General features: G+C 44.6%; 5 protein-coding genes across 11 annotated transcripts in view; all 5 read left to right on the top strand.

The window, feature by feature from the left end:
- Nucleotides 1–11,278: 11,278 nt before the first annotated feature.
- On the top strand, nucleotides 11,279–24,971 carry LOC111837091 (nuclear receptor subfamily 1 group D member 1-like). 2 transcript variants are annotated; one of them, XM_023798892.2, is made up of 8 exons: nucleotides 11,279–11,782; nucleotides 17,598–17,891; nucleotides 18,235–18,323; nucleotides 18,438–18,582; nucleotides 21,433–21,965; nucleotides 22,077–22,262; nucleotides 22,987–23,197; nucleotides 23,437–24,971. In XM_023798892.2, exons 1-8 carry the CDS (start codon nucleotides 11,767–11,769, stop codon nucleotides 23,631–23,633), a joined length of 1,671 nt encoding a protein of 556 aa, XP_023654660.2. In that variant the 5' UTR covers nucleotides 11,279–11,766; the 3' UTR covers nucleotides 23,634–24,971. The 2 variants fall into 2 exon arrangements, with proteins under 2 accessions (XP_023654660.2, XP_023654659.2); XM_023798891.2 differs by lacking the exon at nucleotides 11,279–11,782 and adding an exon at nucleotides 14,464–15,021.
- A 1,513-nt stretch (nucleotides 24,972–26,484) lies between these two features.
- Nucleotides 26,485–31,241, top strand: mfsd5 (major facilitator superfamily domain containing 5). 3 transcript variants are annotated; one of them, XM_072702039.1, is made up of 4 exons: nucleotides 26,485–26,524; nucleotides 27,048–27,118; nucleotides 28,068–28,118; nucleotides 28,609–31,241. In XM_072702039.1, exon 4 carries the CDS (start codon nucleotides 28,675–28,677, stop codon nucleotides 30,118–30,120), a length of 1,446 nt encoding a protein of 481 aa, XP_072558140.1. In that variant the 5' UTR covers nucleotides 26,485–26,524; nucleotides 27,048–27,118; nucleotides 28,068–28,118; nucleotides 28,609–28,674; the 3' UTR covers nucleotides 30,121–31,241. The 3 variants fall into 3 exon arrangements, with proteins under 3 accessions (XP_072558140.1, XP_072558141.1, XP_072558139.1); XM_072702040.1 differs by having other exon boundaries at nucleotides 26,519–26,745; XM_072702038.1 differs by lacking the exons at nucleotides 26,485–26,524; nucleotides 27,048–27,118 and having other exon boundaries at nucleotides 27,875–28,118.
- Nucleotides 31,242–32,395: 1,154 nt separating this feature from the next.
- Nucleotides 32,396–38,566, top strand: LOC111837093 (protein lifeguard 2-like). Of its 3 annotated transcripts, none has more exons than XM_072702257.1 (13): nucleotides 32,396–32,654; nucleotides 33,077–33,367; nucleotides 33,447–33,524; nucleotides 33,905–34,030; nucleotides 34,527–34,591; nucleotides 34,871–34,924; nucleotides 35,024–35,074; nucleotides 35,163–35,202; nucleotides 36,005–36,042; nucleotides 37,448–37,535; nucleotides 37,821–37,916; nucleotides 38,026–38,079; nucleotides 38,161–38,566. In XM_072702257.1, exons 4-13 carry the CDS (start codon nucleotides 33,944–33,946, stop codon nucleotides 38,308–38,310), a joined length of 723 nt encoding a protein of 240 aa, XP_072558358.1. In that variant the 5' UTR covers nucleotides 32,396–32,654; nucleotides 33,077–33,367; nucleotides 33,447–33,524; nucleotides 33,905–33,943; the 3' UTR covers nucleotides 38,311–38,566. The 3 variants fall into 3 exon arrangements, with proteins under 3 accessions (XP_072558358.1, XP_072558357.1, XP_072558359.1); XM_072702256.1 differs by having other exon boundaries at nucleotides 32,398–32,654; nucleotides 33,077–33,369; nucleotides 33,448–33,524; nucleotides 33,905–33,978; XM_072702258.1 differs by lacking the exon at nucleotides 33,905–34,030 and having other exon boundaries at nucleotides 32,398–32,654; nucleotides 33,077–33,369; nucleotides 33,448–33,524.
- A 3,012-nt stretch (nucleotides 38,567–41,578) lies between these two features.
- senp1 (SUMO specific peptidase 1) lies at nucleotides 41,579–50,731 on the top strand. Of its 2 annotated transcripts, XM_023799005.2 has the most exons (18): nucleotides 41,579–42,140; nucleotides 42,931–42,989; nucleotides 44,323–44,525; nucleotides 44,664–44,745; nucleotides 44,841–45,015; nucleotides 45,125–45,269; nucleotides 45,374–45,492; nucleotides 46,836–47,092; nucleotides 47,245–47,308; nucleotides 47,411–47,449; nucleotides 47,585–47,669; nucleotides 48,260–48,403; nucleotides 48,483–48,614; nucleotides 48,844–49,047; nucleotides 49,183–49,262; nucleotides 49,363–49,447; nucleotides 49,537–49,632; nucleotides 49,730–50,731. In XM_023799005.2, the coding sequence occupies exons 1-18, from the start codon at nucleotides 42,010–42,012 to the stop codon at nucleotides 49,790–49,792; spliced, it is 2,163 nt and encodes a 720-aa protein (XP_023654773.2). In that variant the 5' UTR covers nucleotides 41,579–42,009; the 3' UTR covers nucleotides 49,793–50,731. The 2 variants fall into 2 exon arrangements, 1 of the variants encoding a protein (XP_023654773.2); XR_002836584.2 differs by lacking the exons at nucleotides 49,537–49,632; nucleotides 49,730–50,731 and having other exon boundaries at nucleotides 48,844–49,037; nucleotides 49,363–49,403.
- A 5,272-nt stretch (nucleotides 50,732–56,003) lies between these two features.
- LOC111837075 (low-density lipoprotein receptor-related protein 1-like) overlaps nucleotides 56,004–67,562 on the top strand; it is a 50,031-nt gene continuing 38,472 nt past the window's right edge. Inside the window, exons 1-15 of the mRNA XM_072702243.1 lie at nucleotides 56,004–56,100; nucleotides 57,509–57,631; nucleotides 60,511–60,648; nucleotides 60,946–61,065; nucleotides 61,147–61,275; nucleotides 61,721–61,987; nucleotides 62,299–62,458; nucleotides 62,751–62,970; nucleotides 63,442–63,631; nucleotides 63,782–63,925; nucleotides 64,286–64,522; nucleotides 64,739–64,916; nucleotides 66,497–66,719; nucleotides 66,835–67,024; nucleotides 67,208–67,330. Of these exons, the coding sequence (XP_072558344.1) occupies nucleotides 56,004–56,100; nucleotides 57,509–57,631; nucleotides 60,511–60,648; nucleotides 60,946–61,065; nucleotides 61,147–61,275; nucleotides 61,721–61,987; nucleotides 62,299–62,458; nucleotides 62,751–62,970; nucleotides 63,442–63,631; nucleotides 63,782–63,925; nucleotides 64,286–64,522; nucleotides 64,739–64,916; nucleotides 66,497–66,719; nucleotides 66,835–67,024; nucleotides 67,208–67,330 (2,539 nt within the window). The remainder of the gene's footprint in view (nucleotides 56,101–57,508; nucleotides 57,632–60,510; nucleotides 60,649–60,945; nucleotides 61,066–61,146; nucleotides 61,276–61,720; nucleotides 61,988–62,298; nucleotides 62,459–62,750; nucleotides 62,971–63,441; nucleotides 63,632–63,781; nucleotides 63,926–64,285; nucleotides 64,523–64,738; nucleotides 64,917–66,496; nucleotides 66,720–66,834; nucleotides 67,025–67,207; nucleotides 67,331–67,562) is intronic.

The following is a 67,562-nucleotide window of genomic DNA, read 5'->3' as shown; positions in this document are numbered from 1 at the left end:
GTGCAATCGTCAAATTTAAAGACAGTAACAGTGTGCCGGAGTTTAGTAGCAGTATTGCTTTTATTATTGTTATCACTACTACTAAGCTTGTTGTTATATATCCTTTCATACTCTGCTCTTATGTTCGGCGTAATTGTCTTATTTGCAGACTCTTAACCTATCATCACCTGCTCCTATAGGAAATTTATAACATTTATGACAAATATGGATACTAAACTCTTCCCTTCAAAACCTTGTTTTATAAAACTATGAAAGTACTTACTATGAGTTAACTATAATTTAATGAAGTACAATTTAACTTTGAGTAACATTTACCTACACATTAAAAAGACAGAAGCACAAATAAGAAAAAATACAAGTGTTGTGTGAAACACTTACATTCTGTATAATGTGACTGTATGTTTAACTACAAAATCTCAAGATTTTAACAATACAATGTACTGTTGAACGTAACCCACCCATTACACACGTCAAGAAAACTGGTTTTACACAGATATTTGTGAGACGACTGGGTGGTAAAGGATTTATAATTTTGATTCTATATGACTCAAGACTGACACATACATGTGCTGTATATGAGACAGTTAACAATAATATGGGAATGTGTGGGTTGGACTAGCACAGCATTTGCCTTTAATTAAAGTTAATCTATTGTTTCTGGGCAGTTTCCACGCCCTGTAAAGTCAGTGGCAACCAGCTGGAAAGTCCCCACAAAGATGAAAAACAGGACAAGGGGGGTGCCAAGGTGCCCCTCCTGTGAAAACTCTTTAGCGTTTTATCTGAGCATTGGCGTTGTTTGTGGAGATGATCTGGTTCTGGGTGTGCTCTCGCTCTATCGCTCGAAATCTAACAGCTCAAACCTCAGTGTGCAGACACTCTTCACACCTCTTCCTGACCACAACAAGAGCAAAAAGCAGAAATCACAGGAGTCAAAACACCTGGCAGATGCAGAACTGCCATTACACTGTGACTAAAATGTGTCACTTTCCCTGTAATGCCATGTTCAAATCAAGTGGAAGATTCAGCCTCAGTACCAAAAAACTGCTGAAGAAACATTGGAAAAATAGATGTGGAAGATGGATGTATGGATGGATGGACGGACAGATAAATCAGAGCAACTCATCTAATAAAAGTACTACTGGGAAAAAGTAAATTACAGTTATTTGGTAATTAATTCATCTCTGTTAGCAAATGGTAATGTGAGTGTGTTCCCTGTGATCAGCTGGAATCACGTCCAGCATATCTGTCTGATTCCTGGGACACACTCCAGGCTCACTGTCATCTTCTAAAGTGGTTATGAAAGATGCATTTTTTTGTAGATGTATTTCATACAGTGCTTGTGTGACTCTGTGGTGTGTGGATTTCACTATCTGTCTGAGTAGCAGTAGGGAGGTCAGGGGTCAGCAGTGTTTGCGTTTCAGTGTCAGTGAAGTGTGCTGGTGGCGCATATTTATGATCTTTGTGTCTGTGGGACTGTAGACTCAGGGGTAATGAAGACAGATCATACTTTTATCTCTCTGCTTGTCACTAGTTAAAGGTCTTCAGAAATACCAGCACCCAGTACTCTATGGAATCAGTCCTTTGATGTTTGATCAGTCCTGTTTAAGGTCCTCTAAGGTGTTGACATCGTAACACCAAACCACTGGCTCCTGTTTAAATCACTGAAGTGAAATCAGTCATCTGAAGATATGATATTATAACACCAAACAACAGGCTCCTGTTTAAATCACTGAAGTGATGTCATGCATGATGAGGCTGACAGACAGGACAAGGCTGACAGACAGGACAAGGCTGACAGACAGGACAAGGCTGACAAAGAGGACTAGGCTGACAGACAGGACAAAACTGATAAGCAGATCAAAGCTAACAGACAGGACGAGGCTGGCAGTCAGGACAAGACTGACCAGCAGGACAAGGCTGACAGGTAGGACAAGACTGACTTGCAAGACAAAATTGACATGCTGGAGCAGACTGACTGACAAGCAGGACAGGCAGGCGACAGATGGGACAAGGCTTACAGGCAGGATGAGGCTGACAAGCAGGGTGAGGCTGACAGAAAGAATAAGACTGACAGACCGGAGGAAGTTGACAGACAGGACAGGACTGACAGATAGGATGAGGCTGACAGGCAGGACAAGACTAACAAGCAGAACAAGGCTGACAGGAAGGATAAGACTGACAGATTGGATGAAGTTGATAGTCAGGACAAGGCTGACAGGCAGGACATGACTGACAGGAAGGACAAGACTAACAGATAGGATGAGGCTGACTGGCAGGACAAAACTGACAGGAAGGGTGAGGCTGACAGATTGGACGATGTTGACAGACAGAATGAGGCTGACAGGCAGGACAAAATTGAAAGGCAGGACAAGACTGACATGCAGGACGAGACTGAATGACAAGCAGAACAAGGCTGACAGGCAGGACAAAACTGACAAGCAGGGCAAGGCTAACAGGCAGAAGGAGGGTAACAGGCAGGACAAGACTGACAGACAGGATGAGATTGACAGGCAAGAAAAAACTTACAAGCAGGAGAAGGCTGACAGGCAGGAAAAAGCTGACAGGAAAGGTGAGGCTGACAGACTGGATGATGCTGACAAACAGAATGAGGCTGACAGGCAGGATAAGACTGGCAGATAGGATGAGGCTGATGGGCAAGACAAAACTGACATGCAGGACAAGGCTAACAGGGAGGACAAGACTGACAGGCAAGATGAAGCTGACAGAAAAGACGAGGCTATCAGATAGGACAAGGCTGACGGGGAGGACAACACCAGCCGAAGGAAGAAGGGGCAAATTGAACAGAATTTAGCAGAAAAGGTCGACAAAACAAGGAATAAATAGAAGCAGGTGCACAAAATAATAAATAAACAGCAGAGTGTTTTTCCCAGTTATTTTATAAAACCAGTTCCTAGTTTGCATTAATGAAACCAAAGTACAATGTGAGCCTAGAGCAGCTAGGAGTAAAGGAAGGGGGGGTTAGGGGTGCAGTGGCCACGACAGGTTTTAATCTGGGGCAAGATGGCGGTAATGAGATCACTGTTTCCCTGCGTTCAGACTGATGTCATGTGAAGTTTGTGCTTCAATAAGAGACAAATAGAGAGACAAAAGCCAGCCTCACACACACAAAGGGTGCATACGCAGACACATAGAGTGTATAACACATACACAACACACCAATTCACAGAAAAATGCTGATGTGTTGATACACATGTAACTAGTTAGGGCCTTATGCTCTGTGATATCTGCGAAGAGAATACACTGATCCTCTGTCTGCTCACAGTGGTGGCAGATATTCAGAGAAGATGTAGGGAATAAAGAAAAGTCGGGAAAAAGTGAAAAAAAAAACAGGCAGTATAAAGCAAGAAAGAAGGAGCCCATTTGGTAAGAGCTGTCAGTTTGGGATTATGAAGTTAAACACACACTCCGTGACATAAAGGGCTTCATTCATCCCCCGGTGATGAAGCCGACTACAGAGTTCAGTTTTATACCGGAGCAGTGGTGGAAAAAAAAACACACGACCTCCAGCGAAATGAGGAGTGATGGAGCAGAGAAGGAGCCTCAGTGCCCACAGAGTGCAGGAACACATTTGCGTGTGCGAGTGCCTTTCAGCACGTGTGTCGGCATGTTCTTAAAGTCATACGCACAGCGTGTTCCCCAACATGTGTGTTCAATGAAAGGTGAGGAGCTCGTATAAATGTTCCTCAAAGTCAGCTATGATGTCACCATGAACCCTGCCTGAACCCGGCTTTGCCAAACAACATTGCTCCCCTGCTCCCTCTCCAGCTCATTTTCTCTCTCCTTCTCCATTTCGTCTTCTCTCCATGCCTGCCTCTGCCTCCTCCCTCCCTCTTTCTCCAATTTATGTGGAATTCTTTCTCAATCTTCCCTCAATCCCGGCTCCCTGACTGAATGACCACAGCTGCACGACTCTGCCAAAATATACCAGGCTGTTCTGATTAAGTCAGACTTTTTTTAAACCAGTGGTTTCGAAATTGATGGCAGTTCTGGGGGAACAGACAAGAGGGTAAGGAAAGGGAAAAAAGAGACGGGGTAAGGGGGAGAGCAGGAAGGACGCTAGAGAGGGGTTCGAAGGGGTAAGGAGTGAGGCAGGTTTCAGTGGCTGAAAGGCACAGATTCACATGTGGAAATAATTGTCTAATTAGTGCAAAACTGTGAGCTCAGGAGAGAGGTGAAGAATAGATGGTGGGGGCTGCAACCCCCCCCCTCCCCAAACAACACTGCCTTTGTGAGGGGGGCCGTGCTGCACCCTCCCTTGCCCCACACATGCTGCAGGGAGGGGTGCACTGGCATTTCTCTGCGAATTATTGACAGCCGTGGATTGAGCTGAGGCTCCCGGCCTGCGCAGACGGAGCAGACCTATGCCACAGGGTCACCCCCCAAAAAACACACCTTCATCTGTGTATCTGCAGTGTGTGAAACAGCAGAAGGACGCCGGTGTCCCAGGACAACCTGAGATAGAACTTCGAATCTCATTTACCCCTCACCTCATTTTACTAACAACTATTATGTTGAATTTCACAACCATGCCTACTCCAATAGTTATATAGTAAAGAGCTAATTTAACAGTGTTCTCAATTAAAATGCCTTAAATGCCTTTCTTTGATATAAGGGTCTTTGAGTGCCAGACGGAACTGCACAGCTCACCTCCAGAGGTGGAGATTTCAGGTTCAGAGAGTACAAATCCAGACCAGGATTTTGTTTCAACTAACCAGTTGAGCATAAAGAGTCACAGTGACAGAGTACTCAACTGGTTGGTTGAAACAAAATTTGTACTATCTGGACCTGAAATCTTCACCTCTTCTCACATCACAGATGTCCATCCATCTATCGATCCATCCATTTCCATACCCGTTCTTCTAGTCTAAAAGCAAATGTCCGTGCTTAAGCTGTAAACGTTGCTCATTGTTTGCGTGCATACCTCATGACCGCATGCTTTGGATGTGTTCCGCGGTGCGTGAGCCGGGCGCAGCCGGGCGCAGGAGCTGAGCCGGCATCCGCGCCGAACCTCGCCGCGCCGCGGGCACTGCGCTCCCCAGGTGCGCCGTTTGGCAGCCGCCTTGCGCTCGCTCTCTAATTATCGGCTCGCTGTTATAACATGTGCGGCTCTGCCCAGCCAACACCACCGCTGTCTCTTAAAATACGCCACACTGATCATATGTGATATTGTCTCTGGATCGTACGGTTTTCACTTAACTATAATTTCAACCAAAAAAATTGTAACCTTCTTCACGTGGGGGTCTAAGGGTTTGCAGAATTAGTCATATTTAAACAAATATTATTAGTTTTTACTGTAATGCAGTGCGGCTAACGTAAATATAACTAAACGATGAAACAATATGATGAATTTAATGAAATATACTTTTATACTGAAGACAACATAAATATTAAGTAATACGATATATATTGCTACGCATATTTGCTTTGATGTTACGGTAACCTGAATAACTGGAACAGTTTTCCAAAGACTGAAAGGACACGACAATTGCTTAGTGATGCACTCTGTGTTGCAGGCAGGATTTGCCAATAGTTCCCTCTGGTGGAATAACTATGAACTGCAATTTTATCTAGCTGATCATTTTAACCGGCTGCATGGATATTGTTGCTGTTGGCAGTTGTCCGTTTGCCCAAATCTAATCTTGTCTAATCTAATCTAATCTAATCTAATCTAATCTAATCGCAACTCATCTCATGTAACCTCAATCAATCGATTTCCTGACCAATCTGTAGAGAACATCCATATCTGGGACTGTGGTTCTTTCAGAAGAATGAATGTACAGCTAAGAGACTGTAATACTCTTTCGCGGTGTGAGGGGAAACAGCTCCCTCTAGCGGAGGTGCTTAAATTATTTGTTCATGAGTGGCGGAATTAAGATGGAGATGGAGTGTAAGAGGTCCTTATAGCTTTAAGGATTGTGGGTCCGTGCAAGGAGGAGTAGGAGGGCGACAGAGAGAAACGTGGCTTCGCGTTTTGTCAAGAGCTAAAAAACTGTGGCACCACACTTAATCAAATTAAGAACAAGAAGGCTGTAAAAACGTATGACATATATTTATTAATTACGATATTACAGTATAATTTGTGATATTCACCGTTTGTTGCTATGTTTGTAAGCGCATACAATGTTTGTATGTATTTTGTTCATTAAAAAAGAAAGGCCGTAGCAGCGTGTTGGCGATCTCTGTGTAATGTTATACCAAGTAAGCAACCGTATCTATGTCCCAGAATTATATGTACGCACCGCTGACGATCGTAAGTGTCATATTTCATATCGCGTAACGGTGGTTCTGTGCTTATATAGTTATTGAGGCAAGTAAGCAGCGTGGGCTGGTTACAGGATTGCCGCACCCACCACAGGACAAACCACCTCAGGGATGGGAACCCGCGTGCTGCCGAGCCGCACCTCAGCGCCACACTAGTCCGAAAGGAACAATGAGTTTTTTTCCCCGGTGGCTGGAGTGACAATCCTGCCACCAACCTACAAATATTCCCAATAAGTTGTAGGACCTTCTTGCAGGGCTGCATGTAGGTCAACATAATACCCAGGATGAAGGAATTGCAGGTTAAGGGTCTAACAGAGTAGAATCACTCTGGGCATTCACAGGCTTCAAACTAGCAACCTTCCGATTGCTGGCACAGATCCCCAGCCTCAGAGCCACCACTCTGCCTTGTATCCTATTAGGTGACACTAAATTCAGTTAATTTGCCTGTAATTAAAGCCAGTGTTTAATACCAGTTCCGGTGACGTGTTGCAAGTTTACAACTAACAAGTTCATTATTTATTTGTGCATATTGTTCAATATTTACTGCTGTTTGGGCATTTTGTATGCTGTTCGTAGAGTTACTCCTGTCGTGATAGCAAGTATAATGAGCACCTTTTAATGCTCTGTCATGTCACCCATATATGCTATTGACTGCTATAGCGACAGTCATGTGGTATGATGTGTTACATTAATGTGCTTAGCTTGTCGTTATTGTTAACAGAAGCACAGCAGTAATTTCAGGAGCAAATTCAGAGGCCAACAGTGACCAGTAGGGCGATCAGTAACCCTCTTTGGGTATTTTATAAACTGCAATCCCAGTTGCCTTTCATCAGAGGGAACTTGTCTAAAATGGGAGTATGGATGGAGGCAGTAAATGTTAGCAAACAGCAAGATTCTGTCCATGCAAAAGGTATTGAAATGTCAATATTTACATAAACAGTGTGAGTACAACCCCGTTTACAAAAAAGTTGGGACGCTGTGTAAAATGTAAATAAAAACAGAATGTAGTGATTTACAAATTATATAAACCTATATTTGACTGAAAATAGAACAGAGACAACATATCAAATGTTGAAACTGAGAAATGTTATTGTTTTTTGAGAAGTATATGCTCAACAGTTCAGGGTCTCCTTTGTCATATTTTTTGTTTCTTGATGCACCAGATGTTTTCAGTGGGTGACAGGTCTGGACAGCAGGCAGGCCGGTCTCGTGCCCGCAGTTTCCTACTATGGAGACCATGCTGTTATAATATGCACAGAATTTGGTTTGGCATTTCTTGCTGAAATATACAAGGCCTTCACTGAAAAAGATGCTTTTGTGGATGGCAACATATGTTGCTCCGAAACCTGTATATATCATTCAGTATTAATGGTACCTTCCCAGATTCTACCCAAGCCATGAGCACTAATGCACCCCCACACCATCACGGATTCTGGCTTTTGAACTGTCTGCTGATAACAAGCTGGATGGTCCCTCTGCTCTTTAGTCCATGATTTACAAAAAGAATTTGAAATTTTGATTCATCAGACCACAGGGCAGTTTTTCCATTTTGCCTCAGTCCATCATAATGAGCTCAGGCCCAGAAGGCGTTTCTGGATCATGGTTAGATCTGGTTTCTCCTTTGCATGGTAGAGTTTCATCCTGCATTTGTGGATGTAGCGAACTGTATTCAAAGACGGTGGTTTTCAGAAGTGTTCCTGAGCCCATGCAATGATTTCCAATATAGACTCATGTCTGTACTGTCTGAGGACCCAAAGATCACAGCTATTCAATGCTGGTTTTCAGCCTCGTCCCATCCATATAGAGATTTCTCTGAATCTTTTAATGATATTATGTGCCATAGATGATGAAATTCTCAATATTACATTGTGGAACATTATTCTTAAATTGCAGCACTGTTTACCCACACAGTTGTTTACATAGTAGTGAACCTCTCCCCATCTTCACTGCATAGAGGTTCTGCCTCTCTGGGAGGCTCTCCTACACTTACATTTATGGCATTTGCCAGACTCCCTTAGCCTGGGTGACTTGAATTAGTGCTTAGAAAGTCTCATAAGTGAATACATTCTGATACTGGTTCAATTGAACTCAGCTATAATCCTGGAAGAGCTAGGTTTTTAGTCGTCGTTTGAAGGCACCCAATGACCCAGTTGTATGGACATCTAGGGGAAGTTCATTCCACCACATAGGTGCCAAAACAGAGAAGAGTCTAGATGCATGTCTTCCTTGCACCTTGAGAGATGGTGGGACCAGTCGAGTGGTGCTGGAGGATTGGAGAGAGCGCAGTGTGGGGTGAGATAAGTTCTTTTATGATCCAGCATTTCAATCAGGCTGCAGTCTGAACTTGGACTGGGCCATTGAATCACCTTTATTCTTTTCTGTTTTGGCCATTCTGTTGTAGATTTGCTGGCGTGCTTGAGATTATTGTCCTGTTGTATGACCCAATTTCAGCCAAGCTTTAGCTGTCGGACAGATGGCCTCATATTTGACCGTATACAATACTTTGGTATGCAGAGGAGTTCATGGTCGACTCAATGACTGCAAGGTGCCCAGATCCTCTGAGTGCAAAAGAAGCCCATGTGGAGCTTTGCATTATCGTCAAACATCTCCACTTTGGTCTTGTCTGTCCAAAGGACATTGTTCCAGAAGTCTTGTGGTTTATTGAGATGCAACTTTGCAAACCTAAGCTGTGCTGCCATGTTCTTGTTCGAGAGAAGAGTCTTTCTCCTTGCAACTCCTCCAAACATACCATACTTGTTCAGTCTCTCTTCTAATTGTACTGTCATGAACATTTAACATGCTAACTGTGGCCTCTAGAGTCTAATATGTAGCTGCTGGATTTTCTGCAATTTCTCTGAGTCTGAAGGTTAAATAAGCAATGCAATAGCACAGCTGTAGATAAAATATTTCAATCCACGCAACATAATGGGAGACATATCAGAGTTCAAAAGAGTGCACATCCCACTGACACATCTGTGACCAGAACAGCAAGCCATTGCAGTGAATCGAGAGGCACGGTATCCATGGTATGGCATACCACCAGGAAAGAGACCACATCCAACACGAGTAAATGAATGCAAAGTGCAGCTGTCTGAATGGGACGTCTGGGCACTAACCTAGATTGTATCCAAAAAACATAAAACCGCATCTGCCCAACTTACTGCAGAATTTGCACATCGCCTCTCCTGGTTCCATCAAGACTGAATGCAGGGAGCAACATGGGGCCAATATTCATGGTCAGCTGCTATAGCCAAACCTTTGGTGACTCGTGTCAATGGCAAACGTCGGTTCACATGGTACCAGCAGCGCGAGACTTGGGCTGTAAACAATGTGAAACATGCATTGTTCTCTGATGACGCCACTCTGACTGTCTTTTCCACATCTGGGAGAATCATGGTGTGGAGAAGTCTATGCCACCCAGACTGTTGTGTACCCAGAGTGCAGCATGGGGGTGGATTAGTGATAGTTTGGGCTGAAATATTATGGCATTCCCTAGGCCCACTACTTGTTCTAGATGGGGGCAACACTGCCAAGGTCTAATGAACCATTCTGCATGTCCATGTTCACCAAATGGTTCAGACTTTATACCCTGAACGTGGTGCCATGTATCAGGATGATAATGCACCAATACACACGGCGAAACTGGTGACAGAGTGGTTTGATAACCATGAAATTGAAGTTGAACATCTCCCATGGTCTGCAGAGTCACCAGATCTGAATATTATTCAGCCACTTTGGGGTGTTTTGGAGGAGCGAGTCAGGAAACATGGCCACTGTTCTGCAAGAGGAGTGACTCAAAATCCCTCTGGCCGCTGTGCAGGGCTTGAATCAGTCAATCCCAAGAGGAATTGGTGCTGCATTGACCACAAAAGGAGGCCCTACACCAGGGGTCATCAACTATATTTGTCAGAGGGCCAGAGTTTTACCAGACAGTCTCCTTGGGGGGCGGACCCCCAAGAAGAAAATCAAATAAAAATCTAATTTTGGCTTAACATTATGTTTAATGTTTATACTTTTTCCATTTCATAGCCTAAATATAGTCGTAAATGGTGGTTATTCTGACAAGAGACTCAGTTGTTGTTATTTTTAGTTGCTTTAATAGTGTGGACCACTATTTTCTTTTTGATCCTCACAATTTTGGAATCCAGTCGCGGGCCGGATTGAACGGCTCAGCGGGCCGGATTCGGCCCGCGGGCCACCAGTCGATGATCAGTGCCCTACACCATTTGTTTCCATTTATTCTCAGACTGTGAGGCAACTCACATCACAACTTTTGCTGAATTAAAACACTGGGATCAAGTGGGTCATAACTGCCTTTTATTGCTATCACACTGTGATGCTGTTTCGATGTTGGGGTGATCTGTCTGTAAATGTAATAATTTCCATTGTATGCATCCCCCCTTCTGCAAAGTTGGAAAAAGTTACATCAAGCAGTTATTCATTTTACGGGATCAAGCATCAAAACTGCCATACTGCACTGCTTCATTTTTGGAGCAATTTGTCTCAGAATTTAATCAGCTGGAAAAACATCCATCACAGCCTATTATCTGCCTGTCTTGTAAGCCGAGTGCCGCTAAATAAATAAATTCAAATGTAAACGGCGCTGTCCTGCACTTAAAACTTCTGTGATCATGGCTGTGTTTCTGAATGAGGTGTCCGCAAAAGTGAAGTAGGCTACTTGCAGACTCGCATAGGACATTAAGAGGCGCTTTATTGGTTGACACTTCTCGTTTTGTGTCCTTATTAAATCATGCCTTTCTTTCTGCGACTTCAGACACTTTGCTTTCTGCACCAGTATCAGCAGAGGTTTTGCGTCTTGCACCATTTTAACACACACTTTGTTTTCTTCACCACTGCTGAAATAGATCTTGCGGTCCGTGACCTTGTTTAATCGCGCTTTGCGTTTTGCATAAAATGTGTGTCAGTAGGGCAGCGCTTTCCCCACACGCGCGAGGCCTCTGCAACGAAGCGATACTGACAGGGACTGCAGCACATGCACGGTGAGGGAGAGGGTGAGAGAGAAAGGAGAAGAGAAATCCCCGTAATTATAGAAAGAACGCAGTTGGAGGGACTAAAAAGAGCGTCACATTTGGCAGGGATGAGAAAACGTGATTGGTGTGTGGGGGGGTGTGTGCATCAGGGGAGGGCCGCTCGTCTGGTTTGACAGCTCTGCAGCCGACAATGCAATGGCTGATCGCTATCTGAACATCGCTTTTCGTCCACTTGTGGCACATCTAGTCATCGCATCCCTCGAACTGTTGAGGATTTAACAGCTTCAATAGGCTAAGTGTTTTTTTTCCTTTCACATTACAGTTTACCGGTATGTTCATGCAGTTTTTGTTTTATGGACCGCAATTCACGCACATACATTTTTACAACTTTTTAAAACGGTATCGATATGGATTCTGTTCTTGTTTGTTGATATGCCAATACAATTACTATTTGCATAAGTAAATACAGCTAGACAAGCGTACGATCGCAAGAATGGACAGCAGTCCAGGTAAGCTGTTTTTTTTTGCATACAAATATATGCAGGCTAATTAACGCTGGAAATACTTTTGATGTATTAATGTCATATCGAATGTCTCTCTCGACAAACAATTTAACGATTGCATATATATAGGCTATCAGCCAAACTTTGTTCTGTATGTGCGATTCGTTTTGTGAATTAATGTAATAAAAGCACATCACTGAATTACGTACATAGCCATATTCGTAAAGATGCGTAGTTTCAGGACCATATGCTGGGTGTTGGATCACATATCAGGTGAAAGAAGTGGAAGCGATCATTTCTCAAAGTTCGTCCATATGAATTTAATAATGCAGGAGCAAATATAGAAGAGTAACTACATGACTATGGATAATATCAATATCCAGTATGTAAAGCGACTCGGTGACTTTTTTATATAGTTTGTAAAAATCAGTGATTTATTTCTGACTGATCTCAATATAATTCAAAATGAAATTTGGGTTTAGTGATCATCCACTAGCGAACCTATCCGCGCGACCACAGAGACTCACACGGAACGCAGAACCTCTTCACTTCTACAATTTAAAAATAGCTATTTTCATTTTTTTTTTGTTATTGCTATATTTCATACATTGTAGTGTGATCCGTGTACAGCTGCACATTCAGTCATGTTTTTTATTTTCTGATTTGACAGAGTATTCGCGCTCTATTAACGCGAGTATTTGCGCAGAATATTTGTGACACTGGGGTCTTCATGTCCCCACCGGCGACACTGGGCTCATTGATCTGCATCGAGGTCACCAAGCGCTTTTTCTGCGTGCAATGACCATGAGAATGACCGAAAATAACTTTTTGGCTCCGTCCATAGACTGTAATTGTAAGCGCGCATTACTGGGTAATCAATTTGTATGAATATAGGCCTACAATAAAATATAAAACAACATAAAACGAGTCAAATTTATAGAACTTTTTGTAGAAACAGCCTACGTCTCCTTTTTGAAAAAGGTGGCAATTTGCACTGTCACACCAGGATTTTATTAATCATGGAAATGTCTTCAAAATATTATTCAAAACATAATCTAGTTATCGCTTGCATAATGTTAATTGTGCATGGTGTCATACGATTAATTGCTAATGAAATAATACATCTGAATTGGCTTTTTCCTGAATTCAGGAAAATCAACGTATTAGCAAATCACCTTTGATAACAAAGGAGGTACAGAATGCGTTTAACAAGGGGAGAACTTTGTTATTTAAAAGTACATGACTTTGTGTATGAATTGAGAGAGTTTAGCGAATGCCGCGTGTGGCACAACGGGAAGTGCAGAGATGAGTAATGAGCAGCGCGCGGTCCGGCTGCCCCCCCTCCCCCTCCCCCAAGTCACTGTCCTGCTCTATTTCATCTGTTAAATTATATCTGTGCTGCATCCGGCTTCTTACTGCCGGTGGGCGTGCAAAGCCGCATCACGTGGACTCAATCTGTCGACCGCGTGCTGCACGTGACATCTCCCCTCCCCCCCCCCCCCCCAACCGCTTCGGAGTCACCTCTTTGGTATGGACGTGATGGTCAATGGGTCAGCATTCATTCTATAGTCATTCTTTCTCAATTTCTACGTCTTATCTACTACATGTACCCCACAGGAAGGTGAAAACATTTTAAAACACCGTACAAAATAACCATGACTCTCCTCCATTAGGGGCTTCTGTAGCCAGCCGTAAACTTTATTTTAGTGACTCCAGGTCATTACAGTAAAAGTTCATGAAAACACATCATCTCTATAAATTAAATGATCACCCCAGTATCCCACCAAGCACCGGGAAGTGGGAGGATCTCAAACACCTTGGCAAATTCATGAGGCCCAGCACTTTGTAGGGGCACCAAAAGTCTACCATGGGGGATCCCAAATTCTGCTGTGGGGGCCTCAAGGTGACATCAGGGGGCCCAGAAATTCTAGCTCTGATCTTGCCAAGCTGGACGCCTGCTGTCTGTCTGTGAGCCTTTAGCCGCTCGCCTGTGTCTCCTGCATGCTCTCAGTGCTTCATTTCGTCTTTTGATTGAATAGTCCTGATGGGTCTCTGTCAGGTTTTAAACGCTTCATGTATCTCTTGCTCTGATCCTGCTTGTACCTGTACCTGGCCAGTCATTGTAAGCTCAGCACTCATGCCTATAGTCGACTCCTTGACAGTTATATGCTCGAAATGTACGTTCTGCTTCACTTGTATGTTGCTTTTGACAGAAGCATCTGCTAAATAAATATGTATATGTGATGTAATAGACTTTCTAGTGATGTAAAGCCCCAACCCTCAGTCTGTGAGTGTCCTACATTTTTCCATAATAATGAGAGTATGAACTTCTCACACCAAGATGTAGATTGTGTATTTGAGGATGAAGAGATGTAGTGGAGAACATGTGACGAGGTGTGGAGATCATACAGATGTCATGCAACATGCTAAGCTGGTGGCTCTAAGGGAAAGGTCTTCTTGGGGGCAGGTGCAGGTACTGCAGCGAGATTATGATTCCAGGTCACCAACGAGACTCAAGAAAGCACCAACTGATTGTGGTTGTTTTTGTACCAGCATTTTAACCACTTCACCCTGTGTGTGTGTGTGGGGGGGGGGGGTCATGTTTTCCAACTCGACCTGCACTGCTGGTTGGCAGATCAGGCCCAGCACCGTGCAGGTAGAGCTGTAAGAACACAGGGCTTTCATCTGCTAATGACCTCAATCTCGCAGGCTTGTGCATCCTGAAGCTCCCAGAAGTCATGTGACACTCGGGAAAATGTCTCACCGTACTCCACCTCACACGTAATCAGAACTCCATTTCAGATCCGAGTGCTCCCAGTACCAGAAAATCACTGGCCTTTCCGATCCCGCAAAGTATGATTCGATACCATAGTTTTATCTTCTTGGTATGATTGTGTGCCTCTGCTGGAGCCTTATTAGGAAACCTGCAAGGCCAGGTGACCTTCTGCATGTATTCATGAGCAGATGACGGGTGCAGTGATGTCAGTTTGAGGTGATGCTAATAGTAGCACAACTGTGAGCATTGAACCAGAGCCATGACCTGAGTACAGCCTTTCATCACATTTACACCAGCAACTCAAAGTACGAGCAGCAAAGATCATGTTACATGTGTGGAATAGGAAACACTTTGCATGCAGTGGTCACTGAAAGGAAGGAACGAAGACAGTTAAGGAGAAACAGACAGAGGGAAGCACGGAAAGAGGGAAAGGCAGAGAAATACAAAGGAGAAAAGAAAGAGAAAGTTTGTAAGTACACTTACATTTACGACAACAGATTCACTCATTCAGTTCGCACTGTACGTGTTGCACTCTATAGGCTACTTTAGGTTTACAGATTCTCATTTTACGAGGGTAGTTCAGAGTGTTTGGAGCCGTTAATGTGCAATCGATTCGTGGGCGTAGGTAGACCGCGCAGCGTCTACTAATCACCTCCTTACAGTTTTTATGTCATTGTCAACGTAAACCAGAAGAGTGCATTTTGTTGGCATATCAACGAAACCAATTTATTTACTTACCTGGGATTTCAGTCATTATTTAATTATTCGGTTTTTATTGTAACAATGTTATATTCATCCAGAAGATTTTTATTTCATATTTATGAAGACTTGCTGGGCATATATCATACTTATCTATTGTAGATTCAAGTTAAAATTACTTCTGATTTCAGCCTGTCCACCTCAGTTTGCTCATCAGAATTTGACAACAGTGAGATTTTTTTTGTCAAAACCCATTGGCCACTGGCAACATAATTTCCTCACGTAACTAGGGATTCGTAAATGTATGCATGAGCAGTGATTCAAGGCAAGTTGAACATCGTAAAACTAGTAAATTATAATAATTATAATAATTCATATTTGTAAAAGAGTATTGTACTCATGAAAGGCGCAGGTACACATTTGCTACTCTGAATATGGATTTGCATTTCATAAAGTTATTTAACCTTCGTGACGTTTAAGTATGGTTAATGTAAACATTCATTGATCTCTATAAAAGTCAGAAAAACAGGAAATAATAAAGAGAAAATAGTCGGAGGAACCCAAGGAGAAGGAAAGAAAAAAAAAAGTCACAGAAACAAAAGGAGAAAAGAAAGAGGAAAAAAAAGTCTGAGAAATGGGTGAAAAAAGAGGAAGAAATCAGAAAAACAGAAAGCAAGAAAGGAAAAATCTGAAGAAATGGAACAAGAAAATAAAGTGAAAAAAGGAGAAAACAAAGAGGAAAGAAGTTGAAGTTTCATGTTTCATTAGTGATGTACACAAATAGTCAGAGCACACAAGTGGCCTGTTAGTTTTTCAAGGTTCTCATTTAGTGTATGAACAGCCTGAGGGATCATGCCTTCACACTCTCAGTTTTGGCTGTCAGGCTGCAGTAGTGAGAAGAGGCCGCTGTCACGGTGGGTTTTAATTAATTCTCTTACCTTTGACCCTGCACTGCCTCCTGCTGGTGGCCTGCAGGTTTGGGAGAACACGGCTGGCATAGTCCTCGTGCAGCTGCATGCAGTGGCAGGCTGTGCCGTCCAGCGCAGTGCAGATCCTAATCCTGCCGGCGGTGCCCCCAGTCAGGATGCTCGCTGTGGTGCTGGTGTAGAAATGCAAACAAAAAGGAATGGGAGAGGGAGAGATGGAAGGATAGAAGAGAGATGAAGGAAAAACAAAAAGGATGAAAGTCAAAGAAATGTAAGGCAGGAACAGGGGAAGGAAGGAGAACTCCAGAGATGGAGGAGAGATTCAGGAATTTACTACTGGGGCTGATTTCAGTGCTGCTTTTTACTGGGTAGTGAAAGCAAACGATGTTACGTGCTGTAATCACTGCAGCCATCATGACTATGCTGCATGCTGATCCTGCACAGGAATGCGTGTACCTCTAATCGCTGCAGCCAGAATGATGATGCTACATGCTGACCCAGTGCAGGACTGTGCGGCTGTAATCACTGCAGCCATCATGACGATGCTGCACACTGCCCCAGTGCAGGGCTGTGTGGCTGTAATCGCTGCAGCCATCATGACGATGCTGCACACTGCCCCAGTGCAGGACTGTGCGGCTGTAATGGCTGCAGCCATCATGACGATGCTGCACACTGCCCCAGTGCAGGACTGTGCAGCTGTAATGGCTGCAGCCATCATGACGATGCTGCTCACTGCCCCAGTGCAGGACTGTGCGGCTGTAATGGCTGCAGCCATCATGACGATGCTGCTCACTGCCCCAGTGCAGGACTGTGCGGCTGTAATGGCTGCAGCCATCATGACGATGCTGCTCACTGCCCTAACGCAGGACTGCAGGCTTCTCCCAGCAGGAGGCGTGTCAGTGTCCATGTGAGCGGCTGGTCAGGTGTCAGGCTGCCGCGGCCCGTGGCGTGTCGCCAGGGGAAACTGGTTATTATTGGAAGAGAGGAGGGGGGCGTCCCACACAGACACGTGAGCCTGGGCACCGGCTCATCCGCAGCGGGATGGAGGGTGGAACACTTGGGAGGAGCGTGAAATGGGTCCAACAGCCCACTTTCAGCCTTGGTGCTCTCTAGCAGGCAGTGTATCTGTGCTTACAGTGCATGATTTAGCAGCACTGGCATTAAACTGCAAACATTTGCCCGCACAGCAGGGACCCGGGAGGAGCGCTCTTCACTTTCAATGCGCTCCACCCATCTTCATGTGTATTTTTAGCTCTTTGTTCCATTTAAGCACACAGCTATACCCCTGGCATTACAGACACCTGCGTGGCCATGCTGCCGGAAAGCTTTCTGTCCTGCTCACATGCTTAATCACATTAGCGCACTGGCAGGGACTTAGGCTCAGGGGCCTGACGTGTGTCCTGCTCTCCTCTTTCTGCAGGGGGCGTCATTCTCTATGTCGGCGGCAGCGGTAGCCCCAGCCCCGGAAGCCCGTCCAGCGGCTACCAGACGCAGTCGCCCTGCCCCCACTCGCAGCCCTCCTCCCCGGAGGAAATGACCTTCACCGAGATCGGTGCTCTAAAGTTGGCACATGACCGGGAGGGCTCTCCATCTCCGAAACTGGTCTTCCAGTACCCTGAAGTGACAAGTGCTCCTGCCCCCAGCCCTATTCCGCCCATCAGCACTTACCCCACCCCTGGGAAGAGGTCATGTGGCTTCCCCGGCACTTTCAGCAGTAGGTACCCCTTTATAACACTGCTTGACTTGCTTGCGAGTGTTAAAATGTGCGAGTGTTAAAATGCTCACCCCCTGTCTGTCTGTCTGTCTGCCTCTTCGGCTCCCTGTCAGCTTGTCTATGTCTGTCTGTCTACCTGTCTGTGTGTGTAGGCCCGTCCATCCCTTTCCCTGCCTGACTGTCTGTCTCTGTTTTTTCCTCTCTGCCTGTCTGTCTGTTTGCATGTCTGTCTCCCTGTCTGTAGGCCGGATTCTCTGTATATGTGATTGCCTGTCTGTCTGTCTGTTTGTGTATCTCATTTCTGAGATCATTTCTGATGATCAGTGTCTTCTCTCATCACCAGAGACGGGAGGCATGGTGCTCTTATGTAAGGTCTGTGGGGACATTGCTTCTGGCTTCCATTATGGGGTTCATGCTTGTGAAGGCTGCAAGGTACGATATACCGGCTCAATGAACCTCATGGAATAAGTCCAAAGTACAGATGAAGCATCTTCTCATGAGTGTTCCCAGTGTGCCACAGTGCCCTCTCTTTACGGCCCCCTGCAGGGTTTCTTCCGACGCAGCATCCAGCAGAACATCCACTACAAGATATGTGCGAAGAACGAGAACTGCACGGTGATGCGCATGAACCGGAACCGCTGCCAGCACTGCCGCTTCAAGAAGTGCCTGTCTGTGGGCATGTCCAGAGATGGTCAGTAGCTTCCTCTCGTCCTTCACTCCCTCCTCTTCCTCCTGCTTCCCCCCTCCCCAGGCTCCTCTACACCCCCACCATCTAATGGACAGTGATCTATGAGCACAGAGCCAGGAAATCCCACAAGCCATCATTCATCTTGGAAATTGCAGTAAACAGGAGTTATTTCTGGAATCTGGAACAAAGATTTTCTGATCACATCGCATGCAATTAACTCACAGATTCAGGCCCCGATAATGAGCACAGTAGGTCGTGGTGAGCCCTGACCTTTGCCGGCATGGCATCAATCCAGCGGCTTTTTGCTTAGCGTGAAAACACTGGACACCAGAAAAGTCACAATTAAACAGCAACTGAATATTCCGCGTGTGTGACCTCAAAAAGCCTCAAAGGGAAGAAAGAAACAGATGTTTCACAGCATATCTGTACATCACGACCTACTTAGCTGATTTCCTTTTCACTTTAGCGTGATGGCAGGGGTGCACTGCACTCCACTGCACTTTACTCCAAAAGTCATCTTCCCTGCATGTCATACCTGTTGTCGGTTCACAGGCTCTGCAGCTCTGAGAATTGCAGCAAAAACAAGGGGCCGTCAATAGTCTCAAAGCGGGACAATGATTTATATCAAATTTGTTGAAAGTGCCAAAACCGCAACCTAGAAACATCTTTCTTGTTTCACTCATTGCGAAAACAGGAAAACCCTGCGCAGCTACTTTCACTCCACATGAAACAAAATGCCCTGATTTCGTGTGTGTTTGTCGAATCTGGGCGTTTCACCTACATTTAGACTGAGTGGCTGACATGTTTTCACGTCCACTTCCTGTTTGATGATTTGCCGCTTCTTAGTTAAGCTGTTGTCCATTGATCCGTCTTAAAATGCGGATCCAATATGGGGACAGAGAGACCCGGAGCTTATCCCAGGCAGCATGGGGCACAAGGCAGGGGCGAGCCTAAGCGGCATGCCAGTCCTTCACAGGGCACACACACACACGTGTTTGTATTCATATCTTTGTGGGGACTCTCCATCCATTTCAATGGGAAAAACCCTAATACCAGTGATGACAACCTTAACCCCTACCCAGCCCTAACCTTAACCATCAGTAATCAAACAAAATGTAAGATTTTTGACATTTTTAGTTTTTGATTACAGCTTTGATTGCAGATTTTTGTTAAACTGGGTTTCCTCTGAGAAAATGGTTCCCGCAATGTCAGAATAACAGGTTTTTATCACATTGTGGGGGACATTTGGTCCCCACAACGTAGTATAAAACAAACACACTTTCTGCAGCTTTCCACGGTCAGCTAGCCATTTTGTAACATGCAGATTCAGCCTTTGCGCTGTTCACAGTAACTGCAGTTAGTCATTAACTGACACTGTGGAAACATCTCAGGGTGTATAAAACTCTCCATAGAAATCTCTGCTGCTGCCATGGCCTCCTCATCTAATACTCTACCCCACTGCCCCCCCCCCCTTACTGGCTCTGAAGTTGTTCCAGCTCTATTGCTAGTGAACCATGACCCAGTGACCCACTTTCAGCTGGGGGGGGCGGGGGGGATACTGAGAAGATACAGCACATGGCTGCAGGGGTTTGCCATCAGCCAGCCCCATCTGCCACATTCAGGGTATTGAGATGTGCGCAGGAACGACTGCGGCTGCTCTGTCTGTGGCCGTCATGCGTGTCAGAATCATTTACAGAAACTCATTGTTAACATTAAAGTGAAAATCATTTACTTTCTAATATGAATTTAAACGTTGCTGTGATGTTTTGTCCTGTCAGTCTCAGCCTGTGAGTCTTATGGACTGATCACTAATTCATGCCTTACTTTGCAGCTTGCCTGAACCTTAATTAAACTGCTCTGCTCTGACAAAGGTTACTTTCTTTAGTGCCAGTCTGTTATGTTTGTATTGTTACTCTCATCAGTGCCAATGCTGGTGCCTCATGTCTGTTATATTTGTATTGTTACTCTCATCAGTGCCAATGCTGGTGCCTCATCTCTGTTATGTTTGTATTGTTACTCTCATCTGTGCCAATGCTGGTGCCTCATCTCTGTTATGTTTGTATTGTTACTCTCATCAGTGCCAATGCAGGTGCCTCATCTCTGTTATGTTTGTATTGTTACTCTCATCAGTGCCAATGCTGGTGCCTCATCTCTGTTATGTTTGTATTGTTACTCTCATCAGTACCAATGCTCATGCCTCATCTCTGTTATGTTTGCATTGTTACTCTCATCAGTACCAATGCTGGAGCCTCATGTCTGTTATGTTTGTATTGTTACTCTCATCAGTACCAATGCTGGAGCCTCATGTCTGTTATGTTTGTATTGTTACTCTCATCAATGCCGACCCTGATGCCTCATCTCTGTTATGTTTGTATTGTTACTCTCATCAGTACCAATGCTGGAGCCTCATGTCTGTTATGTTTGTATTGTTACTCTCATCAATGCCGACCCTGATGCCTCATCTCTGTTATGTTTGCATTGTTACTCTCATCAGTACCAATGCTGGAGCCTCATGTCTGTTATGTTTGTATTGTTACTCTCATCAGTACCAATGCTGGAGCCTCATGTCTGTTATGTTTGTATTGTTACTCTCATCAATGCCGACCCTGATGCCTCATCTCTGTTATGTTTGTATTGTTACTCTCATCAGTACCAATGCTGGAGCCTCATGTCTGTTATGTTTGTATTGTTACTCTCATCAATGCCGACCCTGATGCCTCATCTCTGTTATGTTTGTATTGTTACTCTCATCAGTACCAATGCTGGAGCCTCATGTCTGTTATGTCTGTATTGTTACTCTCATTAGCGCTGGTGTCCAGCTCTTTTATGTTTGTATTTTTTTTTTTATCCCAGCTGTGCGCTTTGGCCGCATCCCAAAGCGTGAGAAGCAGCGGTTGTTGGATGAAATGCAGAGCTACATGAACAGCTTCAACCAATCATCACCCTCTATGGACATCGGCTCCTCCCCCTCACGAGAAGCCCCACCCAGCCCAGGAGACAGCCAATCAGAGGAGGCCATAGGGGCCATTTCCCGTGCTTATCGAGACATCTTTGTGAACAACCAGGATAGACTGGCTCAGCCTCGCTTCCTTCAGAGCCCCAGCTGCGCACAACCTGCCACCCATGGCCTCCTACTGCAGGGATCCCCCCCCTTTCAGCGTGAGCAGTACCCAGCTAATGCCTGGCACCTTGCAACCCCCCAGGACAGCATGTCCCTACCTTTTATTGATAACAAAAAGTATGGTTACCCCTCCCTAATCAAGCAGCCCCATTCCCTGTCCAGTGCAGACCCCTTCCCTAAACTGCCCCCGTCCACATTCAGCAGAGCCTCAGTCGCCTCCCACAGTCAGCATTCCTGGAGTTTGGCTGCAGGGGCCAAAGTGCTGGTGAGGATATACGTCGCGTTGCTCCCCCGTCGCTCTCAGCTTCACACTGTCTCCTGTCATGGCTCTTACTGACGGAGTCTCTCTGCCACCTTCGTCCCGCCTCTCCGACAGGCATGTCCCCTGAACACTTGCCCCGTGCCCCCCGTGGGCTGCTCCAGCCAGCAGCTGTGGGACGCCTTCTCACAGAGCTTCACCCCCGCCGTGCGGGAGGTGGTGGAGTTTGCCAAAGGGATCCCCGGCTTCCAGAGTCTCAGCCAGCATGACCAGGTGATGCTTCTCAAAGCCGGAACCTTCCAGGTACAGCCAGCCCTCGTGATACTTAGATGGATGGATGATTGGATGGATGGATACTCCCAAAAAATATGTCGTAGTGTTTCAGAAATAAATAGTATTGTAGAGTGGATTGTATAGTAATAAGTAGTATTGCAGAGCGGGTTGTATAGTAATAAATAGTATTGTAGAGTGGATTGTATAGTAATAAGTGGTATTGCAGAGCGGGTTGTATAGTAATAAGTAGTATTGCAGAGCGGGTTGTATAGTAATAAGTGGTATTGCAGAGCGGGTTGTATAGTAATAAGTAGTATTGCAGAGCGGGTTGTATAGTAATAAGTGGTATTGCAGAGCGGGTTGTATAGTAATAAGTGGTATTGCAGAGCGGGTTGTATAGTAATAAGTGGTATTGCAGAGCGGGTTGTATAGTAATAAGTAGTATTGCAGAGCGGGTTGTATAGTAATAAGTAGTATTGCAGAGCGGGTTGTATAGTAATAAGTAGTATTGCAGAGCGGGTTGTATAGTAATAAGTAGTATTGCACTGTGGTTAACAGTGATAAGTAGTTTTGCGTTGTGAATGAATGATGACTGAATATGCTTTAGCAATTCAGATCCTTTTAAAAAGACAATTGATTGTCCTTTCATGTAAATCATATCATATCATATATCATATATCTGTCCATGTGAACGTATTACATGAGAAGCTTGGCTTCTGTTTCAACACATACGAAATCTGTCTCTGATTCTCAGGTTCTGATGGTGCGGTTCTGCATGCTCTTCGACCCCAAGGGCCGGATGGTGACATTTCTAAACGGACAGACGTACCCACTGCCCACCCTGCGCGCCCTGGGCATGGGCCCCCTGCTGGACGCCGTATTCGAGTTCAGTGAGAAGCTGGCTGCTCTAGGCCTGAAGGCCGATGAGATGGCACTCTTCATGGCCGTGGTGCTGGTCTCTGCGGGTGAGAGCTTCAGCTTCCATTCAGCAGGCGAACAGAGCGAATTTACACTTTTTCTAACGATACATACTCAGCATACACGCTCCCATAGCACAGCGATGCCTACATGTGAACCAAAATGAATAACAGAAGAAAGACACTAGACCCAAAACACAGGTCATTAGAAGATACTCCTGATGTCACACATGGTACTTAGGAGCATATCTACAGATCTTGAGGGTCACTGTGACATTCTTCCTCAGACCGCTCCAGTATGATGAATGCCAAGGCTGTAGAGCAGCTGCAAGAGGATCTGGTGCGGGCCCTGAGGTCCCTCATCACCCAGCAGCATCCCGAGGACAGCACCCTGTTCCAGAAGCTTCTGCTGCTTCTGCCCGACCTGCGGACCCTGAATGACCTGCACTCAGACAAACTGCTGGCCTTCCGCATCGACGCCTGAACATCATTTCCATCCCCCACAGAGAGCAGCGGCAGCACCTCCGACCTGAAAAGGAGACAGTTCAGTATGTTCAGGGCATGCATCAGGAAAATTCTGTAACTCACTGAACCCCAATGGGGCCGCTGGCCGGTGTTCCACAAGCCTTTTGATCCACTGTATGTGTTCACATTAGCATCACCTGCTTTGGAAAAGGGAGTTTTTTTGAAAACCAGTAACAGATTTTCTCCTTTTCCAGTTTCCCATTACTCCCAGTTCATCCAGTAACTGGGCAGACAGCTTAGCATGTATCTTTAGTCAGGAGAGCTCACACATTATGGATGAAAGGGCCATGATGAATCATAGTGCAGACGTGTATGTTTTTCACATATTGGTGAATAACACTCATTAATGCTGTGTTATTCAATGTGCACGGCTGTCTTGATTCATGCACACAAAACATCCTCTTTCTAAAACCACCTGTCCTATGCAGGGTCACAGGGGGTCTGGAGACAATCCCAGAGTCTCCAGGCAGAGAACAAGCCAGGATGAGGGGGAGACACACACACACACACACACACACACACACACACAGAGCTCCAAATAGCCTCAGCATGTTTTTGGACTGGGGGGGGGGGGGACCAGAGTACCCAGAGGAAACCCCATGACAACACAGGGAAAACATACAAAATCCACACACAGAACCCAGGTCCCACAGGTATGAGACAGCAGTGGTAACCACTGCACCACACTGCACAAATTCTTTACAAGAAAAAAGAGTAAAATGGCAACCTATGATTACACTGAAATCACGCTGCATTTTATTGAATGACTGACCTGGCCTGAAGATCTCAAATCTCTCTCGCTCTCTATTACAAGCGTACGTACAGCTTGAGGGTCTCTCCCCTGAGGTCTCCCCACCATTTCCAGTCTTCCAGTTGTTAATCTCATGCATGTCGAGATTTGTATGCTTCCGCTTGATTTTGCTGTTGTAAATAATGTGGTACTAAATGATCAGACTTAATCGGTGAACCTGGAAGTGTCGGCCCAACTTGCCAACAGAACCACTAATGGGGTGCCTGTGCGGCAGTGGAAGAACACAGGACTTCCGGTTCCGTGACATTCAGAAGGAACCAAAAACGTGGGAATGAATATATTTCTTGGACTGAAGCCCAAAACCAGGAGGATCCTTTATTTGAACCCCACGGCTTGTCAAACAGCAGATATTTGCTGGAACTTGAAGACACCAAACTTGTTGGCTCGCGTGACCCTCCTGTCATCAGACTGTTTCTTCTTAATGGCATCCTCCTGTATATACTATAAGGGACCTCCTTACATGGGTACAATATGAAGCTGAAGTGATCTCTCTGCTTGTCTGTTTTTATTCCTGCACCTTCCCAGGTTTCTTCATGCACATTGCTCCCCGCCCCCCCCCCCCCACCTCCCTCCCTGCATGTGGGTGGTACCTAAGCATGAATATTGACAACATCGACAGTTTTTTAAGACAGTAAAATCCTGACGCTTTGCCATGAACACAAGGCTGCTCGACACCCTCATTATAAGTTGTGGAATCCCGTTACAACATGACCCAAGCAGAGATCACAAAGACTGTTCAAAACGACTCAGTTTTGGTTTCTCTACCACAACCAGGATACAGCTATAGTAAATAATCTACAATTTTGGTTTACTTATAATTGAATAAAATCAACTGTAACAGAACTATAAGCATATCTGTCTTGGTTAACTACAGGGTTGTTTATTTGTGTGAGCCGTGCCCCCTTTCCGAGCACAAACCGCACAAAAGTGCATATGGGTGTTACTCAGCAACGTATCCGTTCCAGAATCTTTCACTCAGCCTCGCTTAGCGGTTGATGAATACCTCAGATGAAAATGAGGTTATTACAAAACAAAAGTTTGATCATTACTAATACTACTACAAAAAAGAGACAACGACGGCAACATCAATAATAACAACAATAATAATAATGTAGCAGATATGAACTAATATGTATAGCAGTTTCCCATGAGAGCAATAATAATAATAATAATAATAATAATAGAGTTAACAGGGTTGTCAACTTTGGTTAGCTGACCAGCGTGATATTTTTAATTTGTGACAAGTCTGCACACACATGGATACACATTTACATGTATGTAACACTTTTTTTATCTTGTAAATAATCTGTAGGGTTCATAAACTACCCCAACACTTTTGATGTAGCAAATTTTTGGTTTATAATGGAATAATATAGATTTGTAGTAACATGAGCATACGAGTCTGAAAATGTGTGTGTCAAGTCAGATGTGTGAGTTGGCAGTCCTGCGTTAAACCAAGTTTCTCGAAAGAAGCACGAATTTTGCTAACCTCTATCAAGTTCAATATATCAAGGCAAAACTGACTTATTTCTAAATTTCTTAATCGCCCTTTCAGTTCTCTCAAATGTTATTAATACCATATACGAATTTTGATACAAATTGCTTACATAAGCCAAACGTGTTGGGGTTAATATCGTGTATAATATGTAATCAGAGGACGAATTTCAAGTAAAAAGTGTCTCTTAAACTACAAGATAGTCACCTACATAGCAAGTTTAAGATAAACAGCAGAAAAGTGACCTCTAGCGGCGTCTATGTTTATGTGATTTATAAACGGACTCGGCACCTGGTTTCAGTTTAAACCAGCTGTGATTTAGACTGCAGAAATTCTAAACCTCTTAACTACAGATACGAGCGATTACCCAGAATAACATCAGTAAACGCTGAAGAAATCCGGAAGCAGGTCACAGACAGGTGTTACGGAAAATTCAGTTTCCCCATGTTCCCCTGTCGCGCGCTGATTTTAAATCATGACGTCACCCGCTATATATTTAGACGGTTTCTATTTCGTTTTAATATCTCTCTACGAAAGTGTTGAGGTAAACAAGCGATATTTGCGAAAACATCGCATGTCTTTACTATGTTTCTGTGTTTTTAAAGATATGCATTACGTAGTTATTTGACAAAATGGATCCATCAAGAAGCTGTATTGTATTTTCTTTAATGACATATCAGTTATTTTAAAAAGCACAAAGTTTATCTAATGCGAGAAGACGACGGCTACATCGTACGTCTTATTGCACTGACTGAGCAATTTGAAGTATGTACACGTGTGATATTGACGATTGTACAATTTCTACCATAGCTAACTTAGTTTACACGCATAAAACATTACGCATTACTTCTGTACCAAATACCATATCAGATCTGTAGAGCAAAAAAACTGGCAAATATGAAACATAAATTGTTATTGCTGGTGTGATGTTGATCGAGTTTGCGTACGAACGTTTTTTCTGCAGCGATGAATTATAACATGTAACATAGACTTCCTATGTGTATTTCACAGTGCTGTCAGAATCCAATTATGTCATTTTTCGCGCTGTTCTGTTTCCTGAGCGCTAGGAATTGTGGGATATGGAAGTGGTAATGGAAATGGAATCGTGCAAGCCACCATCGTTGCTGACTCGCTTCAGGTGGGCATAATCGACCACTCCCCCTTAGCCCTTGCTGCTTTGAGACACACTTCAACATGGCGACGGGTCTCGGGAACGCGCAAACGAAGGCGGAGTGTGTAGGACCAGTTTGGGTTTTAGCAGGGGGAACCATATATTCTAGCCTTAACGTAGTAATGTTCCCTCTTCGAATCTATGCACAAACGTATGATTAATTACTGAAAAATTCATTCGGATACCTGTTTGCATGTAAAGAGATTTGTATCCCCAATTTGGTGTCCTGCAGTTTCTGTATCTGTGTATTAGCATAGGAAATCATGCATCACGATGTTTTAATATAACTGAATTATGTTTCAATGGGTACAAAGACATCGCTGGCAGCAGTAGTTGAGAAATGTAAGGAGTAACATGTCTACAATTAAGTTAAAATAGAATAAACAATATTGCATCGTATTATACGTGATGGCCTACAACAATACTACCGTTTTCTTTATTTTACCAGCAAACACCCATTATCAAGGATTTAAATAGTTTATCTTTAAAAAATAAACAAAATACAAATATCGAAAAGACAGGCGAAGTTCTTGGATAAATTGTTTGTCTACCAGACCACGTCAAAGGCATTTAAAAAAGCATCAAACGACATCGAAACTACAAAATAGGTGGTGACGTCATAATTTCAAATCCGCGCGTGACAGGTGGACCATGAGGGAACTGAATTCTCCATAAACACCTGTCAGTGACCGGAAGTGAGCGTGTAGCCGGAAGTAAGTCTGAGGCCGGAAATGAGTGTTGGCGGAAATGACATGCCACGATCGTGTAGCCGGAAATAAGAGTTTATGTTGTAGTTTAGGCGATTGCCACTGATGTCAGAGAAAATAACTTTTTGCCTATATCAAGAAGTGGTTTTGTTAGGTTATACATAGCTTAAAAGTCTCGTGAAGTACATTTTGGTTTCTATTAAATGCAGCTGAAGGCAGGAGATCAGTACCGAGGGAGCGGCGGCACTGCAGCGAGGCAGGTGAGTGAAGTATGAATTGGCCGCAACCCTCCGAGGGCGGCCGGTTTCACGGTCTGCGCGGTGTAAACGGCCGCGGAGCTGAAGCAGATCGCTTCGGACACCCGCTTCCGCAGTGGCTCCAACATGCACCGAAACGCCCCCCTGATGAAAAAGCCCGACAGTGATACCGTGTAGTGACACTGTGTAGGAAGTGACCGCATTTTAAACGTCTTTGCCAAGCGTGTCTGTCCGTGAGCTACAGTTTCAATGACAGATATTAAAACGAACTGTGAATCACCTGTCCTTCGCAGTGTTGGGGTTATTAAAGAAGGCTTTAAAACCAAGGTAGTAAGGATCCTTTCACATTTCTCCTACATTTAATTGTAGATTCACGTTTTTGGGGATGGTGTAGGGCGTAGTATGGCTCTGCAGGTTATGACACTGTGCCAAAGGGATCCCCAGCTTTAAGACAGCATCCATGCTTTTCTCTCACTCTGAATCACACCTCCAGGTGGGGGCGCTGGCTCTGTGCTGAGGAGGCCCACTCTGAAGGGCCGCACCCAGTCAGCGCGGCACCATGCTGGTGACCAGCTACGTCGCATTCCTGCTGCTCCTGGCCCTCTGCCTAGGGCTGGAGCTCACCGCCAGGCGCGCCGTGCCCGTGCAGCCCGTGCCAACGGCCTCTACCAACCCCTCCTTCCGTGGCTTCCAGACACTCTTCCTGAGGGGCTACCTGCTGGCGCTGTGGGCCGACTGGCTGCAGGGCCCCTACCTCTACAAGCTGTACCGGCACTACAGCTTCCTGGAGTCGCAGATTGCCATCCTGTATGTGTGCGGCCTGGCCTCCTGCGTGCTGCTGGCCCCTGCTGCCGCCTGGCTGCCACAGGCGCTGGGTCGCCGGCGGACCTGCCTGCTCTTCTGCATCGCCTACTCTGCCTGCTGCCTCACCAAGCTCTCCCGCAGCTACTTCGTCTTGCTGTTCGGCCGAATCCTGGGTGGCCTTTCCACTTCTCTGCTCGCCACTGCCTTCGAGGCTTGGTATGTGCACCGTCACCTGGAGGTGCATGACTTCCCCGCAGAGTGGATCCCCAGCACCTTCACCCGGGCCGCCAGCTGGAACCACGGGCTGGCGGTGGCTGCGGGGCTGGTGGCTAACCTGCTGGCGGAGTGGCTTGGCCTGGGTCCTGTGGCCCCCTTCCTGCTGGCCGTTCCATGCCTCACTGCCTGCGGCTGGGTGCTCATCTCGCACTGGGGCCAGGAGGAACGGGAGAAAGGGCCGCAGGTTGAGAAGCCCAGTCCCCTGCTGGCGGCACCGAGTGCCGCACCCGCGAGAGGCCCGACCCAGGCTCGGTTCACACGCAGCTGCATGGAGGGTCTGCGCTGCCTGTTGTCTGACCGGCGCGTGCTGCTGCTCGGGGCAGTGCAGGCCCTCTTCGAGAGTGTCCTCTACATCTTTGTGTTTCTGTGGACCCCAGTTCTGGACCCCCACAGCCCCCCACTGGGCATCATCTTCTCCTGCCTGATGGCAGCTAGCATGGCGGGATCGTCGTTGTACCGCTTGGCCTCCTCGGCCCGCTACCGGCTGCAGCCGGGCCAGCTGCTGTGCCTGTCGGTGCTGCTGGCTTTCTTTTCCTTCTTCATGCTGACGTTCTCCACAGTGCCTGGGCAGCCGCGGCCCGGCGAGTCCTTCCTGGCCTTCCTGCTGCTGGAGCTGGCCTGCGGCCTGTACTTCCCGGCGGTGAGCTTCCTGCAGGGCCGCATCATCCCCGAGGAGCGTAGGACCGCCGTGCTGACCTGGTTCCGCCTGCCGCTGCACCTGCTGGCATGTCTGGGTCTGCTGGCGCTCCACGGGGAGGTTTCCGGGACGGGTGGAGGTGAGGGAGGCGCTGGCACCAGGCACATGTTTGGAGGCTGTGCGGCCATGATGCTCGCCGCCCTGCTGGCCGTGATCAGCCTCTTCACCCTAAGTCGGCATGACAGTGACCTTCGTTTGGAGTCAGTTCAGGGAGAAGGAGATATATGATTCCTGATAATCTAAACCCACCCCGCCCCCCCCCCCCGGGATGCTTTTTGGAACACAGACTGTGTACTGCATTGTCAATATGGCTAAATCATTTAAGCAACTTTGAGACTCTCTTCACATGACATTTGTAACTGGACAGTGGGGGATCATTACCAGTAGCAGACACCTTCAGATCCTGGATTCCCCGTCGGAGAGGAGCCCCAGCACTCGGATCCCTTCTGGTTTCCTCCTCTGAGCTGGACCACGCTGTTCCTTCCCCCACTGGAGGTTGCAGCAGCTGTGAAGTCGCCAGCGTTGGAAAAGAAGGCTGACGATGACTCATTTGGCGTCTCAAGCGAGCTGTAGAGAGGCCCCGCGGCACCCAGGCTGCACCAGTGACACGCGCCATCCGAAAGCTGCCCTCTCTGTGAAGCCCTTACAGTCAAAACACAAAGGATGCTGATCTCTAGTTGGGGACTGGATCAGAGTCCATAGACAGCAGCTGTGTTTAGCATTTTAAAACACGTTTCAATGGAAACTGTTTTATAGCAGTGAAAATAAAATGTGCCTGACATTGAGTGTTTTTCTCTAAATTCATGCAGGATGGTTGTTTTTATGCTGCTGGTGTGGGATAACTTAATGACCAAAAGTAGGGCTTGACAACTGATGAACATTTTAGCCTTTAACCCGGAACCATTTTTCAAATAGTACTTATTATTATTTATTATCATTTTCTTCTTAATTGAGTGGAAAACCCATTAATCTGATTTACAGCAGATCCTACCCTATGGCAGTGTGTCCCAGTCTGATCTCATACACAGAGAGGGAGGGGAAACGTGGATCGGCTGTGGATTCCCGAGCACCAGGCTGGGAAACACGCCCCTAAGGTCTCACACCATTACTATTCCTCTAACACACTGAGCATCTGCTAGTTTACTTTCTCCTCTCCTGGTCATTTGTATGAGGGTGGAAGCAGCACAAATGATCAAATTTGAATTTGATGAAAAAATTTATTTCAATCCTACAGCATACTAGCTTCCTGCATGATTCTTAACCCAAATCACTTTGGTATGTAAATATCCAGTTACTGGTTTAAAAAGTTGTGTAAGATATGTTAATTAAAATCTTTTATGGGAAAATAATATAGTAATATTTGGAAGTTTTTTCTATTTAATCAAATACGCTACCTGACACTTATGTTTACCACATATTCTTCAGTATTGGGCCAAATCTTCTTAACATACCGCATAATTGACTACAAAATATTTTGCTGAAACTTTATATTTTAAATATTTTTATCAATGAAATCAATAAGATTTTCATGATTATTGGTCTGCTTTCATTTTCCTTAACTCCTAAACTTGCCCTGAGCCCGAAAACATCCTTATCCCAGACAAGATTTCACAACTTCAAGGAATAAAAAAAAATATACAAAATGCCTCCGAAATCTAAAACAGATAATACAGGTGTACAATTTTACTATTATAATCACTTATATATATTTAAAATGCACATTTTTATGAAAATGTTGCCCCTTTAAAGTTCAGCTTTTTGTTAACTCCATCAGTTTTCTATACAAAAACATAATTTAATCAGGAATGAAAAGAATCCGCTCAGGAACCTTGTCTCACTTCCTGGTTTCAAAAATGGAGGGAATACTGCTCAAGCACTGGTAAGCTCTCTATTTTTTTTGAGAAACTCATGAAATTATATTGAATCAGATGTGTCTCAACCATAACAGATTAACTCCATTCTAAATCAAAATAAAAATGATGGTTTAAAAATTCATATTTTGATTAGCATGAAGAGAACTCTTAGCAACTTTAAAAAATAAACTGGCTACTCGATCACTAAGACTATGCTGCGAAAGTAAAATATGTAGCAATGTTTATTTTAATAAAAATTGTACACTTACTGTGTGTTATTTGTGTTATAAATCTGTTTTATTTTTATAATATTATGGATTTTTGTGTTGATAAAATTGAAGCCTTCAGCTGCCAAAAAAATACTGCTTAAGATAAAATGAAATCACTGGGACGTTGGCCCATCACAAAGTTTAATAGCCAAGACATTGATCTTTTAAAATGTATTTTACCAGCGTGACTGAAGAGTAAAATAAAAAAAACCCCCAATAACATCTTGTCCCTGTTCTCAAGAAGGACTGATATGTGTTTATATATACATCACATAGCCCGTATTTAAGCACAATGGAATTAGATTCTCTGGATAAATACAGCATCAGACCCCCTGTAGAGAGACAGTTGGTATGGTCCCCGCCTCCCTCACTTAGATGTTGCCAGAATGTCCTTTTACCCCAGGGGGGGGGTGTTGTTATGTATTAGGATTAGCCTGCCCGTGCAGTATAAAGACCGTTTTAATCTCACTGGTTGACAGTTGCCTCTTTTCCAAGCAGCAGGTTCGAGATTTTCTGTCCCTCTGTTGTTATTCTGTCAGCAGAAAGGACTCCGATCAAGTATCTCAAGAAAACTGAAGGAAAATACACAACCTAAAGAAGAATGTCAGGTATCTGAGCCAGAATCATGACCCAGGGCAAGGTAAAGTATCTTTTGTTACACAGGAGAACTTCTGTTTCTGAGTTTCTGTAATTACAACATCCATTTTCCCCAAATTCTGCAGTGTATGGTTTTTAAATGTTTTTTTTTTTCTCCACATTTTGTTACTCTTTGATGATTGAGTGATGTTGTCATGACTGGCTGAGTCACTAGATAATTTTGACAGAGTTTTATGTGCAAAATTATAGGTATGACAGTGCATTTTAATTACCAATGGATGTTTATTGTCCTCTAATTGGATTCATGATAAATTGTTACTTGGTTACTTTTGTATGTCTGAGTTTTTGAGAACAGTGCTCGGATAAATATAGCAATTTACTGTACATACTATATATGCAATTAAATAGGCATCGACTGTACCATCTTTTCATGTTTCAAACTGAACCCTCTGGTACGGCAAACAGGCAGCTTTTGGAAAACAAAGAGCAGCTTTCTGAGAAGACAAAACGGGCTTTGAGTCCAGCTCGGCCGGGGCGGTCGTGTTTGTGAAGCAGCCAAGCTGAAGAAGACGCTGAAGTTGGTGAGAAGCGAGGAAGCTGAGGACGGATTTGGTTGCAGGGCTTCACAGAGCCGCGTGCAGCACCTCTGACTGAGAGACGCAGTGCATTGAGACAACTGTGACTTTATAAGTACACAAACCGAGTCCAAGAAACGTGTGTGACACCAAGACTGTGGCAAAGTCAACCAAACAAAAAAGGTAAACGTTCTGCAAAGCATAGTTTATTAAATAATATGTGGTTGATTGACAAATGATTGATTGTTGTTTTTGTTCTAGACGGTTCTTATAAACAGGACAGCAAGGTGGGAAGACGATGCGGATGTCACCCCCAAGCTATGAGGAGGCCACTGCAGGTAACAACAGTGCACATTCACCAGGATACAGGTACATGTGTAAGCCATGTGATGAAGGTTAAAGGTCGGCTAGGTGTCCCGGTGATACAGGTACACTTTACACTTAATTGATCCCCATGGGTGAAATTCTCTTTTCACCTCCCATCTTGCTCTCTGTACGTGGGAGCAACCCTGGCAGTGAAGGGTGCCCACCTGTGGTGGCAGCCAGAGACTTGGGGGTTAGGGGCCTTGCTCAAAGGCCCACAGACGTGCCAAGGCCAGGGATGAACCGGAGATCTTCCAATCACAGGCATAGAGGCTTAGCCTCTGGTACATATGTGAGGCATGTGATGAAGGTGAAAGGTCGTTTAGCTGACCCTGTTCTTCCTGCGCCATTCCAGGCCCCCGTGATGCTGAAATGCTGACAGGCTTTGGCTGGGATGATAGAAACATCCGGCGAGTCTTCATCCGCAAGGTCCTCTTCATATGTCACATCTTCCATCCATAACCCTGAGTTTTTAGCAGTGGTGGGTGCAGCTAACCACTGGGTACTCCAAGGGTATCTTAAAGTTATCCAGCTAAACAAGAAATCTGGCTTTTTGTTATAGGCCCCAGTTCTTTGCTTAGTTCAGGGTACCACAGTTCAAATGGACTGGCAGTGGCAGTGCTGGCATCTATCAAATTCACACATGTACCATATTTATTCACTGATCAGCAAAACTAACATTAGCATCTGTTAGCTTCCATTTTAGGGTATGTAAATCTGCGTTTGCCAGACCTCTTTGTCTATATTTGTCTATGTTGTTTATGTGGCCTGTGTGTACTGTATTTGCACCTTGCCTGTTTAGTATTATATGTCATCATTTGTGTTCCTGCTGGTGTGGGCACCAGAATTTCCCTCTGGGAAATTAAGATCTGGGAAATTCTGGTACATCTTAATGCTACATACATCTTAATGCTAATGCTAATGCCATTGAATGTATGATTTCTCCTATGATGCATACGTCTCACACACCGTTACAGGTCTACACCATCATAATGATCCAGCTGTTGGTCACTCTGGCCATCGTGGTCCTTTTCACCTTCTGGTGAGTGCTGGTATCTCCTCAGCACAGATCTGCACCTACATGTCATGCACCTTTGCAATAAGGAAATGACATAGGACATTAACTCAAAGACAGCTTCAATAGGCTTTAATATAAGTGCATCAAAGTGTGTTGCTAATGACTGCAATTTGATGTCAACTGGTCCAGTAACTCAATGATCTCTAATCTGAATCAAATTAAGCAGAAATCTTCAAATAACAGGTTTCTCCAGGAAAACCCCCTGCCCTTGATTACCCGTAACTCCTGAACTGTCTCTTACAGTGAACCAGTAAAGATCTATATCCATGCCAATCCTGGGTGGTACTGGGCATCGTAGTAAGTGGATTTCACATACATTCTCTGTGTAACCTGCTCATTACTGCCTACACAGACTACTAATCAGTTTCATTTTGTGGTTGTTTTATTGGTCAACAGTGTGTTATTTTTCATTACATACCTGACGCTTTCCTGCTGTGCTGAACCAAGGTGAGCATGAAGACAAAAGTAGTGATCATGTTGTTTTATTGTCTGTGGCCTTGGGCCTCACTGCATGTCATCCATTCCCCCACTGCAGACGGAGATTTCCCTGGAACCTCCTCCTCCTTGTCATCTTTGTCAGTACTCATCTGCACGCTGGCTTATCCTTTATGAGCGTTACGGGTTTAGCACCTGATCCTAACTTTCTTTAGTCTGGATAATATTCCATACCTGGACTTGTGGGTAATTTGAGGATGAGGTGGAGATCAGATTCCCTCAAGCACTCAAGGGCCTCTTGCCATTTCATTCATTCATATTTTGTCATTCGGCAGATGATTGGTATGTCACCCAGTGTCACATTGTACCATGTTTTATGCAGTTATGCAGCTGGAGACTATGCAGCCCTATGAATACCAATCCACTTACTATACAAACACATGAATGTTTTAGCAACACAATACTAGTCAGAAGTTCGGACCCACTCATATAAAGGGTTTTCTTCATTTTCACTATTTTCTACCTTAACAGTGAAGATATCAAAACAATTCATGTGGAATTATTAAGTGACAAAAAAAAAGTGCTGAACAAATCAAAACAATCTTAAATTTCAGATTCTCCAGAATAGGCACCACTTTGTATCCTCTTGGTGATCTTTCAGCAGAACCGTTAAGATTCCTCATTAGGGTTCATCACTCTCCTTGTCATTGTCATGTGGAAAAACAGCATTTCAACATGTGCTTTTAGCTAAAATTACTATTTTGAAAAACAGCCAACTCAGGAGTATCCAGACTTTTGCCTGTTCTTACATAAACAGTTATTCATATAATATAGAAATTATTTTCCTTATGCACAGCCTAGGTCTGGTTCTCATGTCTGAAGTTTATTTTCTTTTTTCGTAGTTAATTTTGTCCCAAGCTAACTGCATATGTTCTGTTCCAGACGCTCTGCCTCTCTTATATGACGGGTATGCTGTCCAGGTACAGTCCCTCTGCTGTGTGGCCTCTTTCAGCTCTTTCTGTCCGTCTGCTCTGCTCACACGCTGTCATGCCACAAATTCTCAACATGGCCTAAATAATGGCCTTTGTATCAAAGTAAAACTCTAATGCTGTTCTCAGAATAACCATTAGATGGCCTCAGAGAATCTTGTATCCTTTTAAAGGTATTTCAAAGCTAGTATAGACTTTAGATTTTGATTGTAGAGCTGAAGACTGTGTCAGGTCAATGTGTCTAATTTCCATTTGTGTAATTGTGTTGCATCAGAAGGCAGTTATTTTGCTATCATGCAGTATATTGACAAAAATATTGGGACACCTGGCCATTACACCTACTGGAACTATTATGACATCCTATTCTAAATCTATGGGCAAGGTTAGAAGCATAGAATTGTCCTAATTGTCTTGGTATGCTGAAGCATTAGAATTCCCTTCACTGGAACTAAGGCGTCTAAGCCCAACCTCTGAATAACAACCCCATACCATTATCCCTCCTCCACCAAACTTTTCACTTGGCACAATGCAGTCAGGCAAGTAACATTGTCCTGGCATCTGCCAAACCCAGACTCGTGCATCTGACTGCCAGACAGAGAAGTGTGATTCCTCGCTTCACAGAACACATTTCCACTGCTCCAAGAGACCAGTGGCTTTACACCACTCCATCCGACCCTTGACATTGTGCTTGGTGATGTGAGGCTTGCATGCAGCTGCTCGGCCATGGAAGCCCATTCCATGAAGCTCCCAGCGCACAGTTTTTGTGTTGCAGTTAATGCCAGAGAAAGTTTGGAACTCTGCAGTTATGAGTCAACAGAGCGTTGGCGATTTTTACACTGCGCACCACAGCACTTATTTTTCGTGATCTGCCACTTTGTGGCCATTTCTGTTGTTTCTAAACGCTTCCATTTTGCAATAATACCACTTACAGCTGACCGTTTAATATCTAGCAGGGAAATCATTTCCTTAGACTTATTGCAAAGGATGCATCCTATGGCAATAACACGCTTGAATTCACTGAGCTCTTCAGAAAGACCCATTGTTTCATAAATGTTTAATAACCTGACTGCTTGGCTAGGCGCTTGATTTTATACACCTGTGGCAATGGGTCTGAATGAAACACCTGAATTCAATGCTTGGGCAGTGTTTCCCAATAGTGTGTCCATATATTGTGGACAAATTGCAGAAACATCACATGAAAACTGACTTTAACAACCACTAATTTACAAATGAAACTAAAGCAGTTCTAAAGGTACAGGCAACTCCTCTTTACCGGCTCTTTGACATTAATATATTGTTGGGTGCTTCTGTTATTTGATCCATCCTTGTATGTGATGTATCCTGCAACACGCCGTGTTGCATCACATGTAACATTTTTCCTGTTTCTCCCTTTTAGTTTTTATAACACCAAGTCTGTGATGATCTGTCTTGGTATCACGGCATTAGTTTGTCTGTCTGTAACCATCTTTAGTTTCCAAACCAAGGTGAGAAAGATCTTGATTTAATTCACATGCTGTGGTGGAACGTGTATATCACTGTACGAATGTAGCTTTCTTCTACCAGAAATCTGCGTTGCACATGATAAATTAAACAATGTAACAATGGAAATGTGATGAGATGTTGCGAGACATTACAGAACGTATTATGGGATACGTGTCATGAGACGTAGGACTCATCGTGGGATGTGTGGGACCTTGCCGGACATGCGGAGAGTCTCCCGTTCACCTCGCTGGCTGCAGCACTCGCAGTCTTCCTCTCTCTTCCTCCAGATCGACGTGACATCTTGCCAGAATGTCCTCTTCGTCCTCTGCATGGTGGTGTTCTTCTCCGGACTCATCTTCCTTATTGTGCTGCCTTTTGGATATGTAAGAATTCTCAATGAAGCTCCTAAATTTATTCTGTCTAACTGTAATTTAACAATACTTAACGGTAGCCCTGACCTGCTGTAAATACCTGTGGGCCTTCCTGTGCTAGGTACCCTGGTTACACGCTGTTTATGCTGCTCTGGGAGCCTTGGCGTTCTCCGTGGTAAGGATGCTGGCTTTGCGTCAGACATCTAGGTGTCCAGATCCATACACATCGCTTACTCTCTCCGTTACTCTCCTTTAGTTCCTGGCATTTGACACCCAGCTGCTGATGGGTAGCAAACATTACTCCATCAGTCCTGAGGAGTACGTCTTCGCAGCACTCAACATCTACCTGGATATCGTCTACATTTTCACTTTCATCCTCCAGCTCTTTGGGTCACAGCACGACTAATTCCCCTGCCTGGAATCCCGAATGTCCGTCACCTGCTTCTCGTGTGTCGGGGTGCCCGGACCGGCAGAGTAATCCCATCACCGGTGGGGCCTTGAACAAGGCCCTTAACCCCAAAAATGGCTCCAGATAGATGGCTGACCTTCCACACAGACCCCAAGCTTCTATGTTTGCGTCTTATAGGAGAGTAAGGTGGGATATGCGAAAACCAAAGAATTCCTATGTATTTGGCAAATAAAGTATCATCTCATTATGTCACTGAAGTGGTCAAGTCTTTTATGGGAATATCAGGATCCTATAAAGGGCTAGATATTGGCTTCCATATTAAGTATAATTATTTAAAACGCAGTTAGTTTAATTATTCAAACTGTGCCTGTTCTGATCTGTGGTTCTGCATGTAAACAGTTTCCTATGGATAGCTGTTTAATATTATTGCCCTTGGTTGTACCTATTCATTGCAATTACCTATTCTATTCTATTCTATTCTATTCTATTGTATTTGATGAATATCTAATAGAAATAATTACATAGGATTATTCAGTTTCGAATTCTGACTTTTTTGTAAAAAGGAAAGTAATTAATTAATAGCCATGGAATCGACCAAACATTCCTCTTTGCTTATGAGTGGAGGGTGAGACTGACAAGCTGTAGTCTTTGACTAATGAGGAGTGTTAATTACGCACCTCCCTTCTTCTGCTGAAGCTGTTTGGTGCACCATGAATACTTCTCTAAGGAATCCATAGCACACCATATTTGCTCAGCTTAGTGCCATCGCCACCGCAGCCACACCACCTGTAGGTCAGGCTAGATTATCCACCTGAAGCTAAGCCGGTTTGGGCCTTGCCAATACTTGGATGGAAGACCAACAAGTTGGGTTGCTGCTGACGGAGGTGTTGATGTGGTCAACAGGTTAGCCCATCCTGTGGTCTGTGTGGATCCCAGTGCAGTGACGGGGACACTGTGCTGTAAAAATGGTGCTGCCCTTTGCATAAGATGTAAAACCGAGGTCCTGACTCTCTAAGGTCATGAAAGATCTCTGGGTTTCTTCTGAATGAGTAGGGGTGGCACCCCAATGCCCTGGCTAAAATTGCCCACTGTGGCCCTGTCAGATCTGGCCTCCTAATCATCCCCGATATCTAATTGATGAATTCTCTCCTGCCCCTTCACCACCTTAGCTACTGTGTGGTGAGTGTACTGGTGCAGAATGGCTGCTGTTGCATCATTCAGGTGGGGGCTACACAGTGGGGGTTGAAGGAGCTTCCTACTGGTCCTGTGAAACACTTTGGGTGTCTTGAAAAGTGCTTTACAAATGCAGCTTTCATTCTTCATCTTATATATATATATATATATATTCGCCCAGTTCATGGGACACATGCGGGGATAGGTTCGTAATTAAGTTAAGTGAAATTAAAGTTTTGGAAATTTAACGAAAGTTCTTTGTTGGATTATATGAGGACTGAGTGAGTTTTTGAAATTTGGTATTTAACAAATACTGCTACTTTTAATATTTTGTTCTAACCAACAGAATAATGTATACTTTGATCAGTGCAGGAGAATGAAAGCGTAAGTGTAACGGCATGTTTAAAAAGCCCTGCTGATCGCTAACCCTTTCCATGCTCTTTTATCCAGAAACCAAACTGGTTCTGGTTATTCTGGATTATGTTCCATTTATTACCACAGCAGCTAAATTGCCAGTAAATTTCATTGGGAATATTAACTGTAACCAACCATAATACAGGAATGCCAATGTACTGTAATTCTGAAATACTTAATAATTCTGCATCAATTTCTACATCTCAGTTCCTGAACGATCATTTTTGGCTTTGTTTGAACGTTTTGCAACAGGAAGTTTATGACTGCAGACACGTACAAATGAATGAAGTATGCATGATTAATATGTAACAAGTGTGAAATCTCTGCTTCCAACGGCAGCCTCCTGTGCTCACAGTGAATGCAAGATGAACATCAGAACTGAGCCTTCTCTGCCTCTTCCTTGGTAGGAAGTTTAGTATCAAGAAGAAAACATCTTAAAGTTTCACCGAGAACATTTTTGTATGGTCCAGTGTTTTCTAGAAGCAAGATGTCAAAACCATGCTGTCTTCACGAGGTATCCTACTAATCATCATCATTTAGTTCTTAATGTTTTATTAATCACAAGTGGGAAATTACATTTGGGATCAATAAAAGTATCTATCTTAATAGGTAGATCGATAGCTTTTATTGGCATTGTCTAAGTTCAACATGATTCAGTATGTGGTTCCCAGAATAACGAAAATAAATGTATAATATGTGTAAATATAAGTTCTGAGACATTTACACAAAATACACAGTTATTAAAAAAGTAGAATGTGCAAGAACGCATGTGCATGTAAGTTTGCACATGTATACAGCAGCAATATACCTTCATGATACGGTGAAATTGATACAATGTATAAAGTGTTTACAATTCAAAAGTACAGTCAGTAATGTATAGTTATGAGATAAATAAATAGAGAAAAGCTTCTAAAGCAACGAGAAGGCAAGTCCAAATTTGCTCATTTTATACAATACATTTACAAAATTTTGTTAGCTCACCTTACCCCCCGCATTGGGCAGTCATTTAAAAAAAAGCTTCCGTTTTAGTCAGAATGTCACTGTCACCGGTGTTACAATGTATCCGTAACACCTGTGACAAATGTTAATGTTATGAATGATCAGAACGATTAAAAAGCTAATTAATATGGAAATCATGTCTTTATTAATATGTTTTCTGTTAATTTGCCCATTTTATAAAATAAAATAGCTTATTCTGTCAGTTGTGTTACATGCTGTGTCACTGGTACGTGCTATACTTCGGTTATGGCAAAGTTTGCATTTTACTTTAAAATATATTAAATATATATCTAAACTCTTAATTTTCATGTACGATCATGGGGACAAGTTGGTTTACTTTTGGGATTAAAAAGAAAGTAATTCTTAAAGATGTTTCCAACTGAATCCCCACTCCAAATGGGGAATGGCCCATATATCAAAAGTTACTTCTTAAAACTCCTCAACTTTGTATTGAGGCAATATTGCAGTATACGCCAGCACAGTACGCCAGTACTTCTGTATTAGGGATCTTCCTAATATTCCTCCAAACTTCAGCGATTTTCACAACCTCGCAAGGCACTGCAACGCGTTTGCCTGCAATAAACGCTGCCTGAGGTTTGACCAATCAGCCTGCCGAATATTGGCGTAACCACGCGACACCGCGTTAGCCCAGCCAATGGAAATCGGCCTTTTTGGCGAATGTGTTTCAGCCATGTTGTGCGTTTGAATGAGGAAGAAGCGGGAGAGGTTGTCGGTTTTTGCTGTATTTTCTGTTCAAATGGTTTTTTGAGTATGATCATAGACATATACCCTGCTGAAATTAGATAATTAAATGCAGACGTAAAAGAAGAAGTCGGAGCTGTGTTCAGCAAAGGACCGATTAATTATCTGGGATATATTTTATATACCTCAACGTGACGAGCTACTTAGCTAGCCAATAAGCTAGCTACATCAAGGGAAACATATTGGACTGGGCTAGGCTAGGCTAGGCTAAGCTAAGCTATGCGAGTTCAGAGTGAGTGGAAGCGGACTTTCGGCAAGCTTTGACAGCTTGATTGGCGCCGTTTCACGGGGGTTTCAACTTATATATACAGAATTTTTTCCGTATACGCTGTTATATGATTTCAGAATATGTTTAATAAACTCTACGAATGGATCGGAACAGGCTTCGCCAATCTCCGCAACGGCACTGCTTCCATTGACCATCCGGTACCAGAAGCTCGGCAAGACGCACAAATCAAGAGGAAAAGACCGATGAGCTGGTGACTAAGCCGCCGACTGTCCGCCGGCCTTCTTGCGCTGCCGTGCCTTTAAAAACGGGCTTATTTCAAAGTGGGCGCCCCGGAGCCGGCTGCCGAGGTGGGCGGGACGTGCGCTGTCTAACCAGCTAGATAAGCAGTACTACCCGATGATAAGTTCTCCGTGTTAATATTAATTTCTCAGAGGAGTTACTGGCGGGACGAATGCTGCTTAACCGGCTACTTCAGCAGCACTAACCGGTTATAAGTATTCAGTATTGACATCCATTTCTCAGGCGAATTACGTAAGTAACGTTAACCAACTAGTTAAGCAGTACTAACCGGTGACAAGGCATGGCCGGTAACTCGTCTAAACTCATCTGGGCTCGATTTCATTATTGTGTGGCGACGCAGTTGTTAGCACTGTCTTCTCACACCTCTGGGACCAGGGTTCGAGTCCCAAAACATTCCAGAAACAGATACCAAATTGCCCACTGGTGTAGATGTGCGACTGAATGCTGTGTGAGTGGGTCGCTCCCTGCCTTGCACCCGTAGCTTCCTGGATAGGCTCTGGACCCCCTGTGACCCTCAGTAGTACAAGCGAGTACAGAAAATGGATGGATGATTGTTACCATTTCCAAATGGACTGTGTCGTAACTAGCAGTGTCCGCTCTCACATTTATTTCACACCATTATGTGAAGACGTAGGGGGTGTCTGAAGTATTGTATTTAAAGTGAAGTTCATCATTAATTACAGATTTTCCTTGGCTTGTGAACTATAATGCAATGATGTGCATTTGCTGTTTCCCAAAAGTGTGGAAGATGACGATGCAGCTGCCCAAGAGGACAGGAGCACAAAGAAGTCTAGGATAGGTGTGCTTCTCTTATTGTGTTTGATGTACCATTTTGGTTTTGTGATACTTTACGAATTTCACCAACGTTACAGGTGATTTAAATGCCAAAACATACGCTGTCAGAAAAAAAAGTACCAAATTGTACCTTTGTTTGTCACTGGGGCTGTGCCTTCAAGGGTCTGCCAATTGTACCCTAGCTGTAGGTAAAGGTACCTTTTAGTCTAATTTAAGGTACAGAAATCCGTATTTCCCCAATGTTTACAGCTTGGGGGGGGGGGGCAGACGGACATCGACAGGATTCATGGTGTTCATGTGTTTTTTTTTAATGACAGCAGTCCATATAACAACTGAACTAAACAAAAACGTTTTTTCACAAAGGTTTCAAAAATACAGATGTTTTTGACTGCTTTTCAGGTGGTGCACGCAACATATTTTCCGACGCGCGCGCTCTGTCCGCTGGTGGGAGTGTGCTCACCTGTGTATGCGCGATACAGAGAGCAGAGGACAATTGTAAACGCGCGGCCATGTAGAGACAAAAATGACAAGCTGTTTTTTTAAATAAGATAAATAACATAAGTCAATTTAGTTTAATAAAAGGACAATGTATAGACCTGTTGTATAGGAAAGGTAACCTTAAATGACTTGCTTGTGATCTGGCGCTATATAGAAAATAAAATTAACTTGACCTTCAGGGGGGGGCAGAGTGCCCCCCTAATATAATGGTAGGGGAAACACTGGAAATGGACTCTGAGGAATATCCCCAAGGTACAAACAACATTAATGTACCCCCAATGGTACAAAAATGTTCCTCATGGTCAGCGGTGCACATAACTGGTACAGAAATACGCATTCTCCATATAAAGCGGTACACGCCGCAATTTCTTGTTGCCGCAGTGCAAATTCATATTTATCTGATGCGCATTTGCCCTGTTATGTCAAGAAATCACTGCATTTTAGCCTTTGTGGCGTGAAAGAATTACAGATTAGCCACATAAAGGTCAAAATACGCGGTAATTTCTTGTCTTAAATACGAATTTGCGCAGCTATAACTAGAAATTGCCACTCGCATCGCTTTATATGGCGAATGCATACTTACGTACTTCTGCACCCCTGCTCGATGTCCATTTCTGTATCGCAAGAGGTACAACTAGCAACAGCTTGGGTGCAGCTGGCAAACCCTTGAGGGTACAGGCCCAGTGAGAAGCAAAGGTACCTTTTTTTCCTGACAGTGTAGTGTAAATGTGCTTCTGTACACCCGTGTGTGAAACCTCACACACTTCTAGTCTGTCAGCTACCAGTGAGTCCATGGCATGAAGCAGGTAGGACTCGCTGCCCTTGATCTGCCCCTGCAGTGGATTTAATGGGCACCGTGAAGAATGCCGCAGAGGGCGTCAGGACCCAGAGCTCCAGTGTGGCGTCCTGGATGCGCAGCAATGTGGTGAACCCGTCCCTGAACAGCATCCTGTCCCCCCCGGCTCGCTCTTCGCTCACCATACCTTCGGCGGACCTCTCGTCTTTTCCAGCTCCATCCAGGTCCACCTGCAGAGGCCGGGAGGTACCTCACTCTCCCTGACAGCTTTCTGTCGTATCACGGCTCGCTTCCTGTTGGGACAAGCCTCGCTTTTTTTTTCTTCTTTTTCTTTTTTTTTTCTTTTTTTTTTTTTGAATCTCTTTCCCTCCTTTTCACTTTCAGCATCTGGATAAGACAGCTTCTTCACACGAATTTTTTGTCGTTCCTTCAACTGATGTGGGGTTAAAGTGTTCCTCTAAAACAGGTATGTACATAATGTTTAATAAAACGACCTGTTTCAGTCAGTTACTCACGCAGTCAGTGTTGCTGGTTTTGAGTGTTTTGTCTTCTCCTACGCAGAATCCCTGAGGGTGGAAACGCCTTTGAGCAGCTTAAAGAGCTGCAGAAGGCAGGTCCATGCAGATCCTCAGTGCAGCAGGATTCCCAAAACCAATGGCCACTCTGTCAGCCCTCCAGCTTGCCCGTGCCCTCGCCTGGGAAGGTCCCTGAATTTGGGACAGCGAAGGTCCCTCAGGTGAGGGGAGATGAAGATGATGATGATGATGTAAACTGCGCCCTAGCTGTGTCTCTCTTAGGCCTATAGAGAAATGCTTATGCTAACTCTCCTGATATCTGCTCTGCAGCCAGCTGTCTGCACTGCAGGACGGTGCAAGACCCTCCCCTGCATCCAGTGCCTACGAGGCGCCCTTCCCTGTGCGTGGGATGCAGTGCCCGTCTCACAGCCCCCCCTGCCGTCGCCGAAGACGCCCGCTCTGCACAGCCCAGGAGGTCAGGCCTTGTTTCCGGGCTTCACCCTTCACCTCGCCAGTAGACCCTCATGTTCCGGGGTTATTTGCATTGAGGGTAACTGGGCTCTCTTGCTGCTGTTCCAGTCGGTGCGTGAAGAGGAGAAGGAGGTCTACAGGCAACTACTGTCCATGGTGTCCGGGGGTCACTGTCCACTCTTCGGAGACGGCGGCTCCTGCACTCCCCTCCGCTCTCACCGAGACCTGTGAGCATCACGCCTTTCTAAATTCCTGTGTGTGTGTACATGTATCCGCGACTGCACGCTGTAGACGGCTGCTCATGTCTTTATGCGTCTGCGTGTGGCTGCACGCTGTAGACGGCTGCTCATGTCTTTATGCGCCTGCGTGTGACTGCACGCTGTCGACGGCTGCTCATGTCTGTATGCGTCTGCGTGTGACTGCACGCTGTCGACAGCTGCTCATGTCTGTATGCGTCTGCGTGTGGCTGTACACTGTAGACGGCTGCTCATGTCTATGCGTCTGCGTGTGGCTGTACACTGTAGACGGCTGCTCATGTCTGTATGCGCCTGCGTGTGGCTGTACACTGTAGACGGCTGCTCATGTCTATGCGTCTGCGTGTGGCTGTACACTGTAGACGGCTGCTCATGTCTATGCGTCTGCGTGTGGCTGCACACTGTAGACGGCTGCTCATGTCTGTATGCGTCTGCGTGTGGCTGTACACTGTAGACGGCTGCTCGTGTCTATGCGTCTGCGTGTGGCTGTACACTGTAGACGGCTGCTCGTGTCTATGCGTCTGCGTGTGGCTGTACACTGTAGACGGCTGCTCATGTCTGTATGCGTCTGCGTGTGGCTGTACACTGTAGACGGCTGCTCGTGTCTATGCGTCTGCGTGTGGCTGTACACTGTAGACGGCTGCTCGTGTCTATGCGTCTGCGTGTGGCTGTACACTGTAGACGGCTGCTCGTGTCTATGCGTTTGCGTGTGGCTGCACACTGTAGACGGCTGCTCATGTCTATGCGTCTGCGTGTGGCTGCACACTGTAGACGGCTGCTCATGTCTATGCGTCTGCGTGTGGCTGTACACTGTAGACGGCTGCTCATGTCTATGCGTCTGCGTGTGGCTGCACACTGTAGACGGCTGCTCATGTCTATGCGTCTGCGTGTGGCTGCACACTGTAGACGGCTGCTCATGTCTATGCGTCTGCGTGTGGCTGTACACTGTAGACGGCTGCTCATGTCTATGCGTCTGCGTGTGGCTGCACACTGTAGACGGCTGCTCATGTCTATGCGTCTGCGTGTGGCTGCACACTGTAGACGGCTGCTCATGTCTATGCGTCTGCGTGTGGCTGTACACTGTAGACGGCTGCTCATGTCTGTATGCGTCTGCGTGTGGCTGTACACTGTAGACGGCTGCTCGTGTCTATGCGTCTGCGTGTGGCTGTACACTGTAGACGGCTGCTCATGTCTATGCGTCTGCGTGTGGCTGTACACTGTAGACGGCTGCTCATGTCTATGCGTCTGCGTGTGGCTGCACACTGTAGACGGCTGCTCATGGTTGTCTCCCTGGTTCTGTCTCCACTGTCCTGCAGCACCAGCTTCCTCACCTCCAGTCGTCGGCTCCTCAAGTGCGCATACTCTGCAGAGCAGACACAGCTGGGCACTGTGGAGCACCCCAGTTCCCCTCTCAGTCCTCAGGTCGAGTCCAGTTTGAGTTCCAGTAACATTCCCAGCCCTGCAGAAGGGTCAAGTGGGACGGAGACCCAGGCAGCCCTGTCAGATGTGGGCTCTGCGAGTCCAAACCCAGCTGCCCTCCATGACATGTCCTCCCAAGATACACAGTTATTAGGTGAGTAGCAGACGAGCTGGGGGACATTCGCATAATTCTTCACTGCCTGGGTGTCTGTGCAGCTGTTTACACCCATCAGAAAGCAGATGGTCGCCCTGCAGATTTGCACAGACTCCACTCTTCAGCTACTATCTCTTTTTATTTTCATTTAGCACAAGACGGAGACTCTGTGATATTTGTGAAGGAACAACAGGGCAAGGAGGCCGACGGTTCGAGGTGAGAGCAGGGCAGTGGAGGTGGGCAGAGGTCCGGTGGCGCTACGTATCTGTGATGCAGTTTTCACACGCTCTGATTGGTGGAATCCCTCTGTTTGTGCAGCATTCCCTGCTTCAAGGCCGAGCTGTGGATCAGAGAGCTGTGAGTGAGGCCTATGGACTCCCTCTTTTATTAGTCACTGTACTGCTTGGGGCTCCTGCCTTCAGTCCAGTCATGACTTCAGAATGGCGGACGTTCCTGCCTGACCGACGGTGTGCTTGCTTCTCTACATGGCAGGACCAGCTTGTATGACTCTCGGGCCCGAGAGCGGCGGAGACTGATCGAGGAACAGGAAGCCCTTACTGCGCGCCTCTTAAAACAGGTGGGTGCCGTTTAACTCCGGCTCTTCTCTCTGTCTGAGGGCCTGGATGGTCTGTAGCTTTAGAATCCATCAAGTCTTTGCAGTTTAGTCTGTCACCAGTGTTAGACTAATCTGGAATTCACTTTTGTAATTTCCCATTGCTTCTTATACCTGAAATAAGGAAGAAAAGCATCAGTTAGGTTCTTTTGGAGGAAACGTTGCCATTGGTTACTTACTCCTGCACTTCTTTAATGTGGCATCTAAGGGCGTTTTTACCAGTTACCGTAGTTTTCGTACTGAAAGTTCAATACTTGGATAGGTTTTCCGCTGGTGTAAAAACTGATACTGGCACTGAATGACATCACAGCATGAACGGGGTATTTTGTACTGAATTAAAAAAATTGGCTATAGTATATATGGCTGGACGTTATGCAGTATGAATAGCAACATCGCTTGTTGTGTACATGCCATTCTCAGTACAGTACCTGGTGCTGTAGAAAAGTCCTTTATGTGTTGATGTTTGACAGCCATTCATATTGGTCGCTGCCTATACTGTATATGGATGAGAACTTCAGCTCTCCAAGCAGAACCTCTCTTCTCTCGTTCCCCAGCGTCTGTCGGACGAGAGTCATGTGGCTCCCGGGGGTGTGGAGCTGCAGGTACGGGTCCCTCTAGAGAAGGAGGTCCCCCTGGCTCCCATTGTCCAGGAGGCCAAGGCAGGCCGGGTGGAAGCAGAATTCCCCGAACTGACAGAGGTGAGTCAAGTGACTGGGCGCAGGAAGACTCTCTGATTCCATGCAGGATTTGCAGCATGTATGGTGCGCGTCTTTACAGGCCATGGAGTTGGAGATCAGCAGGGCCCTCAGAGGCGGCAGCCTCGATGAAGTTCTCAGTGAAGGTTTCCGGCTCACGATCACCCGTAAGGACCTGCAGACACTCAGCCACCTCAACTGGCTGAATGACGAGGTGAGTCATCGACAGCGTAAGACGGTCCTGTCCTCGGGTTGAACGACGAGGTGAGGCGGAGGCTGTGAGCCTCACTTGGACATCGATAGTATAGAGACAGCCCCGAGCTCAGGATGAACAAAGTGAGGCGGCATTGATAGGGTAGAGACGGCCCTGGACTTGGAGTGTGTTTATATACACTGTCCACAGGTGGCGCTCCAGACCCACCTGCCCCTTTTCACATCCTTAGGTTATCAATTTCTACATGAATCTGCTGGTGGAGCGAAGCAGACAGCCACACCTGCCGTCAGTCTATACCTTCAACACCTTCTTCTACCCAAAGCTGCGCAGCTCTGGCTTCTCCACGGTGCGACGCTGGACCAAGAAAGTGGACATCTTCTCCTCAGACATCCTGCTGGTCCCCATCCACTTGGGGGTTCACTGGTGCTTATCTGTATGTAGGAGAGACCAAACTTCCAGAAGCATCTCGTGCAGTGACCTGAAATACTGCAGCTAAAATGTTGCCTTTGTTATGGAAATGTTCACCATTCAATCTTTTCAAAATGAAAATCTGTCCTGATTTTGCCAGGTGGTAGATTTCCGGAAAAAGCGCATCACTTACTTTGATTCCATGGGTGGCAGCAATGATGAGGCCTGCAAGATCCTTCTGTGAGTGTCTGGGTTTGGGGATCTGTCGCCCTGGTGATGTGTGGACCCATGTTTCTCTGTACGGATCTATCAGCTGATCTTTGTTTCCTGCCCTTCACAGGAAGTACCTAGAGCAGGAGAGCCACGATAAGAGAGGCCAGCAGTTGGGTACCTCCTCCTGGGTCCTAGAGAGCAAGAAGCGTAACGTAAGTGTTTTATGGGAACGTGAGCACAGCTTCATGGGGGTTAAAGGCTACCTAATTGCCTTCTGACGTGACGCTTTATGCTGTGGTAGGAGATTCCCCAGCAGATGAACGGCAGCGACTGTGGGATGTTTACATGCAAATATGCCGAGTACATCACCAAAGACAGGCCAATCACGTTCACACAGGTGAGCATGCTCAGTGAGGTTGCCAGGATGGTGTTTGAATAGTCTTTCCCGTGCTTACTGAAATGCTTTGGTCTACTGCTTTCGTTTTCCCTCGCAGAAACATATGCCCTATTTCCGGAGGCGGATGGTTTGGGAGATCCTGAACAGGAAGCTGTTGTGAAACATGGGAGGGCTTCCTGAGTGGGGTCACCGTCTCCAGCAGGACCTGTACGACTTGCCATCACTTCCACAGCAACCATCTGTGTCAGCTAGACTTCATGACGGCTTGGGAACCCCCAGGAGAATAGGGCCACTGGCCTTGCTGGACAAGTTCATTACACACAAAAGTTAATCTCTACTGCTTTATTTAAGGTGTTTATAATTAGCTGAAATACCTCAATTGTTTCTCATTTGTTATCTACTTTTTGTTCTCCGGCACCCTGAAGCATCTTCAACATGTCCATTTTTTTTTTTTTTTTAATAACGGCACCAACTTCATTATCCGTCTCATCAAATTCAGTGTTTTTCAGCGCACTCAAACACACACACAACCATTTCTGTCATTGACACCAAAGCCATGACCCAGTTTTCCTTTCTGAAGACTGGCAGCGTGCAGTAGAGTTTGGAACAATGTGGAAAATGGTCTTGGGCTGTAAGCTGCTGTGACAGCACCCCCTGCTGGTCAGGCATGCAGCTGGCCCAAGCTCCCAGCCAAGTTCCCTGTCACCAGCAAGCCGTGGAAGTGTACGCCACTGGTTATGGAGCTTCCTGGATTTTTGATGCTACAGTCATCCTATTAATTTCTGGTTAGTCACTGGGTGTGGCTGGGGTAGCTGGAGATGGTTAATTGTACCAGATTATAACGGGTCAGCTCATTAACAGAGCCAGTGTCTGGCAGCTCATGTATTTTTAACTGACTCAATGTGGAGATGAAACTGAAGCGATTTGTGGACAGATTATTTTATTACAGCCCTTTTATGAGGTTTTTGCAGGATATTTACAAACTTTTGTATATACAAAAGTAAAAGTTAAGTATGTTTCACCTACATTTTGTACCTTTTATCAGTTTTGTATCTGAGAAAAGATTTCTTTGTAGAAATAAATTCTTCAAGAAGCACTAGTACTGATGTATGTCACATATTAAAATCCAACATCTTCAGTAAATTAGTATATAAATTCAATGTGCAGTCTGGTAATTCATGCATGCAAATATTGATTTCCATAATTAAGCTGAACATCTAGGAGCATTTTGTGAGGTAATTTACCATAATGAATTTGATGACGAACAGCAGCATCTCCCTTATAGGAAACACTACAAGAGAGCATGAAGTTGGCATAGACTTTGGAACAAAATGAATTTAAAAGGTCGGTGTGTGAATCAGGCCAGGTGTCTGGGTTGACCCTTGTTGCTGTCCCATGACGATGCCATGCAATGTGCTGCTACTGGTAGCTCACTGGACATATTTTGATGTGTCCCATCATTGGACTTGCTTTTTAAGGGTGGGGCCCCATGCTGGCAATATCAAAACTTAAGTTACTGCTTGTCTGTTAGAACAAAAATCCTTGTCTGTAATGTATCCGGCCACTATTTCGGAAATATCTGTGGTACCTTGAGTAAGATCTCAGTATCCGCCATCCTCTCTCCTTCAGACTTTATACCAGCGAATCAACCGTGTTACCAGTACCAGCAATACAGCAAGGAAGAAAAAGTTAAAAAGCACAAAATGTGCATGCACTGTCTGATTCCCTGCACCACTGTGGTTCAGAGTCTCCATGAACCCAGTGACCGTGTAATGTACGGTTATGGATAGATGAGTTTCTTTGTATCAATGCCCTCAAGGACACAGCAGATGAAAGCCATACAAACATCCCGCAGCGTGGAATGACCAGTCCAGGGTCAGAATTTCACGATAGCTCCATATTGTGTGTGTATGTTTTTCAATGCTTGTCTGAATCCTTGTTTCACCGAACAGCATTACCAGGATGCATCAAATGCAGCCAGTGTCACTGTGGAAATGGGTGTCATTGTCATCAAGAAGTAATTATTTTTAATCAAAAACACATGTGCCACAATTATTGCCACCCCTGGAAATGATAGTGAACACAATGTAACTGAAGCACGTTTCCTATGTAAATTATACATCTTTGAGTTGATTGGAGTGTGTTGGAATGTTCAGGCTGTAATCCATGACTTCCTGATTAACTGGGGTACAAACATGAGGTGATGCAGAGGTCAAATTCCCTTAGTCATCCATCAACATGAGAAAGACGAGAACATACAAGCCAAATGAGGGAGAAGTGTGGAGACCTTCATAAGTCAGGGAATGGGTATTTAAAAATAGCTACTTGCCTTAAAATACCCATTTCTACTGTTAGGGCAATAATACTAAGTGGACATCAACTGCAACTATTACAAACTTGCCTGGAAGAGGATCCAAGTTTATTTTGCCCTCATATACAATGGGGAGGATCGTAAGAGAAGCAAAAAAATCCCCAAGGATCACTGTTGGAGAATTACAAGACAAAGTGAAATCTTGGGGTTACCACATCTCCAAAACCACCATCACACGACATCTTCATGCTAACAGATTATTTGGAAGTCATTCCAAAAAGCCTTTTCTGTCAGTTAAACACAAACATAAGCACCTGGAGTTTGCAAAACGCTACTACAACTTTGACTGGAAGCATGTTCTATGGTCCGATGAAACAAAAATTGAGCTTTTTGGCAATAAACATTACAGGTGGGTTTGGCGTCAAAAGATGGATGGCTATAATGAAAAGAACCTTATCCCAACTGTAAAATATGGTGGAAGTTCTGTGATGTCGTGGGGCTGTTTTTCCTCCAAAGACCCTGGAAACCTCGATAGGGTACATGGCATTATGGACTCCATGAAACACCAGGACATTTTAAAGAAGAAGAATGGTTTTCGAGCTCAAAACCTGTATTGCAAATCTCGAAACTGCGTACAGAAATCCAAGCGCTCTTGCAAATACTAACCTAGAAGTGCAAATTCACACTTGCACGCACAAATCATTTTGACACTAACTTGTTTCTCTAACGTTTTGCAGAGAAATATTTGCTCGCATAGCCAAAAATCAGAGGAATTCATTTTGTAGCCAATCAGAAAGCTGCAGGTAAAGTAACAGCCAATCCTGGCCTTCCAGTAAAAAATGCTGAAGAAGATGATGGTGCTAGAGCAGGGCTTTATACTGGAAGATCGACAGTAGTCAGAAAGGGCCGGTGAGTTGTGTTTTGAATAAATGTGACGATTTGATAAAAATTGTGCTGATGTTGTACATAAATTAGCCACGCTAGCAGTAATGATATGATAAAAACAATGCGTTTCATTTGACTCTAGTTTGATTCCATTGTAGCCGGTTTAATACAAAATTACTGAGACAACGAACTTAAAAGTCTTTTTTAAAATTTATATTATGTTGTAATGATGTTTTACTTTTATACCTTAGCTATTGCTACGAACACAGATCTTGGAGAGGCTCTGTGAACATCTGTTTTGTTATCATCCTAAAATGTTCACTTGATTGTTGTAACTATCACAAAGTAATTTTGTTGCTGCCAATGAATGGTTCTCATGTTCTGTTATTTAGATCATGTATCTTGGAACTGCAAACAACAATTTGGCCTCTACCACACAGATTTTTCAACCAAGCTATGCAGCAGTACGACTTTCCACTGACGTTAGATTAGTTTACTGTGTACCAGTGTAAACAGGTCAGAGTAGCTTTTTATATTCAACTGTTTATTGCATTTTATTTCTAGGGTTCGGGGGGACTGAGCATGTGGATGTTGCCAGGCTGATGCTCACACTATGAGGAACAGGAAAGGACATCTGCATAAGCTGGAAAAAGTGTGTGCACAATTAAAAGTAGAAATATATTATATTTCTCCATCCCACCTACATTATTATTATTATTATTTCTGTATACCTTTGTTTTCTTTTTTCCTTGTTTTTTTCTCCCCCTCTCCCCATGGTGATTAATGTCTGTTATTGTTACGATTGTTGTTTCTGTAACCCCCACCCCCCTCCCTTTTTTTAAAATTTTTTTATTTTTATTTTGTGTAATCACAGTACTAGGACGGGTGAGTTTGGAGCGGCCACACTCTTTACTCTTGAATTTAATGTAAAATAAAGTTATCCTCTGAAGAGGGGGGGTGGGGGTGGGTGGGCAATAATAATTTTTTAAAAAGTACAAAACTTTAAAAAAAATCTCTGAGACACAAGAGTTCTCTTTTTTAAAGGACATGTTCTTTGCAAAGAACATTAATTGATGTGTCACTGTGACCTGAAAAGATTTTGCCTGTAACTTTGTGTATTTTCTGTGAGGATAATTAATACATTACACTGGAAACTGGCCATACGGCTTTATTGGGCTATGCTACACAACCCCAAACAACTTTTTTCAGTCACACTGAGACTTTCACACTCATCTCTTTCTCTCTGTATTAATAAACAAAACACTATATTAACAAAGTCTCCACACTGGTACTGGTGTTGTCATTCCTTATCTAAAAACATGTGCAAGCTGCTGTCATCCTCTGTATAGCCTCACCTGTTTGCCTTGGGGAGTGTTCTCTGGTTTTGTCCTACTGTTTCTGATCGGCAAACTTCAATTTTTGGTATCCAAGAATTTTTATGAGTCTACAGTGCAATGAATATGGAAATACTTATGTACTTTATCACAGAAGTAGAATTTGTTTAAGAATGTGATTTTCAGACACTTTTCAGTTTAACTAAAGTGTAGTATTATTCTGTGAATGAATGTATAAAACATGGGAAGAAACAAGGTGGCAAAACTGTTTCAGTGTTCATGCTAGAATTGAAAGGCTGTGGCGAGATGTATGGATGGGTGTCACCTGAACCTTTAAGGGGAACCTGGACACCTCTGACAGTGTGCTCATGTTCCACTGCCATTACATCTCCATCCCTCGTCTTCAGACCTTCAAGCCTTGATGCCTTCCGAGGTGGTTGGGATGATCATCCCTTACGATCAGAGGGAAACATGACTGCTGACCAACTGTGGGAAGTTGGCCAAATGCAGAATCCCATCCCAGATCCAGTCGCTTTGGAGGTCAGCAGGCACTAAACTCTGCCAGATATACTCACAGATAAGCTCAAAAAAGTTGATAGTGTACTGCATGTATTCATGTCATTAAAAAAGGATAATTGTTCATGTCATATCAGGAGTTGCACATTCCCCACATTGACTGGGAAGGTAGCCTGGAAATTGATGGGCATGCTAACTATGATGTGACTACCAGAACTAAGGTGTCCACTTACTAAGATCAGCTGAATCGACTGAGAGCGTACGTTGACCCATTAGGTCCTTCAGACTGTTATGGTGTAGACATTTATCAGGCAACACTGAACTTTGTCCAGTCTCTTACTCTGTACTATGAGATTAAACAAGCTAAGAATGTTTTTTTCCCCTAGCTGTGGCCTCCCAGTTATAAGAATCAAACATAATATTGGTGTATGCAATGTAAGAATTTCCTGTTTAATTGTACTGCAGTGTAGGCATTACCCTGTTTTACCAAAGAATATAAACAGCATGTTACTGAGTTTAAGAGCTTTAACTGGATTATAGCAAACAGAAAACAGTATAAACACTCATGGCAGTCATGGAAAACTGTTATAATAAAGCAGCTGGAGGACTTGACAACACCTCATGATTTGAGAAAAAAAAATGTGGTGAAGGTGAGGGTTTGCCTGTCAAACACTCTCAATTATACATCTGTGAATTCAGACTGGGCTTATTTTAATTTCAGCTGATAGGTAAAAAAAAAACATAGTAGAACAATCAGTATAAATACAAAGTTTATATGTCTGTACTGGAGCTGCTGGCCAGGTCCTGAAAGGACAGACTGGAAGTACTGGAGCTGCTGGCCAGGTCCTGAAAGGACAGACTGGAAGCACTGGAGCTGCTTTTTGCGGATGGGTGGCAGTGGCAGAGTGCTGGTTTGCACACTTGGACAGCTAAGTGATGTCATGCATCGGCCCAGAGCTTTGGTCCATCCCCCCAGCTAATCAGTAACTAATTACGGCGGGGGGGGGGGGTCTTATGTTTGTTCCCTGCAAACATTTGCAACTCCAGTAAAGGAATCAAAAATATCTAAGAGATGTACTGAAATGTCTCAAATGTTGTTTCATTTTGAATTCAGTGCTGTCTGTGAGTAACCTGTGTGTATTTACCGACACGCGGCAGCCTCCTCAGGCTGAATGAGTCTGTCTGTCTCCTTCCTAACGGAGCCAGGCTACTCATGCTGTTTATCTACCTTATTCTGAATAGCAGGCCACTAAGTGCTTCATCACTCAGAAGTTTAAACGGTTCCAGCAATTTTTACATTTCAACTGCTATCATTTTGATTAAGCATGTTTGCTTTCACCACAAAAGTGGTGTTAGCGGTAGTGATTTTTATGGATGCATTACAGACTTTGAAGATTATGTCTCCTGTCACAGCTACTGATGGTAAGCAGTACTAATTCATTTATAATTGCGTTGTCTTTGTATTTGCTGGTCAGCTTAACATCAGTAAAAATGGTGTAGTCAAAAAATAAAAAACCTTTGCAGGCAGCTAGATTTAATGATTTATCTTTGTATATTTTGAAAAATGTATATACAAATGATCATTTCAATTTTGGCAGACATTAAAAATATGGGAATAAACCATAAAGTGAGCTAGATGGGAAGCAATGGGAACATCTACAAAGGAAGGAAGCTGCTCAATAGCATGTAATCTTACCTGGTAACTTAGTCTTAACTAGCATTTTAATCTTAGTAACTGCAGCAGGGAATCCCCTGGTGTGGAAGGATCTGGCACAGGACTTAGAGACAGTCCTCATCCTTTTATCTCCTTTTGTTCATGCATACATTTTATGTGTTATTTTGATCTCCAGAATTCACTTCTTTTTTCCCACATTTGCTAGATCGCAGTGCGTGTGGCATAGGCTTGCTTTCAGTGAGTTACGCCTTTCTTCAGGTCACTGGACTCCAGACGAACTTTTTCCACTAGTAGCACTGATGCTCCTTACTGAAAATTGTAGGAGCACCAGCACAAAACTTAGGTGCAGCACTTAAACTAACACGCAATGCGACACATACATATTTCTTCCGTCTTCCAACTGTATTTCTGATAAATGCTTTGGTAAGAAATACACAATTTACAAAAAAAACCATCTGATGTTTTATTTTAAAGGAGAACGTCACAAAGTGAAGTAGTGCTTAAGAAAAAAATATTAAGTTGAATGGTGCTTTTTAAAACATTAACATCCAATAATAATGTTGCAAAGTACAAGGCAAGTGGTCAGCTGCTATGGCATCAGGTCATCTGTTCCTGCATAGATTATGTTGTTGTTGTGCTTGAGAACTGCATCCTGAGGAACTTTCCAACTGCAATTCAGGGACATAGTGCCTCACCTATAAAGGTTTCGTACAAAGAATATAACTGCTGTAAAACATTCAGGCAAACATTCATATGAAGATTTTCAGGCAGAACATAAACAAAACAACAAAACAATGGTCACAGTTGCAATACTAAGAAAAGAAGTAGAGAAGACAGTAAAAATCCCTGGATATCGTTCTTGCCCTGCATCGGATGCATTCTTGCCAAACAAGGCCACTCTTAGGAGGGAAGTTAACAAGACTGCTCTTGCTGAGGCCACAAATGCGATCTTGGTATTGAAAAACATCCAAGGACTCAACCATTCATGGTGTCAAAGGACTCAACTAGTAACTGTGTCAACGGACTTGGCCGGCAACTATGTCAAAGGACACAACCAGTAACTGTACTGAGAGATTTGCAAATCACTGTATCAAAGAACTCAACCAGTAACTGTGTCAAAGGACTTGACCAATCACTGCGGTGTCTCTCTTTCAGCCCTCAAGACATGTAACAGCATACAGTTTATGTGTAAGGACCAGGTGACCTGCATCTCAAGGAGCTGGCTCTGTGATGGCGACAAGGACTGTCCTGATGGCTCTGACGAGGCACCAGAGACTTGTAAGTACAACTATTAGTCTGCACCATGTTTCTTGGCTCCTCAAAGAAACTCAGAGTTTATTTTAATTAATGCCAACATTTCATTCATATGAGAAATTTAAACTGACTTGGAGGAAGTGTTTCCACAAGACATATGTTTGTTATCATTATTTTGTTGATGATTTTAGAGTTTTTGGATTAGGAAATTAATTACCCCAAGACCTTGGCCAAGATAAGTGGTTCAAGGTTGGGTATGTAGAAAGATGGATGGATGGATGGATGGAAAATTATTGTGGAACAGAAATAAATAAGATAAAAAATACTGCTATGGCATACTTGTATGTGTTTATGTGTGACCCTGTATTTTGACCTGTGGCTGCCCCCAGAACCTTCCCACAAATTTCTGCAGGGAAAACAGGAACAAATATTGTTTTTGGTTAAGGCAAATATAGCTTTGGCACAAATTCCCCCATTGTACCAGAAGACATACTCAACACAGTTTATGATTGATCTTGAGCCTTGAGAGACCCTGGAATACCATCCCCTGATCGATCAGGGGTATCTCCACGTAAGACTGTAGTTAAAGAACGTTAAAATATTCCAATTCCAATAAAGATTATCTGTATTCTGACAAAACAGAGAAATAATGTAAAATACTGCTACATCATTCAAAAATTACAGGTGAAAAATGTAAAAGGAAATTTGTTGGATAGCAATACTGCTCACATTCATCGGAAGCTGAGCCTAGCGGCACTTATGCTGACTCAACACTTTGACAGCTTGTATGTTTTGCAATGTACAATTTGCCTCACTTGAACATCGCTTTGGAGAATAGCATTTGCTAAACATGTAGAATGTAAATGAAAAATGTAAAACAGCTATAAATAGTTTAATAATGGCTGAAAAACCACTATGGCATGCGTCTGAACAGACGAGCAGAGGTACAAAGTCAGGGACAATGTGGTATAAAACAGAGAGACGGGGTACAAAGTCAGGGACAATCTGGTATAAAACAGAGAGACGGGGTACAAAGTCAGGGACAATCTGGTATAAAACAGAGAGACGGGGTACAAAGTCAGGGACAATCTGGTATAAAACAGAGAGACAGGCTACAAAGTCAGGGACAATGTGGTTTGCAAATCACTGTATCAAAGAACTCAACCAGTAACTGTGTCAAAGGACTTGACCAATCACTGCGGTGGTATAAAACAGAGAGACGGGGTACAAAGTCAGGGACAATGTGGTATAAAACAGAGAGACGGGGTACAAAGTCAGGGACAATGTGGTATAAAACAGAGAGACGGGGTACAAAGTCAGGGACAATGTGGTATAAAACAGAGAGACGGGGTACAAAGTCAGGGACAATGTGGTATAAAACAGAGAGACGGGGTACAAAGTCAGGGACAATGTGGTATAAAACAGAGAGACGGGGTACAAAGTCAGGGACAATGTGGTATAAAACAGAGAGACGGGGTACAAAGTCAGGGACAATGTGGTATAAAACAGAGAGACGGGGTATACAGGATCACCTAGCATAGACTAGTAATCATCATCTGACAGCACAGCTGCATTTGTTTCCACAGACAAGAGGAATTTGACCTGTATTCTTGCATGAGCAAATAAAAAAAGGAAAACAAATTTGACTTGGCAGGCAATTAGGATCAGACTTTACTGAGTGCTTCAAACAGAGTTTAAGGAATCGCATAAGCAGCACGTAGGGTAGCATGTTTCACGGTGGTAAATGCCACTGGGCACAGAGCACTCTGTCACAATTAGAAGCAGGTCTGCGGCCTTCCACATGAAAGTGTGAGCTCTTCAAGCTGGCCTTAATGACCTCTCTACGCTGCTCATTAAGAGATGGGCTTCTATCTCAACAAGCATATAAAGGCAAGGACCATTATCCATCCAGAGGTAGATAGTCCAGGTCCAGAAAGTAAAAATCTACACCAAGATTTTCTTTCAGCCAAACAGCTGAGTACTCTGCGATTGTGACTCAATACTTATACTCAACTGGTTGGTTGAAACTAAATCCTAGTCTGGAATTTTACTTGATGGACCTGAAGTATCAACCTTTAAATAAATCAATGTCAAATCATCCTTTTCTGGCCAAAAGTCATCTACAAATTAACTTAATAACTACCAGTAACTGCTAATAATGTAATAATTTTTTAATATATCAATGTAGTTATTACTTTGTCTGCTACACTAGCCAATAATGTAGTAACTGTTACATTACACACAAAATGTATACATCTTTGATTCAGGAATTCTATGATATTATTGGTAAGTTATTACACTATCAACTTTTATTACCTTAAGTCTGGAAAATTATGATGTTATTGTCAGTTTTTACATTATTATCAGTTACTACATTTTTGGCTACTACAGGGTGACGTGGTATTTAAACAGAAATTGAGTTCGTTCCCGGACTTTGCTGGCAAAAGAACAAAGTCGCCTCTGATCAAACAGAGCAAATCGAAAAGGACCACAGACGCTGGGGTACATTGGCTGCTTTGCAGTGAACCTTCATTAAGCCTTTCACTGTCTGTGTTGTTTCTTTGACATGCTGTGGTCCTTACGTGTGCTCCAGTGTATGACTTTTAATATACTACTTTTTCTGACTTTACTGATTATTATTATTATTATTATTATTATGTGCCTTCAAGTTGATGTGCTGGCAACCATATAGATGACATTCCTTCAGATTGAGTCCATCCACCTTGTTCCTCTTTTGCCTTTTCCAACTATTCCAAGCATTACGGTCTTGTTAATGCACATCTCATTATATTTCCAAATAAGGTCGGTGTGAGCGAGCGTGAAGGAAAAGTGATCGTCTGCTATATGTCATTCCTAACATTAAAACATTCATGCGCGCATCGGTGGGTGGGGGTGCATTACAGGTGCACACAGCCACCCCCCTCGATGTCCCGCTAATGAGGAGCAGTGTCCCGGTGTGGAGGTTTGTCTCCACAGGAAGCGGCTGTGTGACGGGGTGCGTGACTGTAGCGACGGCTGGGATGAGGGGCCGCACTGTCGAGGTACACAGAACGCCGCCTCCTCTTCTGCAGCTTTCCCTCCCTCTGGCGCAATCATTGTCATGTGGTAGCACCTGGTAATTAAGATATCTCAGGTTTGAATGCCATGCCTTGGATCCTTCAGACTTATCACATTGCATCACAGCTGGGTTTGTGAGCTATTAGTGATGAGGACACAGCCTGGGGGGCCCCATGGACGGCAGAGCCCGAACCGCGGTGTATTAAAAGATGAGGGAAAGATCTGCTGTGTTCAGGAGTCTGCAGCAGTCACTGTGACTGCACCTCCCGGTGTCTCTGCAGAATTTGCCCCTAACTGCACACACTTGGGCTGCCAATTCGGCTGTTCCGTGGCACGGACCGGACCCATGTGTTACTGCCAAGGCGCCTTTGAGCTTGGTCCAGATGGCAAAGCATGCAGCGGTGAGCAGCCAGGAAATCTGCAGCCCTGTGATCATTTCATCGGGCCCCGGCATCGAGGCTGACTGCGGCGTGTGCTTCCAGATATCGATGAGTGCACCGTGTATGGCATGTGCAGCCAGACCTGCGCCAACAGCGAGGGCTCCTTCAGCTGCGGCTGCGTGAGCGGTTACCGGCTGCAGGCAGACAATCGCTCCTGCAAAGCCACAAACGGTGAGGGCAGCTCAGCCAGGCTCTGCTCTGAACATGGCAACCATCCGACTGGATGTGTGTGTCTGTGCAGATTATGTATGTGCATATCCTCACTCTATGTGGCAAAGATAGACACAATATGACAGAAATATCTACAGCTGTTTTACTGCCAGGGTTGGGGATTGTCCTAAGTGAAATGAAACATGGACGAATGGATGGATGGATAAATGTGGACCTGAAAATCTCACTTTCACCTGTGCATCATTTTAGTGAAATGTTTGTGAATTGCTCAGCTTGACATGAACTTGGTTCATGAAATCTTGGAGTGTGTGTACAATAGTCATGAAAACCCATATACAGCAGGGTGTGAAAGGTCATATACACTTATGTATATGCATATTCTGAAATATCTCATGATACTTCAAGCTCTTTTGTGGGTGACGTGTTCCTCCGCTTCCTGCCTCAGACCCTGCAGATCGCCCGGCCATGCTCCTCATCGCTAACTCCCGTAACATCCAGGCCAGGCCGCTGATCAGCAGCTCGACCCACAGCCTGCTGTCCACAAGCACCAGAGAGGCGACTGTCATGGACGTTCTCTACAGAGAGGAGACCGTGTGCTGGATCAACGTCCATAATACCACGCGCTCTGGCACCCAACTCAAATGTGCTCGGATCCCCAACCTGAAGGGATTCACAGAGGAAAGGACAATCAGTGTCTCATTTAGCCTGGAGAGTAAGTTCACACCCTCATGTTAACTAAACCACGCAGAACTGACGTTTAGTATCAAGAATGAAAGAAAATTCAGAATGTGCATCAAGCAGCCATACACTGTACAAGCACAACTGACAGCACACAAAAAAAGACAGACATGCAGCTATTCAAATAAAACGCATGTAGTATTGCTGAAGTCAAGATGTAGCTGCAGATGATACAGAAGGCTGCTACAGCTGGGACTCGGAGAATCTAGTTAAAAACATGAATTCACTTCCACAAACATAGTCATCATTTGCATTCTTTTCTCTGTTTCTCTCTCTGATGACTAGATGTGGCACAAATGGCCATTGACTGGCTGACGGGAAATTTCTACTTTATGGATAGATATGATCACATATTTGTCTGTGACAAAGATGGAGACACCTGTGTCACACTACTGGATAAGGAGCTCCTCGGTACCAGTGGGATTGCCCTGGACCCCATCATGGGGTATGGACATCTCTGTTCCAGGCACCAGAATGAACCATTGGCATTACTTAGGCATGATTAGGTGCATTCAGGAATGTCATGTTGGCTTTACCACAGAAACAGAAGTAATTATTGTTCATGCAGTCAGAACAGCTACTCTGCTGCAGTAATAAAATGACAGTTCAAGACTGCGGCTTCACTGTTTATTTATGAACTTAAGCAGCTTCAACTTTTTCTGGGTCTTTTCTGCCTTTCGTTGTCACTGACCTGAAAAAGCTGCTTTTCCATTGAGCAGTTTTGTCAAACTCCACAGGAAGATGTTCTTCACAACCACCAAGCTTCCCAAAGTCGAGCGCTGTGACATGGACGGGCAGAATCGCACCAAGCTAGTGGACATCAAGATAATCTCCCCTTTGGGCATCACGCTGGATCTGGCCAGTAAGCTGGTGTACTGGGCCGATCGCTACCTGGACCACATCGAGGTGGTGGACTATGAAGGAAGGAACCGGCGCAGCATCTTCCAGGGTTCACTGGTCAGTTCTTGTTCTCCAGCCTTAAGATTTTGGGGCTTTCAAGTGGCAGGTCGGTTGTCTAGGGAGGAACAACAGTTTAAATCACCAGGAGATACTTCTAAAAGACTCCATGCCATACGTCTTCCTGCTGCTCAAGTGGTGAACTAAGCTGCTCATTTTAACGCATCTACAGAGGACTGAGAAGTCAGGCTTAAGCGGGAGTTAGTATTCATTTTCTGTGTTTCATAATCACGACCATGTCTAAGACAGACTGTTTAAAATGGATAAATACATGCACATTCCTACAAATACACAGGACTGTAAGATCACACAGGGTCAAAAGGTTCCTTTAATGTATAAAAACAGGCTGTATAATTTACAGTATGTATCACACCTTTGAACATCCTTCATATATTTATAGTACATTTGCATGTTTTATCCAATCATATGGCATCATAGCTGCTCTTTCCTCATCTCTGTCTTTTTTTCCAGATTGACTATTCTTTCAGTCTCACACTGTTTGAGAATGATCTGTTTGGTACTAACGTAAAAACTGGCAGGTCACAGTACCTGGCCAGTGTGATCAGAGTCAACCGCTTCAATAGCTCTGACTACGAGGTCATAACCCGTATGGAGAAAGGGGGGGCCCTGCACGTCTACCACCAGCAATGCCAACCTCCAGGTATCAGAGACAGCACCCATGTACGCACTGGTGCCATCTGCCAAGAAGTATTGCCATGTTTTTCTGCCTGTGTACTTCGTCAACTTAAATTTGTCACATGGTAAGAGATCATTTTCTCTCCCTCTGCCTCCTTCCTCCTCTCGGATAAAGTATGGACACACGCGTGTGAGCCGGACCAGTTGGGGAGAGCGGGGGGATGCTCGGACATGTGTCTCCTGGGAAACAGCCATAGGTCTCGTACCTGCCGTTGCCGTCTGGGTTTCCGCCTGGACAGTGATGGGAAATCCTGCAAGAGTGAGCGCGAGCCAGCACTACGACACAGCATGGAAACACTGTGAAAATGAGAGTTCTAGAAGCAGAACCTGGGTTACATATTGAGTGAAGTGCCTACTGTTCCTGTCACTGTGTCTGTTATCGGCAGGTTGCCGGTTCAAATCCCAGGGGCACAGACAGATGTCACCATTGGGCCCCTGATCAAGACCCTTTAACCCCCAATTTTTTAGAAACTATCTGATCTTGCCTCAGTTGTGTGTCACTTTTGATAAAAACGCCTGCTAAATAATAAAATAAATAAAGACTACTTGCAGTGTGAGTAGCATCTCAGAGCACTATTCCAGCTGTTCACAGCATGATGAATGACCCCTGCCTTTCCAGGGCTCGATCGTGAGATCTTCCTTGTGTATGCAAGAGGTCAACCTGGTACTATCCATGGAATGGATATCAACACTACGGTTCCTGAAGATTTCATGATCCCCATTCAGCATGTCCAGACTCCGCATGCTCTGGACTTCCACGCCAAGAGCAAGTTCATTTATTTTTCCGACATCACCAGTCATGTCATTGGCCGGCAAAAGATCGATGGCAAGGAGAGGGAAGATATCCTGCAAATAGGTAAGGATAGATGTACTATAGGTGTTAGCTACTGGAATCCAGTTACACTGGCAGGATAATGAGCCCTGAGCGACTCCTGGTAGAGGAAGATGAAAAAGTGAATGGTATTTCTTGTAAGAACACAATAGCTTTGAAGTGTTGGATTTGGGAAGCGAAAAGACAAAGACCTGTCCTGTGTTTGTGCAGAAGTACAAACATCTTCATCCTCACCTCCAGGAATCCACAAAGGAGAAGGCATTGCTGTGGACTGGGTGGCTGACAACTTGTACTGGACTGACCATGAATCCAAGACCATCAACGTGGCACGTTTGGCAAACGCTTCCCAGACAGGCAAGACCCTCATCGAGGGCAATGTGAGCCACCCCCGTGCCATCGTGGTGGACCCCTTACATGGGTGAGCGTTTTCCTGCTTGTTATTTAGATTATTTTTCAGATGATGTTAGAGTTTTCTGTTGGATTCCCTGTCCACACTTTTGAAGCACTGGTCAGATGAACAGAAATCAAACACAAAAACATGATTCATTCATTCCATCCATTCTGTCATTTTGTTAATCTGTCCATCCTATTACTTTGTCCGTTCTGATATTCTGTCATTTTGTCCATTCTGTCACTTTCCCAAAGCGTTTCAGCCTTCTCCCTAGTCTGTGTCCTTGGATTTTTTGTGTACCTGGGTTTGTTTGTGTCCCTCGGTCCATGTCTGTGTCTACGGGCTTGTCTGTGTCTGTGGATCTGTCTGTGTCTCTGGGTCTGTGTGCCTGGTCTGTTTGTGTCCTGAGTTTGTCTGTGTCTCTGGGTCTGTGTGCCTGGTCTGTTTGTGTCCTGAGTTTGTCTGTGTCTCTGGGTCTGTGTGCCTGGTCTGTTTGTGTCCTGAGTTTGTCTGTGTCTCTGGGTCTGTGTCCCTGGGTCTGTTTGTGTCCTGAGTTTGTCTGTGTCTCTGGATCTGTGTCCCTGGGTCTGTTTGTGTCAGGATTGGTGCCTGTCTGGCCCTGTCCCATATGTCATCTCCCCGTTTTGCCAACAGTTCTCTCTGGCCATCCTGTTTGGTTACCCTAGTGTTTCTCTCTTCTTCTGGGGCCACCATCCCAACTCCCCTTTTATTATTTACCATCCATTAATTACTGTTTCTTTGTTCATCTGTTTGTGTATTTCACTTACAGTTCCTTATTTTTTGCTCCCTGATCTATTTTATGTTCTGTTTTCCTTTTTTAGTTTCCCTTGGTGTTTGGTGCTTTTCTTTGTCCAATTGCCCCCCCCCACCTGTTCCGTTTGGCCTGAGTGCTTTGTGATTGTTTAATTGGTTATGGTTCTCACCTGTCCTTACTCTATAGTATTGGTATTAGTGTATTTATGTGCCTGCTTTTGTTTTGTTTTTGTCATTCATTGTGTCCCTGTCATTAGTATCTTTTTTTACTAGTTTTGTTTTGACCCCTCACAGTCCCTTTGTTTTCTGATTCTGCCTTTGTATCCTGTTTTATCAATAAATCCTGGTTTGTTGGATTGTCGCTCCTTTGTCACGCCCCACCATTACAGTTTGTGTTTCTGGTCTGTTTGAATCCCTGGGTCTGTCTCTGAGTCTGTGTCCATAGTCTTTTTTTTTTGGGGGGGGGGGGGGGAAGTATTACGCTGGCGGATTGGCCAAATTGAAGAAGTTAATGTTAGTATGGAATGACATCTTTGCACTGTCTGCCTCTTCTGTTGCGCTGATTATTTCATTAGGCTTAAGCTGGCCCGCTGATAAGACTGGCCGATCCGAAAGACCCAGAAACAAACTGTTGGGGATGGATTATCCTCTGTCCATGCAGACTCTTATTTCAGGATGTGCTTGTGTTCAGCCGGTCTGTTTTCATCCCAGAAACAAACACATTCTGTTTCTTATGACAATGTTAGAACTTTACTCCTGGCTATTGTCTGCCTATGCATAGACCATCAAGTGTGAAGATTCCAGAACTCACAGATACTGGCTACTCCTTACAGGTGGATGTACTGGACAGCTTGGGAAGAGGACCCAAAAGCAAGCATTGTGGGAAAGATTGAGAGGGCCTGGATGGATGGAACCAACCAGAACATCCTTTTCACTAACAAAAAGGACGCACGGATAAATGGCCTCAGTCTGGACGTAACACAGGGCCTCCTTTACTGGGTAGATGCCTACCATGACCGGATTGAGATGATCTACCTCAACAGCACAACACGCAAGGTATGCAGTGCTCAGGCCATTAATTATTATGGAAGATGACAATGTCCCACCCAATATGTGGCTTTTACTTAGTGCTAAGAAATCCTCACCGCCACGGTTTCCCCCATTTGACCAGACGGTGTATGAGGGAGAGAAGCTCAGCCGTGCCATTGGCCTGTGTCACCACGGAGACTTCCTGTTCTGGAATGAGTACCACAGCGGCAACATCTACAGGCTGGACCAGAAGAGCAAGGAGGTGACTTTGCTGCATAATGAGCGACGGCCCATTTTTCAGATCCACATGTACGATGCACAGCGGCAGCAAGGTATGAATGTAGCTGAGCTATTCCCATTTGCTCTGCACCAGCCAACCCTCCATTTTAATGGTTAATGCAGTGGGTCTACAGTAGCTCCTGGCTCAGGGGTCTTCCGGCATGGTCAGTTATGAAGCAGAAACCCCCATTCGGTTACTGATCCTCATCTTTAATCACTCCTCTGATCTTCCCCAGGCTCCAATGCTTGCCATGCCAGCAATGGTGGCTGCAGTGTCCTGTGCCTGGCTGTCCCAGGCGGTCGTCGCTGTGCCTGTGCAGATGACCAGCTACTCAACAAGGACAACGTGAGCTGCACAGGTGAGTCCAGGGTAGAGGAGAAGCCAAGAAGTGGGAACTGGTCTCAGATGGACTGGAGCCACCAGGACCTCTAAAAATAATGGTGATGCAGGCAGCACTGGGAGGAAGCAGGAGCTACAGAAAGCGGGTAAAGAGTAAAAAAGTTGGCAGTGTTGGCAGTGTTGGCAGTGGGTACCATTAAGCTAACCATTAAGCTAATAGGTAGCCAAACAGGTGAATGACATGAGGTTAA

The sequence above is a fragment of the Paramormyrops kingsleyae genome, chromosome 18 (assembly GCF_048594095.1).
Source record: "Paramormyrops kingsleyae isolate MSU_618 chromosome 18, PKINGS_0.4, whole genome shotgun sequence".
Lineage (NCBI taxonomy): Eukaryota > Metazoa > Chordata > Actinopteri > Osteoglossiformes > Mormyridae > Paramormyrops > Paramormyrops kingsleyae.
The sequence above is the reverse complement of the archived record's forward strand: the minus strand, read 5'-3'. Positions and strand labels throughout refer to the sequence as shown.

Coding starts and splice junctions, on each gene's coding strand:
- LOC111837091 (XM_023798891.2), top strand. CDS start 14,883: ATGTGTGGAATAGGAAACACTTTGCATGCAGTGGTCACTGAAAGGAAG. Junction 22,263..22,986: donor TCAAAGCCGGAACCTTCCAG/GTACAGCCAGCC, acceptor TCTGATTCTCAG/GTTCTGATGGTGCGGTTCTG. Junction 23,198..23,436: donor CGTGGTGCTGGTCTCTGCGG/GTGAGAGCTTCA, acceptor ATTCTTCCTCAG/ACCGCTCCAGTATGATGAAT.
- mfsd5 (XM_072702039.1), top strand. CDS start 28,675: ATGCTGGTGACCAGCTACGTCGCATTCCTGCTGCTCCTGGCCCTCTGC.
- LOC111837093 (XM_072702256.1), top strand. CDS start 33,485: ATGCGGATGTCACCCCCAAGCTATGAGGAGGCCACTGCAG. Junction 35,203..36,004: donor TCCTCCTCCTTGTCATCTTT/GTCAGTACTCAT, acceptor GTTCTGTTCCAG/ACGCTCTGCCTCTCTTATAT. Junction 36,043..37,447: donor ATGACGGGTATGCTGTCCAG/GTACAGTCCCTC, acceptor TCTCCCTTTTAG/TTTTTATAACACCAAGTCTG.
- senp1 (XM_023799005.2), top strand. CDS start 42,010: ATGTTTAATAAACTCTACGAATGGATCGGAACAGGCTTCGCCAATCTC. Junction 47,093..47,244: donor CCAAGATACACAGTTATTAG/GTGAGTAGCAGA, acceptor ATTTTCATTTAG/CACAAGACGGAGACTCTGTG. Junction 49,633..49,729: donor GGCCAATCACGTTCACACAG/GTGAGCATGCTC, acceptor TTTCCCTCGCAG/AAACATATGCCCTATTTCCG.